The sequence below is a fragment of the Cannabis sativa genome, chromosome 2 (assembly GCF_029168945.1).
Source record: "Cannabis sativa cultivar Pink pepper isolate KNU-18-1 chromosome 2, ASM2916894v1, whole genome shotgun sequence".
NCBI lineage: Eukaryota > Viridiplantae > Streptophyta > Magnoliopsida > Rosales > Cannabaceae > Cannabis > Cannabis sativa.
In genome coordinates, this window is record NC_083602.1 from 72391133 (window position 1) to 72455301 (window position 64169).

Sequence of the window (64169 nt, forward strand, 5' to 3'; positions counted from 1 at the left end):
AATTAAGTATTCAAAAATTTATTTTAAAAGGGGTGGAAGTGTAAATTTTATAAAAATAAAATAAAATTTTATTGTAAATATAATAGTTAAATGGTTTAAATGTTAAAAATATTATAATAGGGACTTAATTATAAAAATAAAATTATTTATAAATATTAATTGCTAAAAGGTCTTAGAAAATATTTAAATTAAAATTAATTATTTTAGAAAAATTATTAATTATGATTAATTTAATTCTAAAAAAGAAATTTTTATCTATTGGTAACCTGCTATTACAGATTTAAAAAATGTAACATCATGATTACAATAAAAATATAACCATTAGTAGTCACCCATATATATATATGGATCATTTCTTACTAAACAAATTTAACGATAAATATTAATTTTAAAATATTAAATCATCACATTTTAATTTAATAACGAATAATAAAAGAGAAATTTGAATTTTTTTACTTAGTTTAACTACTTAATTAAAAACTAAATAAAAAAAATATCTCTTTTCATACTTTATTAAAAATATGTTCATATCACTACAAGAATTTTATATAGTACCGGCGGAGACATCTGCCAGTATTAATTTTCTAAACCGCTGGTAATTATTAGCCGGTATTAATTGGTAGCTATTAATGACTATTAGCGGCCAAAACGGACTTCCACCGGTAATAATATTAGTAACGGTAAATTAATACGGTGGGGTCCGCTGGTATTAGTGTCACTTTTACACACTAACACATTAATACCGGCGGACCACATTTAGTATTATGTCGATATTAATATTTTTATATGTAAAAAAATTATTATTTTTAATATTTATATAATAAAATTAATTATAATTATATATACAGTAGAACCTCTATTCAAGAATACTCTATTCAAGAATAACCTCTAATTTGTTATAAAAAAAATGAAGTCCCAATTTGGGCCAGTTATAAATAAGAATAACCTCTATATTGTAATTAGTTATACATTTTTTAAGTCCCGTCTTAATAAAATATACCTCTATATAAGAATACTTAGATCTTAAATAAATATATACGTATATTTTATAAATTTACTTATGTAAAATTAATAATTTTATTTCAAATTATAGTACATGTATAAATATTATATGTACTCGAAAATAATTTTAATATAATATAGTATTAAGAATTGTTTATTGGTATTTTTGTTACATTGATATTTTTTGATATTTTGATTTTTTTTTTCAAGCGTAACTCTATTTAGTTATAACCTCTCAATTAGAATATTAATTTCTTGGTCCCAAGTGTATTCTTGAATAGAGGTTCTACTGTATAATAATTATTTTATAAATATATTATTAATTAAAAATCAAACATTATTAATATTACAAAATCAAACATTAAGAAATGAAACATTAATTTTAATTTGTCCATTACAATATAAATTATTATCTCACTACAAGAAAATAGGTTTTCAGCGACTAAATTTTTTGTGACTAAATCAACTTAGTCACTAATAGTTAGCTTTTATAACTAATATTTAGTCGCAAACATATTTAGTCATAAAATAATATTTAAATGGAACCAAAAGAATTAACGACTAATTTTTAGTCACTGTTTGCTATTTTTAGTGACTAAATTTGTACTTAGTCACTGAAATTTTGGCGCCAAATTAATAGTTGTGGCGGGAGCACTAAATTTTGGTGACTAAAATTATTTAGTCTCTGAAAATCCTCAATTTGTGACAAAATATTTGGTCGATAAATGTTAAAGAGTTTCAATGACTAAAATATTAGTGCTAAAAAATTTATACTTACATTTATTATTAATGGTTTATATATACCAACTAATTATTTAGTCACGATAAAATATAAAACCAAATTAATATGTTTAATGTATATTATGTCACTACAAATATTTTAGCTGCTACTAGTGAGCTATAAAAGAGCAAATAATTTAAAACATAAAAATTTAAATAATTAAAAAACATAATTATCATTGTTCAAATCAGTAAATTTAGAAATTTATCTGCATTCAAGCTAAGTCTTGAACCCGTCGAGATTATTACGAGATTGAGGAGCCGGCGGGGTAGGGTAATAAGGTTGTCCAGTTTGCGGTGTAGGTAAGATCTCCACAAAATGTCGAGTTTGCGGGCGAACCAAAGTAGGTTGTTGTTGTTGCTGTTGTTGCTGACTCTGCGCACTGAAAATCTGACCATACATAGGCTGTTGTGGAGATCCTCCCATTTGACCATATTGATAACTCTAAGATTTAGAGTTATTTTTATATCTTTAAGCTTGAATTTTAAGTTGAATTGTGGAGCAATTAGTGTCTATATTATGTAATTGTGTTTAGTTTGTTGTGTCTTTGTAATAAATGGAAGTGTGTGTGTTAGTAAGTGTTAAATAGACTTATGTTGTTGTTTTTATGTGTATTAAGCAGAAAAAAATGCAAGAATATGTATTTGGAAATATTTCGGACAAGGAGGAAAAGGAGCAGAAAAATGCTTATTGCTGACTGGCATATAGCAATCATCACGTAGCAATTTGTTAGCCCAGTAAGTTTATTTTGGCAGAAAGTCCAGCTGACATTAATGAAGAGAAAAATGAGCTAAGGTGGCGAAATGTGGCTAATGACTCAACAAATAGGTGGAAAATGAAGGACAAATGGGCGATGACTTGGATTTCCAATTAGGGTAAACTTTAGTACCCTAATTGGGGAGCAAAAAAAAAGAGAGAGGAGGATAGAATAGAAAGTGGTGGCTGCTACTTTGAAGGACTGGTACGAAAATTTCAGAAAAAAAGTACAGAGAAAGAAAGAAAAAAGAAGAGAGTACAAAGAAGAGAAGAAGAAGACAAAGAAGAAGGAGAAGAAGGCAACCTACAAAGAGAGGATTTGAGCTTCAAACTCATTTCTCTTGCTCTCCTCTTCAATTTGTATCATTTTCTACTCTCTAGTTTTCTCTTTAACTCCATGAACATTTCATTTTCTGGTTTTGAGTTTTTAATTTCAGCTATGAACTAAACTCTTTGAGATTTGGGTGGTTATGAACCCTTGTATGGACTAGTATTTTGATTTTGCAATGATTAAGTAATCTTATCTTAGTTCAATTAGTTGTGATGAAATGTTGATTGAATGTTAATTTTTGGCCATCTTTAACATTTAGCAAGCTAGATCTTACTTGGAAAAGTAAGACCTAGTTGAACCCTTCTAATTGATGCATGATTTTTACCTTTTTTTTAGGTATTAATTAGTAGTGAAATAGGCATATTTGGCTACCATGCATAACTAAAGATTTGACGCTATATTGGACTATTTGTGATCTAATCTCATGTAGGAATGCATTGTTGAGATTATGAATGGTTTATTGCAAGTTTTGGAAAAAGCTTGCTGGTTTTTTTTTTTGAAATCTGTTAACTCGCGGGATTGCCGAGTCGATCTTTGAGTCATTCTTTGTATCAACTGAAGTAGGAATTAATCACCCAAGTCTATTTTCCAAATCTGAAATTATCACCACTTTAAAAACTTTTAGTCTCGTATTTTTAGTTTATTTAGTTTAAAATATTATTTCTCAAGTTTAGAATTAAGGTTAAGAATTTGTTCTTGAATTGATTTGTTACTTTGTTTTATTTTTATTTGAAATTCTTGGAATTGCTCTTAGTTTATTTTGCATTATTTAGTAAAAAGTCCCTGTGGAGACGAACTTTGATTACTTATCATTGTATTACTTGTTTGTGATTGTGTACACTTGCGCAATTATAAATCATTATAAATTTTCACAACAAGTTTTTGGCGTCGTTGCCGGGGACTTTAAGTTCTAAATTTTATTTTATCAACTAATTGACATTCTTAAAATTTTTTGTGCTTTTAATCTTGCTGGTTGTTCTTTGAAATCTCAGGTATCTATAGTGTATGAACCAATAAGAGGACTTTGAACTTGCTCCTATTGACCCCGAGATTGAACGCACATTCCGAAGAAGAAGAAGAGTTCAAAAGGCTAAGGGTCGAGATATCATGGCTGAGAATCTTGATGATGATGGGATTGCTCAACAAATTGCTAATCCCATCATATTGGCAGATGATCGAGCAAGGGCTATATGAGAGTATGCAGCCCCCATGTTTAATGAGCTCAATCCAGGCATTGTGAGGCCTGAAATACAAGCACCGCAGTTTGAGCTCAAGCCAGTGATGTTTCAAATGCTCCAAACCGTGGGGCAATTCAGCGGGATGCCAACTGAAGATCCTCACCTCCATCTCCGTTCATTCTTGGAGGTGAGTGATTCTTTCAAGATCCAATGCGTGAGTGAAGAGGTGTTAAGGTTGAAGCTATTCCCATTCTCACTACGAGACCGAGCTAGATCATGGCTCAACACTTTGCCTCCTGATTCTGTTACCAATTGGAATGACCTTGCTGAGAAGTTTTTGAGGAAATACTTTCCTCCTACTCGAAATGCAAAATTCAGAAGTGAGATCATGTCTTTTCAGCAACTTGAAGATGAGTCTACTGTTGGGTTTTATGCCCTAAATAAAACTCATTTCAATATAATCAGATTTACTTATTAATATAGATCATAAATAACATTTAATGTTGCATGGTTCACATGATTATATGTACATAATGTATGAATTCATCCGAAACCCTTTTCACATACTTGATCCTATTTATTGTGTTGTCAACACATTGGAAAGTAAACATGACTATGTGAATAAAGTTTCCTAGATTTATCAGACACAGGGTTTTACTGATATGATAATCTACAACAGAGTTTACTTGCATTTGGAGAAATGCTATGTTCTTTCCAGAGCATTGGTTAAAGTAAAGCTCAGGTTGGATGCATGGAGTATGCATCGGAAGGGACCAATATTGAACTTTGAATTAGATTTAATAAACTTACCGTAATATCTATTCAAGTCAATATCGCCTAGTTAATCCTAGATCAAATGATCTTAATCCTGTTATGATTATGCTCAATCTCAACAGGTTATTCGTGTTCTTTGATTTGTTAGTTAAGCCTACTTTTAGGTCAGGGTGATACGTACATTTTGGGAACACGGTAGTACAATTGAGTGGGAGCGCTAACATAAACATGGAATCTATAGCTTCTATCTGGCGAATAGTAAGTAAAGGATGATCTCCTTTGAGCTTGACCAAACGAAAATAAATGGTGGAGTACTCATTTCACATAAGCTGAAATATCATTTATACAGGGTTAAGTGTTGTAAGGATAAAATACATTGTAGGGTGTAACGGTAATCTAATCTCTTTACAGTGTAGATCATTCATATAGAGGATCATTGATCAAATTAGGATTATAACAATGGATAACTAATGATGTGTCTATATGGTGGAACATATAGAGCATTCTATATACTGAGAGTGCAATTCTAAGTTCTATGCGTAGATTCAACGAATAATTAATAAGTCAGTGAATTTAGGTTATAAATTCTTGATCTGCTTATTGGAAGCTCGGCTATATAGACCCATGGTCCCCCTAGTTGAGATAATATTTCTTGTAAGACTCATATAATTGGTTTTGATTAATCAATTATAATTCTCAAATTAGACTAATGTCTATTTGTGAATTTTTCACTAAGTAAGGGCGAAATTGTAAAGAAAGAGTTTTAGGGGCATATTTGTTAATTATGATACTTTTTATGGTTCAATTAATAAATTTGATAAATGACAATATTATTTAATAATTATTTATAATTATTAAATAATTAGAATTGGCATTTAAATGGTTGAATTTGAAAATTGGCGTTTTTGAGAAAATGAGATGCAGAAATGATAAAACTGTAAAATTGCAAAAGTGAGGCCCAAATCCACATTGCTTAGGGCCGGCCACTTTTATAGGGTTTTTCATCTGATATTTTCATTATTTTAATGCCAAATAATTCAAACCTAACCCTAGTGGAATGCTATAAATAGATAGTGAAGGCGTCAGGAAATTTACACTTAACTTTCTACTTTTTCCTTCAGAGAAAAACCTGAGCCTTCTCTCTCTAACCTAGCCGCCACCTATACTCTTCTTCTTCCTCTTTATTTTCGAACCACTTAGTGATTAGAGTAGTACCCACACACAGCAAGTGATACCTCAATCATAGTGAGGAAGATCGTGAAGAAAGACATTCAACAAGAAGGAGTTTCAGCACTAAAGAAGGAGAGAAAGAGATTCAGGTTTAGATATTGATAATGCTCTGCTACAGAAAGGAATCAAAGGCTAGATATCTGAACGGAAGGAGACACTTAATTCTGCTTCACCCAATGTAAGGTTTCTCATACTTTATATGTGTTTATTTCATAGTCGTTTTAGAAGTTCATATTTAGGGTGTTAATCAACATACTTGTGAGTAGATCTAAGATCCTGGTAAAATAGTTTCCAACATCTACAAGTGATGCGTGGGAGAGGTTTAAGGAACTTTTGCGAAAGTGTCCACATCATGGCATTCCACATTGTACACAGATGGAGACTTTTTATAATGGCTTGAATGCAACTTCTGGAATGGTGTTAGATGCATCGGGGAATGGTGCTATTTTGTCAAAGTCTTACAACGAAGCATTTGAGATTTTGGAGACCATTGCAAGTAAAAACTACCAATGGTCCAACACAAGAGCTCCAACAAGTAGAAAAGTGGCAGGGGTCCTTGAGGTAGATGCAATAACAACTTTGACAGCTCAAATGGCTTCCATGACGAATGTTTTGAAGAATTTGAGCATTGGGAACTCTAAAGATATTCACCCAACTGCTTCCATTCAAAGTGATGATGTCTCATGTGTGTTTTGTGGAGAAGGGCATGTGTTTGAGAAGTGTCCATCTAATCCGGAGTCTGTTTGTTACATGGGAAATTAGAATTTTAATAGAAACAATGGGGTATTCTCAAATTCTTACAATCAAGCATGGAAGAATCATCCTAATTTGTCTTGGGGGGGTCAATGGGGCAAGCTCAAGCACCGCACCAGCCCAAGGAAGACAAGCATATCCACTGGGTTTTTCACAACAACCGCGACATTCACAACATGCTCAAAATTCCCAACTGAGTTCTTTGGAAAGTCTAATGCGGGATTATATGGCCAAAAATGATGCGGTGATACAAAGTCAAGCTGCCTCCCTTCGAAACCTAGAGTTGCAACTTGGACATTTGGCCAATGAATTAAAAGCTAGGCCGCAAGGTTCTTTGCCTAGTGACACGGAAAATCCAAGGAGGGGTGGGAAGGAACAATGCAAATCCAAGCATCTGAAAAATTCTGAGGAGGAAATAAAGGGTAGTGGGGAGCCCACTTCAATCCAAATCGACGAAAAATTGAGTAAAAAAACTGCCCAGGAATTTGCTAATACCAGACCAGTTGATACAGCAAAGGGTCAGCAACCTGACAGTCAGCAATCCGCACCAGTATGTTCTAGTCCTAAACCACCCCTTCCATTTCCTCAAAGATTTCAGAAACAGCAACAAGATGGGCAATTCAAGAAGTTTTTAGATGTGTTGAAGCAGCTCCATATCAATATTCCCTTGGTGGAAGCATTGGAGCAAATGCCGAATTATGTCAAGTTCTTAAAAGACATTTTGACGAAAAAAAATGAGGTTGGGGGAGTTTGAAACCATAGCTCTCACCGAAGGATGCAGCGCCATGTTGAAAAGTAAGATTCCACCGAAGTTGAAGGATACTGGTAGTTTTACAATCCCTTGTTCTATTGGGGGACGGGATGTTGGAAGAGCTTTATGTGATTTGGGTGCAAGCATCAACCTCATGCCTATGTCGATCTTTAAGAAGTTGGGTATTGGTGAAGCACATCCTACAACTGTTACATTGCAGCTTGCTGACAGGTCCATGGCCCATCCAGAAGGAAAAATAGAAGATGTTCTAGTACAGGTTGACAAGTTCATTTTTCAAGCTGATTTCATCATCCTAGACTATGAAGCTAATAGAGATGTGCCTATTATCTTGGGTCGACCGTTCCTTGCTACCGGGAGAACTCTAATTGATGTGCAAAATGGGGAGCTCACTATGAGGGTGAATGACCAAAAAGTCACCTTTAATGTGTTCAATGCTATGAGGTTTCCGGATGAGATAGAAGAATGTTCCCGCATAAGTGTAATTGACTCTATTGTGGCTGACAGATTTCACAAGGAAGCTTGGAAGGATGAGAAGTTTATAAGTTCTTTTGATGAGCTTGAAGACTTGAGTGAAGATGAAGACAACCAAGTTGCTTGGGTGGAGCCATTGGAACCTATCCCTAAATTCAAGAAGCCCTTTGAATCGTTGGAGCTGAAGGAAAGTAATTTCAAGCCTCCAAAACCCTCCATCCAAGAACCACCGAAGTTGGAGTTGAAACCCTTGCCAAGCCATCTGAAGTATGCCTTTTTGGGGGAGAATGACACACTGCCAGTTATTATAGAAGCAAACTTGGTAGTTGAAGATGAAGGTGCCTTGTTAGAGGTGTTAAAAAAGCATAAAAAAGCAATCGGGTGGACTATGGCTGACATAAGGGGTATTAGTCCAACAATTTGCACGCACAAGATACTCTTAGAAGCTGGTTGTAGTAATTCTGTTGAGCATCAGCGAAGATTGAATCCCGTCATGAAAGAAGTGGTGCAAAAAGAAGTGATCAAGTGGCTAGATTATGGTATTGTGTACCCAATTTCGGATAGCTCATGGGTTAGTCCTGTTCAATGTGTGCCCGAGAAAGGAGGAGTCACGGTGGTGGCCAATGAGAACAATGAGTTGATTCCTACTCGAACCGTGACCTGTTGGACGGTGTGTATGGACTATCGGAAGCTATACAATGCTACTCGGAAGGATCATTTCCCGCTGGCATTTATTGACCAAATGTTGGATCGTTTGGGGGGAAAAGAGTTTTATTACTTTCTTGATAGATATTCGGGTTACAATCAGATTTCTATAGCACCGGAAGACCAAAAGAAAACCACCTTCACTTGTCCATATGGCACCTTTGCCTTTAGGAGGGTGCCATTTGGATTGTGCAATGCTCCCGCTACGTTCCAAAAGTGTATGATGGCTATTTTCTAGGATATGGCTGAGAGTACTTTGGAGATATTCATGGATGATTTCTCTATCTACGGGGACTCATTTGGGGTTTGTTTGGAGAATTTGGAGAAAGTGTTAGCAAGATGTGAAGAAACCAACTTGGTGCTTAATTGGGAGAAATGCCACTTCATGGTTCAAGAGGGTATTGTGTTGGGTCACAAAGTGTCTAGCAAGGGGATAGAAGTTGACAAGGCAAAGCTAGAAGTTATTGAGAAGTTACCAGCCCCTACCACGGTGAAAGGCATAAGAAGCTTCATTCGACACGCGGGTTTTTATAGGCGCTTCATTAAAGACTTTTCTAAGGTGTCTAAACCCTTGTGTAGCTTGCTAGAGAAAAATAGTCCATTTGAGTTTACCCCTGAATGTAATGAAGCATTTTTGAAGTTGAAGACAGCTCTTGTTACAGCCCCGTGATTGTAGCACCCGATTGGTCATTGCCCTTTGAACTCATGTGTGATGCAAGTGATTTTTCCATTTGAGCTGTTCTTGGGCAGCGGAAGAACAAGATCTTTCACTCCATTTATTACGCAAGCAAAACTCTTGTTGATGCCCAAATTAACTACACCACTACTGAGAAAGAGTTGCTGGCGGTGGTTTTTGCATTTGAGAAATTCAGATCGTATCTTGTGGGGACCAAGGTTATTGTGTATACTGACCACTCGGCAATCAAGTATTTGATAGCCAAGAAAGATTCTAAACCGAGGCTCATTCGTTGGGTTTTGTTGCTACAAGAGTTCGATTTGGAAATCCGAGACAGAAAAGGGACAGAAAACAAAGTGGCGGACCATCTCTCTAGGTTGGAAACTAACAATCACAGCAGCCACTTAGAGAGAGAATTACAAATTCGAGACTCATTCCCAGATGAGCAACTGCTGGTGGTAGAGCAAGCACGGGTACCATGGTATGCGGATATTGTCAATTACTTAGTTGGAGGTGACCATCCACCTGATTTTACCAAGTAGCAGCTCAAAAAGTTCCTTCATGATAGTAAGTTTTATTTTTGGGATGAGCCACACTTGTACAAGCAGTAACCGGATTGTATAATGCGGAGATGTGTGCCAACAAGTGAAGTTAGAAGCATCTTGGAGCATTGTCATTCAGCCCCATATGGTGGCCATTTTGGTGGACAACGCACGGCTGCCAAAGTTTTTCAATCGGGGTATTATTGGCCTTCAATATTCAAGGATGCCCATGATTTTGTTCAAAGATGTGATCACTGCCAACGAGTTTGAAATATTTCAACAAGGAATGAAATGCCACTAAATTGCATTTTGGCAGTTGAATTGTTTGATGTTTGGGGCATTGACTATATGGGGCCATTCCCTCCATCTTTTGGGAATCCTTACATATTGGTGGCAGTAGATTATGTTTCTAAATGGGTGGAAGCAATAGCTAGTCCAACCAATGATGCCAAGGTGGTGATGAAATTTTTGCATAAGAATGTTTTCACAAGATTTGGGACACCGAGAGCGTTGATTAGTGATGAAGGGACACACTTTGTGAACAAAGTCTTGGCTGCCCTTTTAGCCAAGTATAGCGTGAATCACAAAATAGCCACCGCTTATCACCCACAAACCAACGGGCAAGCTGAAATTTCCAATAGAGAAATCAAGGGAATTCTTGAAAAAGTGGTGAATCCTAGCAGAAAAGATTGGTCCCAGTGGTTAGATGACTCACTTTGAGCCTACCGTACGGCATTTAAAACTCCTCTAGGTATGTTCCCTTATCGCCTAGTTTATGGGAAGGCATGTCATCTTCCTGTGGAGTTGGAACACAAGGCATTTTGGGCACTTAAGAACCTGAATTTTGATCTTTCAGCTGTGGGAAAGGCTCGGAAATTGCAATTAAATGAGTTAGATGAGTTGCGCTTGTTTGCCTATGAAAATGCCAAGTTGTACAAGGAAAATATAAAGAAGTGGCATGATAGTAGGATCAAAGAGAGAGTTTTTGTGAAAAATCAGCAAGTGTTGTTGTTTAACTAAAGATTGAAGCTATTTCCGAGAAAGCTCAAGTCCCGTTGGTCGGGTCCATTTATGGTGATGGAAGTGTATCCTTTCGGGGCTGTTGTGGTGAAAGATGAAAAGTCCAGAAGAGAATTCAAGGTCAATGGACAACGATTGAAACATTATTGGAGAGAAGAGGTCAATCGAGAAAAGACTTCTATCTCCTTGGAGGATGCTTGAAGTTGTAATTTAGGGGTGCCAAAAGAAAAAAAAAAGAAAGGAAAGATTGAATTGAAAAAAAAAATGATGAAAAAAAAAAGAATGAAAAGAAAAAAATTCTCAATGAAGGCACCCCAAGAAAAAAAAAAAAGAAGAAAAAATATATCGAAAATATATATAGTATATAATTAGTTTAAATATATTTCATGGTGTATTTGAGAAATTATTTTTTTTCTTTGTGCAGAGAATCAAGTGAAGAAGGCTGTGGAAGTGAAGGAATTTTAAATTAGGCAACAGCATTAAGTTTGGGGTGGTAGGATGCTATCCAGTTGTTATAGCAAGGGCTCAGCAATTTTATTTGGTAGCATAAGTGTTCTGATATCAGGGTTGGAAAAGCCACTTTGAGTCTAAACAGGAAAAAAAATGGTCAGAACATGTGATTGAAGTGTTTTAATGGAGCAATCATTGGGAACAACTCTTTTTACTCAGTCCAATCATTTGGATTGAGGTACTTTAGTTGACCCATGTACTCAAAAATACCAAATAAAGCATACATAGATTACTTAGTGGGGCTTTAAGCTTTTGGTTTTAGTCAACTGGGGCCCTTATACTAATCAGAGCCCACTTGTCTCTCAGCCCAATATCCAACCCTACCACATCATCATCATCTTCATTTCTCTTCCCATTCAAATCCCAGCCGCCTGCCTTTGAATTCACCATCTCAGTTCACCCATAACAACCTTCACTCACCCGAGCACATCACCACCAACACGAGAACCAACAACTTCACGAACCCAGCAAGCTAACTTGGACCTAACGATTCATCCTCACCATTTCAGTTCAACCAAATCGCGCACCATCACTTTGCCCAAATCACCAGCCATTCTTCCACCTCCGTTCAACCAAATCACGCACCTCAACCACCAGTATTAACCCGTAATCACCATAGCCTTCACACTCAACCCAGCCACCTCCTTCACCATCAACCAAGTACCGAACTCGACTGAACCCAGAAACCACCGTAGCCACCCATCCCGTCCCCTCCCAGCAACAACTAATCGAGGCATTCAACTCGACTTCACCAGAAACCCTCCTTCACCAGATTGCACCCAGCAACCCGCAACCTCCATTCGACCACCACGAATCCAGCTGCTAACTCCGAACCAGTTTTTATTCACCCAAACTCAACTGAACCAGAAATCACCCCTACTCGAACCACTGCCCAATTCATCCTCACCATCTCAGCCCGAACTCCACGAACCAATCTTTGCCTCCAGCTCCGACTCTGTTTGCACACACAGCCACAATCAACACCCAGCTACCAAGCACAAGGAAAAGACGAAAATCAACAGCCAAAGCATCTCGACATCGAATCAATAGCTCGGGTGCACAGTAAAATTGAGCCAGAGAATCGGAACCCGCAAATTTTAGCCAGCCCGTGCTAAGTTCTGGTTTGGTGAGTTAAATTGAAAATTATTTTGGTTGAATTGCATAATTGGTGGCTTTAGTTGGACTGCTAGTATTCTGTTACATTAAAATGGTGCTAAAGATTATCATTATGATTCAAGAGTGGTAGCCGAGTGTGATAATTTTGGTCTGGATGATTTGAATTGGAATTTGGAGGAATTTTTTAATATTGGGCTGAGAAAGATTGGTGAATTTGAGAAAAGCAGTGGTTGTGAACATGTTGCTGCGTGGAAGATGGCTTATTTGGTGTAAGGGAGTTAATTTGGATACATTGATAGTTTGAAATTGAGGTTGTAATTTGGAAATTTTTGGTGTGACTTTGAATTTCTAACTGTCCTCTGCCGTGGTTGTTATGATGGTGATTATTAGTGAAATGGTGTTGAATTTTGATGTGTTGTAAATGTTGTGAAGGTGCAGTGGTGTGGGTTGGAAAGAGTGGTGAATTTTGAACAAGGCTGGATTGTGGGTTGTGTTGGGGTAGTGTGCAGGTGAAAAAGAAGAGAAAATGCCGAAAGTTAAGAGGAAATTAGCTCACAAAGTATATTAGTATGAACTTTCAATTAACCTTCTCTTGTTATCTATTATATAAGTATAATATAGTAATAAATTTCTTGGTAATATATATATAAAAAAAATCAGCAATGAAAAAAAAGTGTGCTTGCAACTAAGTTTGGGGTGTTCCCCCCATTTTAGTTCAAAAAAAAAAAAAAAGAGAATAAACATAGCAAGAGAAGTATATTCCAATACTAAGTACTTGTGAGTATAATGAATTAGGGAAGTGAGTTAAGAGAAAAAAATCATAAGGAAGAGGCTCGGTTTTTGACAAGTGAAGTGGTTAGGTGTTGAGCTAGCTTAAATACATCCCTTACCATACCCTAACCCAAGCCTAACATTACAAGCCTAGTAAAGTGTTGGAAGTTATTTTACCAGGATCTTAGATCTACTCACAAGTATGTTGATTTAACAACCTAAATATGAACTTCTAAAACGATAGGAAATTAAACACATAAGAGTATCAGAAATCTTACAGTGATTGCAGGGAATATATGTCTCCTCCCACTCAGATCTCTAACCCTTGATTCCTTTCTGTAGCAGAGTATAATCAAGATCTGAGCCCGATAGTCCTTCTTTGTTGTTTATGAATTCTACACAGCCTTCCTCACTATGATTGAGGTATTACTTGATGTGTGTGGGCACTACTCTAGCACTTATACTTTTCGAAATAGTGAAGGAAGAGAGAGAGAGGGTGGCGGTTCAGAGAGAATTTTTTGAGAGAAAATTCTTTCAGAATAATGTTGTGAAAAGGTTGTACAGTTCTGTTCAACTCTGAAGCCTTTGCCTTCTATTTATAGAAAACCACCCAGGGCTATGATTGACATTTGGAATTGAAAAAATCAAAGAGAAAAGGAAGCTAAGTGGCCGGCCTAGGCATTGTGGAAACAAGGCTTGCCACTTTTCCAACTTTCCTTTTCCTACATTGATAGTTTCCTGTTTTGTCAAAAACTGCCAATTCCTTTGTTCAACCACATAAATGTCAAACCTAATTATTTAATAATTAAAATTAAATATCAAATAATATATTGTCATTTATTTTATTAATAATGAAACTAATTAAAGTTTCCTATTTAATAAATATGCCCTTCAAAATCTCTATTTACTGTTTTGCCCTTAATAAGTGATAAATTCTCAAATAGACAAGTCTATCTTGAGAATTTTTTAATTGATTAATTAAAATAAATTAAATGAGTCTTACAAGTAATATCATCTCAACTAGTGAGGGGACCATAGGTCTATATATCCAAGCTTCCAATAAGCAGATCTAGAATTTACCACTTAAATTCACTAACTTATTAATTCTTCGTTGAATCCACACATAGAACTCAGAATTGCACTCTCAGTATATAGAATGCTCTATATGTTCCACCATATAGACACATTATTAGTTATCCATTGTTATAATCCTAATGTGATCAATGATCCTCTATATGGATGATTTACACTGTAAAGGGACTAAATTACCGTAACACCCTACAATGTATTTTATCCTTAAAACACTTAACCCTGTATAAATGATATTTCAACTAAGTGAAATGAGTACTCAATCATTTATCTCGTTTGGTTAAGCTCGAAGGAAATCACCCTTTGCTTACTATTCGCCAGATAGAAGCTATAGATTCCATATTTATGTTAGCGCTCCCACTCAATCGCACTACCGTGTTCCCAAAATGTATGTATTGCCCAGACTAAAGATTAGGCTTAACTAACAAATCAAAGAACACGAATAATACTCTTGAAATTAAGCCTAACCATATCAGGATTTCGATCATGTGATCTAGGATCAACTTATGATATTGAATTGAATAGATGTTTACGGTAAGTTTCAAAATCTAATTCAAAGTTCAATATCGGTCCATTCCAATGCATACTCCATGCATCCAACCTGAGCTTTACTTTAACCTATGTTCTGGAAAGAACATAACATTTCTCCAAATGTAAGTAAACTCTGTTGTAGATTATCATATCAGTAAAACCCAGTGTTCTGATAAATCTAGGAATACTTTATTCACATAGTCATGTTTATTTTCCAGTGTGTTGACAACACAATAAACATGATCAAGTATGTGAAAAGGGGTTTGGATGAATTTATAAATCAAATAGACAAGCAATTGATTAAGTGAACCAAAACATACACAAGTGAATTACTTCTGTTACTTTATTGATATTGAATAATCTGGATTACATTGAAACAGAGTTTTATTTAGGGCATAAAACCCAACAAACTCCCACTTGCACTAATATAAAACAAATCAGTACATTTCAATTAATCCTAAATTCTGACGGTGCTTTTCGAATGAAGTTACTGCCAAGACTTTGGTGAATGGATCAGCTAAGTTATCCTGCGTATCCATTTTCTCCACCAGTACATCCCCTCTTGCCACATATTCTCTGATAATATGATACTTTCTTTCTATATGCTTACTTCTCTTGTGGCTCCGAGGTTCCTTACTGTTGGCTATAGCTCCAGTGTTATCACAAAGCAGGACTAGAGGCCTTTCCATTCCAGGAACTACACCGAGACTGGTGAAGAACTTCCTAAGCCAGACAACCTCTTTAGCTGCTTCAGCCGCAGCTATGTATTCTGCCTCCATGGTAGAATCCGAAATCGCAGTTTGTCTAGCACTTCTCCAAACTACTGCTCCACCCCCAAGAGTAAACACCATCCCAGATATAGATTTCCTGTCTTCAAGACATCCCTGGAAATCTGAGTCTGTATAGCCTAAGGGATTTAAAGCACCACCCTTGTATACTAATACATAATCTCTTATACTCTTTAAGTATTTCAAAATATACTTAACAGCATTCCAATGTACCCGTCCTGGATTTGACTGATACCTGCTCACGATTCCAACTGCATAGCAGATGTCAAGTCTAGTGCATAGCATAGCATACATTAGACTTCCAAGCTAACGAAGCATAAGGAATTTTTGCCATGTCTTCTATCTCTTGAGGATCAGTAGGACACTGTTCCTTAGATAGACGGATACCATGTCTAGAGGGCATGTTTGCCCCATTGGTATTGGTCATGGAAAATCTCTCTAGAACTTTGTCAATGTAAGCTGTTTGAGAGAGAGCAAGGGATCTATTCTTTCGGTTTCTGACAATCTGAATACCAAGAACATAGGCTGCCTCACCCAAGTCTTTCATGTTGAATTGAGTGTCAAGCCATTCCTTGATGTGAGTCATTTTCTTGACATTGTTTCCAATGATCAAAATGTCATCAACATAAAGGACCAGGAATACTACTACTTGGTTTTCCTTGAGTTGGTAAACACAAGGTTCATCTTCATTCTGATGAAAGCCGTAGGTCTTGATGATCTCATCAAACCTTTTATTCCATGAGCGAGAAGCTTGCTTAAGTCCATATATGGACCTATTTAATTTGCAAACTTTATTCTCTTGCCCAGGAAGAACATAACCTTCTGGTTGCTCCATATAGATGGTTTCTTCAAGAAGCCCATTAAGAAAGGCTGTCTTGACATCCATTTGCCAAATTTCATAATCTAAAGCGGCAGCTATGGAGAGAAGAATTCGGATGGATTTGAGCATGGCAACCGGACTAAAAGTTTCCTCATAGTCCACACCTTCTCTTTGGGTATAACCCTTGGCGACCAGTCTAGCTTTGAAAGTTTCGACTTCGCCTCCAGCACCTCTTTTCTTCTTTTAGACCCATTTACATCCAATTGGACGAAAATCATCAGGTGGTTCTACATATTCCCAGACTTTGTTCTTTTTCATGGAATCCATTTCTGAATCCATACCGGCTGACCATCGCTTCCGTTGCGGACTTGCCATTGCCTGTTTATAGGTTAATGGGTCGTCATCAATACCGTCACCAACGACCATATTGATTTCACCATCCAAGCCATAACGAGATGGTTTTGTAGAAACCCTCCCACTACGACGAGGAGCGGTGACCTTCTGAACAGGAGCTTTAGTAGTAGTTTTCTCAGTTGCTACAACTGAGGGAGTGGGATGTTCCTCTTCTTGAGTAGAAGAAGATGGTACATTTGAAGGAACAGTATCTGTGAGCATTTCCTCTAATACAATTTCACTTTTCGGTTTGTTGTCTTTCATATAGTTATCTTCAAGGAAAGTAGCATTTGTAGAAACAAACACTTTGTTATCCTTGTGACTATAGAATAGTCCACCCCTAGTCTCTTTAGAATTTCCGACAAACATGCAAACTTCAGTTCGCGATTCCAGTTTGCCTTCTTTCTTTCTTAAGACGTGAGCAGGGCACCCCCAAATCCTATAATGGCGCAAACTAGGTGTGCGACCATTCCATAGTTCGACGGGTGTCTTAGGGACTGCTTTAGATGGAACAACATTTAAAATGTCGTTTGCCATTTGAATAACATATCCCCAGAAGGACGTAGACAGAGTTGAATAACTCAGCATAGACCTAACCATTTCTAAGAGAGTACGATTTCTTCTTTCTGCAACTCCATTCTGCTGTGGAGTGCTTGGGGCAGTATATTGGGATTCAATTCCAATTTCAATTAAATGATCTTTGAACTGCATATCCATATATTCTCCACCCCTATCAGTTCGCAAGATCTTTAATGTTTTACCTAATTGGTTTTGAGCCAAAGCATGAAATTCCTGAAACTTTTCAAACGTTTCGCATTTCTTTGCATTAGGTAAAGAAAACTATATCTAGAGAAATCGTCAATGAAAGTGACGAAATACTCATAACCTCCTCTGGCTTTTACATTCAGCGGTCCGCAAACATCTGAATGTACTAACCCTAGGGGTTCTTTGGCACGCTCTCCCTTCGCAGAGAAAGAACGTTTGGTCATTTTTCCTTCTAGGCAAGACTCGCAGACTGGCAGTTCTCCTAAGACGACATTTTTCAATGGACCGTCTTTGGTTAGCCTATTGAGTCTATCAAAACCTATATGACCTAAACGTAAATGCCATAGATAAGTTTGATCATCATTATCAATCTCTTTTCTCTTAAGGCTTCTAGGTTTAGCTACATTGAAAAGTTCAGTATTTAGTGAGATTTGAGTATCAGGTCTTAAAACATAAAGCCCTCGTTCCATGTTTGCAACACATATATGAAATCCATTACGAGAAATTGAACAATTTGAACTCGAAAAATTCAATATATAAAATTGTGTCTGTAAACATGAAACGCTAATCAAGTTTCTACTAAAATTGGGAATATATAAAACATTCTCTAAAAGTAAAAACTTCTTAGAATTAAACTTGATTCGGGCTGTTCCTCTTGCTTTAACTGATACCAACTCGCCATTTCCAACTTTAAGCTTTAACTCATCTGGGTGAAGATTCTCCCAAGTTTCAAGCAGCTGTAATGAAGAACATACATGGTTAGTAGATCCTGAATCAACAATCCAGGAGGATTTGTCGTTCTCTAAAATACATGATTCAAATACAAAAGCATCACCTTCGTTTGAATTGTCTAGAAGCCTGGGACATTGTTCTTCTTTATGTCCCTTTCCATTACAATTCGCACATAGAACATGATGTCTGATAATTGTACTTGAAGAAGCAGCTTTGTTAGAGCCCTCATGCTTAATCTTCTTCCTCTGATTAAAGCTTGCAATACCAGGAGGTCTCATTGCAATCAGATTCCGCTCATGGGCCCTTAACTCAGACTCGAGTTTGTCCATGTCGGAGGAGTTAGGATTGTTCAATAAGTAATATAGAACAAAACTGTTATACTCCTGAGGAAGACTATAAAGTATGAGTCTTACCCATTGTTCCTTTGATAAATCAATTTCTAGTAGATTTGCCTTTTGGAAATTCAGATTCATCAACAATAGGTGCGAGTTAATGCAACTACCAGGATGCATTTTCACACTATTGAGTTCTTTTGCAAAGATACTAACTAGGAGTGGATCGGGATGAGGGTTATTCATATTGGCACTACAACATATCAATAAACAGAAGTAAGGTTTTGGTTCTATAAATTCATACACAGGTTCAGAAAACAAATAATCACATATGTTATAAAAATACTAAATCTAACATAGTTTATTTTCCAAGGTTTCCAACGAACTGATACAGTGTCCCGTTTAGGCGAGAGTCAAAGCATCATCCATTGAATAGAGTTGTCAATTCATCTAAAATGTCAAACATTCTAGCAACCTTTTATTCGATCAAGATTGGAATTCAGCGTTGTCCCGTTTAGGCGAGAGTCAAGGCAATTCTATCTTATGAGCTTCTACCATTGTTTCGCATTCTTGTAAGTCTTATACAGTCGCCACCATTAGGGTGGTCATGAACCATATAAAAAAAAACTTATAAGAATACTTATCTTTCGAGATTAAACGGCGCTAACTTGCTAATGAACGTTCCTCCATTAGGGAGGATTACTCACTAAAACAATAGCTATGTAAAACCAACAATGGAGATCGAATTTCTCTTGATTAAAGCTCATTATTTAACAATGTATTTTGTTTAATCATTTATATTCCATATCTCAATAATGAAATATTACAAATTAAAGTAAGAACTTTAATTAAATTTCAAAAATGGAATAATTTTGAAAAATATCTTATTTAAGTTGTTTAGAAAAATCTAAATACCCAACTTAAAATATTCTTCAACCAATGACTTAATTAAATATTACCAATTAAGTAGTAACCACTTAATTTAGAAGATATTCCATTTTAAGTTCCCATATTTATAAAATATCAACTTAAAAAAATATCTAAAGAATCTTAATAACCAATTCCCAAAATTCCTCAACTTAATTTATAATAGGAAATTCAAAAATATTCAAATCTAAGTTGATTTGATAGATTTAACTAAATCTCAACTTAAATAGGAATATTTAATGAAATTATAAAATTAAGATTCAGAAAGAATTTATATGGTTATAATTCCATATTTAATTAAAAACAAGAAAAATACATATAGCTTTCCAGAATATAACTATTCAAACTATGTTTTTCTTAAATTAATTTCAAGGAAGAATGAAATTAATTATGTTGCTAATCAATTTTTTTATTAGGTCAAACTAATATAATTAACCTAGCACAGTTATCCAAATCAGGCAAATGGGCCTTCACAATTGGGGTTGTTCATGTGAGGGGGGGCTGGGTCCAGTATGTCGTACCCACTTCTAAGGCTCCCAACTCTCACACAAGGCCCAAAAGAGAGGAATTTAACCTTAAAATGAATAACTGTTATTAATTGAATAGGCTCACTACTAAATGAGCCTAAATAAAATCTATCAGTTATGATATTTTATTTAGCAACAACAACCTATATGTATCTAATATAGAAATTAAACATATAGGCTCACACAGGCATACACATTTGGATGGATCCTATCATGTTGCTAGGTCATACACAGATGAAAGAAGTTTGTAAAAATTACCTGTTACAAATTATTTACTTGATCTATCATCAATTGAACCTTTGGTTAAAATTAGATCATAGGATCTATCATCAAGTTAACCAAGGCAATTTAGATCAAGCAATAATAGGTTTTAGAAAACTTACAAACAATCTAAAACACATACTCCTGCAACAAGGTTAGATTTGGATAGTTGGATGTAGGATTTATTTAATTTTAAACATTTATTTCGAAAATAAAATTAAAATTAAACCTACCATTTTGAAAAATTAGGTTTTGGGTAACCTAAATGTCATTTCAAAATTAAATTGCTAACTTTCCTTTTAAATTTCATGTTATTTAATAAATTAAATAATAAAATAGAAAATGGTAAATACATACCCTTTTCTTGTTTTACAATTTAATTTAATTAAAAATAACAAAATTTAAAAGTTAACAAAAATACCTTATTTCCTCTTTTAAAATTATCATGATTATTTTGATCTTATTTTAATTAAGGTCAAGTTACCAAAAAAAATTAATATCTGACCTTAAAAAAAATAAAATAATCAAATTTTAAAGGAAATAAGAAAAGAGGTAAGCAAAACTTGATTTTTCCTATTTTCAAAATCAAATTACACTAATATCTAAAATTAATTTTAAAAATTAAAATTAATTTATTTCTGATAATTAGATTTGAAATTTGAAAAACAAAAATCAACATACAAAACTACACAAAAAATCGGAATTTAATTCCATGAAATAGCATGAAAAATCGAAAAAATTGAAAAATTGGATGAACTGTACGGATGGCATGCCATGCATGCCCATCCGCGCGCGTATCTGGGGTGAGTGGCCGAGAAATCACGGCACAGGAAGGCTGCAGGCAGCCATTCCGCGTGCGTGATGAGGTTGCTCGTCACCCCGATTTTTCTAATTTTCAAAAATTCATAACTAATTCAAATTAAATCGAAATCGAGTTCTGTAAAAAAGTAAATTGCTTAGAATTTTCCAAACTATCCAACAAAAATAATTATAGAATCAGAACAGTAACCATTTTATCCAGAATTCACAAACAACAATCAAACATCAATATGACACTCAAAGCAACATGATACCATCCAAAAAATAAGCAAATCGTTTTAAGTCCAAATTTCTTGCAAGCAAATCAATTACCATGGCTCTGGTGCCAGTTGTTGGAAGTTATTTTACCAGGATCTTAGATCTACTCACAAGTATGTTGATTTAACAACCTAAATATGAACTTCTAAAACGATAGTTTATTAAACACATAAGAGTATCAGAAATCTTACAGTGATTGCAGCGGAATATATGTCTCCTCCCACTCATATCTCTAACCCTTGTTGTTTCTGAATTCTACACAGCCTTCCTCACTATGATTGAGGTATTACTTGATGTGTGTGGGCACTACTCTAGCACTTATACTTTTCGAAACAGTGAAGGAAGAGAGAGAGAGGGTGGCGGCTCAGAGAGAATTTTTTGAGAGAAAATTCTTTCAGAATAATGTTGTGAAAAGGTTGTACAGTTCTGTTCAACTCTGAAGCCTTTGCCTTCTATTTATAGAAGACCACCCAGGGCTATGATTGACATTTGGAATTGAAAAAATCAAAGAGAAAAGGACGCTAAGTGGCCGGCCTAGGCATTGTGGAAACAAGGCTTGCCACTTTTCCAACTTTCCTTTTCCTAAATTGATAGTTTCCTGTTTTGTCAAAAACTGCCAATTCCTTTGTTCAACCACATAAATGTCAAATCTAATTATTTAATAATTAAAATTAATTATCAAATAATATATTGTCATTTATTTTATTAATAATGAAACTAATTAAAGTTTCCTAATTAATAAATATGCCCTTCAAAATCTCTATTTACTGTTTTGCCCTTAATAAGTGATAAATTCTCAAATAGACAAGTCTATCTTGAGAATTTTTTAATTGATTAATTAAAATAAATTAAATGAGTCTTACAAGTAATATCATCTCAACTAGTGAGGGGACCATGGGTCTATATATCCGAGCTTCCAATAAGCAGATCTAGAATTTACCACTTAAATTCACTGACTTATTAATTCTTCGTTGAATCCACACATAGAACTCAGAATTGCACTCTCAGTATATAGAATGCTCTATATGTTCCACCATATAGACACATTATTAGTTATCCATTGTTATAATCCTAATGTGATCAATGATCCTCTATATGGATGATTTACACTGTAAAGGGACTAAATTACCGTAACACCCTACAATGTATTTTATCCTTAAAACACTTAACCCTGTATAAATGATTTTTCAACTAAGTGAAATGAGTACTCAATCATTTATCTCGTTTGGTTAAGCTCGAAGGAAATCACCCTTTGCTTACTATTCGCCAGATAGAAGCTATAGATTCCATATTTATGTTAGCGCTCCCACTCAATCGCACTACCGTGTTCCCAAAATGTATGTATTGCCCAGACTAAAGATTAGGCTTAACTAACAAATCAAAGAACACGAATAATACTCTTGAAATTAAGCCTAACCATATCAGGATTTCGATCATGTGATCTAGGATCAACTTATGATATTGAATTGAATAGATGTTTACGGTAAGTTTCAAAATCTAATTCAAAGTTCAATATCGGTCCATTCCAATGCATACTCCATGCATCCAACCTGAGCTTTACTTTAACCTATGTTCTGGAAAGAACATAACATTTCTCCAAATGTAAATAAACTCTGTTGTAGATTATCATATCAGTAAAACCCAGTGTTCTGATAAATCTAGGAATACTTTATTCACATAGTCATGTTTATTTTCCACTGTGTTGACAACACAATAAACATGATCAAGTATGTGAAAAGGGGTTTGGATGAATTTATAAATCAAATAGACAAGCAATTGATTAAGTGAACCAAAACATACACAAGTGAATTACTTCTGTTACTTTATTGATATTGAATAATCTGGATTACATTGAAACAGAGTTTTATTTAGGGCATAAAACCCAACATAAAGTCCTATTGATCAAGGGGATAAGTTTAGACTACATTAGTGGAGAGGAGTGCACTAACCCAACTTATGGAGCTTAAATGAATGAAAAAAAAAGTTTAAGGTAGTTTGAGAGAAGTTCAAAGTTTTTGGTGGGATATACTTGTATAAATTGTTGAGTAGGTGACTTTGGGGAGATATTAATGTTATCCAATGAGAAAACTTTACAGGGGCAACATATAAAGTTATGACAAACACGTCTTTTCCATTCCATTTAATTCCATTTTTTTCTGAGAGCATCAATGTTTGCTAGGCCAACTTGAATTTCTATGGAATCTCTCATGTGTCTTGTGTGTGAGTCTTTGTGTAAAATTTGTTGTTGTGTTTTATTTTGTTTATTTTTTGTTGTCATTGCTCGGGGATGAGCAAGATTCTAAGTTTGGGGTGTTGATAACTCTAAGATTTAGAGTTATTTTTATATCTTTAAGCTTGAATTTTAAGTTGAATTGTGGAACAATTAGTATCTATATTATGTAATAGTGTTTAGTTTGTTGTGTCTTTGTAATAAATGGAAGTGTGTGTGTGTTAGTAAGTGTTAAGTAGACTTATGTTGTTGTTATTATGTGTATTAAGCAGAAAAAAATGCAAGAATAGGTATTTGGAAATATTTGGGACAAGGAGGAAAAGGAGCAGAAAAATGCTTATTGCTGACTGACATTGCTATAGGAATCATCGCGTAGCAATTTGTCAGCCCAATAAGTTTATTTTGGCAGAAAGTCCAGCTGGCATTAATGAAGAGAAAAATGAGCTGAGGTGGCGAAATGTGGCTAATGACTTAACAAATAGGTGGAACATGACGGACAAATGGGCGATGACTTGGATTTCCAATTAGGGTAAACTTTAGTACCCTAATTAGGGAGCAAAAAAAAGAGAGGAGGAGAGAATAGAAAGTGGTGGCTGCTACTTTGAAGAACTGGTACGAAATTTCAGTTTAAAAAAGTACAGAGAAAGAAAGAAAAAAGAAGAGAGTACAAAGAAGAGAAGAAGAAGACAAAGAAGAAGGAGAAGAAGGCAACCTACAAAGAGAGGATTTGAGCTTCAAACTCATTTCTCTTGCTCTCCTCTTCATTTTGTATCATTTTCTACTCTCTAGTTTTCTCTTTAACTCCATGAATATTTCATTTTCTTGTTTTGAGTTTTTAATTTCAGCTATGAACTAAACTCTTTGAGATTTGGGTTGTTATGAACCCTTGTATGGACTAGTATTTTGATTTTGCAATGATTAAGTAATCTTGTCTTAGTTCAATTAGTTGTGATTAAATGTTGATTGAATGTTAATTTTTGGCCATCTTTAACATTTAGCAAGCTAGATCTTACTTGGAAAAGTAAGACCTAGTTGAACCCCTCTAATCGATGCATGATTTTTTTTACCTTTTTTTAGGTATTAATTAGTAGTGAAATAGGCATATTTGGCTACCATGCATAACTAAAGATTTGATGCTATATTGGACTATTTGTGATCTAATCTGATGTAGGAATGCATTGTTGAGATTATGAATGGTTTATTGCAAGTTTTGGAAAAAGCTTGCTGGTTTTTTTTTGAAATCTGTTAACTCTGCCAGGATTGCTGAGTCATTGCTGGGTCATTGCTGTATCAACTGGGACATACAAGTGGAAATTAATCACCAAAGTCTATTTTTCAAATCTGAAATTATCACCACTTTAAACACTTTTAGTCTCTTATTTTTAGTTTATTTAGTTTAAAATATTATTTTTCAAGTTTAGAATTAAGGTTAAGAATTTTGCTCTTGAATTGATTTGTTACTTTGTTTTATTTTTATTTGAAATTCTTGGAATTGCTCTTAGTTGATTTTACATTATTTAGTAAAAAGTCCATGTGGAGACGGACTTTGATTACTTATCATTGTATTACTTGTTTGTGATTGTGTACAATTGTGCAATTATAAATCATTATAAATTTTCACAACACATACACAGGTTGTTGCTGCAACAATGACCCAAATTGACCGTACAGAGATTTTATAGTTTAAAGAAAAATTGAATGATAAACTTTTATGCTATTTTATGCTAGTTAAGATATCTTATTCTATTTTATGATATTTTTTTTTAAAAAAAAAATCATGCATTATTACTTATTTAGACAAATTATTATTCACCATATAAAAGCTTTAATATTATTACTTTTATTTTTAACTATATTAAAATTTTATTATTAAAAAGATTTACATTATTATTTTAATATAACTTACACAATTATTCATAAATTATTATAATATTAACATTCATTATTAAATATATTTTTAATTTTTAAAGAAATATTATTTAAAAATATTTTCCTATATTAAATCTTTATTTTTTAAAAAATTATAATTAAAATCTTAAAAATTATGTAACTCTTTACATTTAAATACTTTTTTTGCTTTTATATTTATTTTTAAGGTAAATATTACAATAAATTTTTCATTTATTAAATTTTTTATTTAAAATAAATAAATTATTATTATAAATATTCATTTTTCAATTATTTAAATGTTAAAATTTTATTATTTAATTAATTTTTTTATATTTAATTATTAAGTATTTATTTTATAAAAAAATTTCGTACCTTAAATTTTTATTATTAAAAAAATTATAATTTAGATTCTAAAATCTTATTTAATCATTTACATAAAAAAAAATTATTTTTATTTTTATATACATAAAAATTATTTATATATATTTACATTTATATAATTATAAGTATTTTTTCAATAATATAGATTTATTCTAATTTTTTTACTACATTTTTTTTAAAATAATCAAATAATCAATTATATAACAATTTTATAATCTTGTACCTATTTACAAGTTGTAAATTTTTTTAAAAAATTAATGACATAACATTTTTTAACAAAATTAAATTATAAACTCTATAAATTACATTTATTATTACATAATATATATAATAATATACTGTATATATTGTATATATAGTATATACTGTCTATACAATATATTGTATATACTGTATAAAAATTTAAAATCAAAACTTACACATATTTCTAAATATAATATACTTATTGTATACATTATATATAAACATACAACACATATATATACATATTATATATATAAACAAACTTATACACTCATAATTTACACTATCAACCATATACACATATATATAAATTTATATACCAATTACAAAATTTTTTAAAACACAAAAACCAAAATACCAACAGAAAACTAAAAACACCAACCTCTTAATTTTTGGTAGAAGTTTTGATTCCTCCTCCGACGTTCCAAATCTCCGTTAGTATCGCAGTCGGTCGTACTTAAAACAAAGACAATAAAAAAATAATTACAAAACAAATTTAAAACAGAGATAAATAATAACAAAAAAATGATATTATAAAAGAAACATTACCTATGTAATGGTGGTTCACGGCGATGCAATCCCGACAAAAAATAGAGAAATGGCCACAGATAGAGGAGGAGAAGAGAAAGGGGCAGTGGAAATGAGACTAATCGGGTGGGGAAAATTTTGGGGGAGAAATGAAAAATGTTTTTCAGAGTGAAGGGGGTCTTTTATAAAGTTTTATTACTGACGGGACCTGCTGGTATTAATAGGGGTTTCGTTGGTAATGAAAAAACGGTCAGATTGCCCTACTAATACCGGCGAAACCCGCCTCTAATAATCCACTGATAATAGTCCTTTTAAATTTTGGGGGGTCAAATTCCCGCCCAAGGAATTAGAGGCGGATTTTCCGCCGATAATACTCCTATTCCGCTGATATTAATATTTTTTATTAAATATTAATTTTTTTATTTTTAAAAAGTAATATCGGCAGATTACCTTTTCCGCCGGTAATAACCTAATTAATACTGGCAGTTTGGCTCCACCCGTATTGCTATATAAAAATATTTAAGTGAAGCTCAACTTTTGCTTATTTATTTATTTATTTTTTTTTTTGCTAAAAACTTTTTTTTTCAACTGATGGAGTAATCTCAGCCCATATGATGTAAAAGTGAGAGATTTTTCTAATTTGATAGAAAAATTAAGCATAAAAACTCAATTTTTTTCTAATTTGACTCATTCATGGGTAATACCCATTAAGAGTGCACCCATATATATATGATATAAATGAGTTATATCTCTAGATGGAAGAGTTATATGCTGGACTAAGAGCGGCAAAACTGGTTTCGACACAGCACACAAACACGAATACGACATGAATTTTATGAGTTAGGGTCAAGATAATTAGACGTGGATCGAAAACAGGCCGACACGACTTGACACGAAATAAAAACGGGTCAAACACTATACGATCCACTTAATACAAATTTAACATGTTTGATACGATTTTTTTAACGATTTTTTTTAAATATAATAGAATAAAAAAATATATTAATAATAATATAATTATATAAAAATATATATTTAGTGATTCAATATTAAATTAAAAAATTTTAAATTTAATTTTAATATGAAATAAAATTGAAAATATTTTAAAATTTTTAATTTTCATTATATATATAATAGACTATATATACATAAATATATATAAGTTTTCTAATGGAACCTAATCTATCAATTTTCTCTACAAGCTTCAATAATAGAAAAATGGGACATAGTGGGTGGACACGAACATGACACGATTTTTTACAATTTAGGTTAGGGTTGAGAAAATCAGACACTGAGTCAAAAAATAAGTCGACATGCCTGACACGAAATATAGAAGTGAGTCACATAAGATATGACACAAATATGATACGATGACACGTTTTGCCACTCTATTTTGGATGACTTAAATCTGCACATCTCGAATGAGAAGACTTAATCTCAGATATGGATCTTACATATATTAGATAGGATGACTTACACATCCAAGACATAAGATGTTATACCAAAAACTAAAATAGGAATAAATTTACCGATTGATAATTTTGGCTGAGTCGCAGATAATGTCCCTTTCTTTAAGAGGTTTCACAGCTATGCCTAAAGATTGCACGATAGTCTATCGACCACAACATCTCAAGGATAAAATAACTTCTGTATACAATTTTGTTATCGCTCAATTTTGTTAAAGAGATGTCTTCTCCTATTGTTCAGATGCGACTTATATAGAGAAGTCAATCAAAATATAAAAATTGTTAAATGTAATGGATCGTGGGAGGAACATTGGTTTATAGAAGAAAAAGGTGGATCATTGACTAATCACATTTACTGCTTCAATTAATTAAATATTATAAAATAATTAATAAATAAATAAATAAAACTATTTATTTATTAAAAATAATCTGTAAAAAAATTAAAGTGATACCACACTAATCTGCCCACCAACTCGGCACTACATGACACGATCGGTCGACGACGAAGGTGGCACACGAGTGTGTGGTGGTCCAGTGTGTGAGTCCTCACCTATTCGCACAAAACTAGATGAGATATGCATATGATATACATGAATTATACATCTAGATGGAAGAGTTATATTATGGATGACTTGAACGACTCGAATAGAGATGATCTACACATCTCGGATGAGAATACTTACACATCTCCAATAGGGATCTTATATATCTTAGATAAGATGACTTACACATCTCTGATAAGGATGACTTACACATTATACCGAAAAATAAAATAGGAACGAATTTACCAGTTGATAATCTTGCTGAGTCGTAGATTATGTCACTTTCTTTAAGATATTTTGAGGCTCTACCCAAAGAGTGCACAAAAATCTATCAACCACAGCATCCCTAAGATAAAATAGTTTTTGTATATGATTTCATTATGTACTGAACGTAATCACTCTATTATAGTCCAAAAATATTTGCTTTGAGAAAAATCGTAATTTTTTAGAAGATAAGTTTTTTTTGTGTTAAAGAGATGTCTTCTCTTGTTGTTAAGATGTGAATTATATGAGAAGTCGATCAAAATGAAAAATGGTAAGAAACCTAATGGATCATCGAATGAAAGATGGTTAATGGCAGAGAAAAGTAGATCATTGATTGATCGTATTTACTGCTTCAATTAATTAAACATAAATAAATAAAAATATTTATTTTATTAAATAAGTTTTCTGTAATAAATTAAAGTGAGACCACACCAACCTGCTAGCTATAAGTTGTTTTAAAATAACAAAAATTTTAACTTAAATTATTTTTCAAAATTTAATTAAATAACAAATTAAGTTACTAACCACTTAATTTGAAAAAATATTCCATTTTAAGTTGATCCAAAATTAACAAACTTTCAACTTAAAACAATATTCAAAGAATCTCTCAATAACTAATTCCTAGAATTTCTGAACTTAATTCTGAATTTCAAAAAAAAAATATTCAAATTCAAGTTGATCTAAAATTAGTTATTTATAACTAATTTTCAACTTAAATATATTTTAATGAAATATTAAATAATTAAGCTTCTGAAGAATCTAATTAGTTATAATTTTATATTTAATTAAATGCAAGAAAAATACATATAGTTTATCTTGAATTAGTTTCATTAAACTAAGTGTGTTTTTCTTAAATTAATTTCAAAATATTCAACTGAAAAATTAATTACATATTTTTCAAAATTAATTATGTTGCTAATCAATTTTATTAGGTTAAACTAATTTAATTAACCTAGTACAGTTATTCAAATCAGGCAAATGGGCCTTCACAGTTGGGGTTGTTCATGTGAGGGAGGGCTGGATTCAGTATGTCGTACCCACTGCTATGGCCCCTAACTCTCACACAAGGTTCAAAAGAGAGGACTTTAACCTTAAAAAGAACAAATGTTATTAATTGAATAGGCTCAAATACTAATTGGGCCTAAATAAAATCTATCATATGTGACATTTTATTTAGCAACCTAGTCCATTTTAATTACAAAAATTAAATGGGCTACCTATATGCATCTAAGCCCAAAGCAAACATATAGGCTCACACAGGCACACAGATTTGGATGGATCCTATCATGTTACTAGGTTATACACAGATGAAAGAAGAATGCAAAATTTACCTGTTACAAATTATTTGTTTGACCTATTGACAATTGAACCGTGGGTTAAAATCAGATTATTGCATCTGTCAACAAGTTAATCATGACAATTTAGATCAAACAATAATAGGTTTTATAAAACTTGTTTTAATAATCAAACAATATAAAACACATAAACCTGCAACAAGTTGGATAGTTGGATATAAGGTTTATTTATTTTAAATTAATTTAATTTAATTTAATAATTTCAAAAAATAAATAAAAAATTGGAATAAAATAAATAAATAAATTAAAAAAAAATTAAAATTAAACATATAAATTTGAAAAATTAGGTTTCAACTAACCTAAGTATCTTTTTCAAAAAAAAAAACATGCTAACAACTTTTCAAATTTCATGTTATTTAAAAAAAAAAAAATGTTCAACAAAATACAAATGATAATTTAATATCATTTTTCTGATTTTACAATTTAATTTAAATAAAAAATAACAAAATTTAAAAGTTAGCAAAATATCTTACTTCAATTTAAAATTTCATGATTATAATAATCTTATTTTAAAATTCAAATAAGGTCAATTAATTAAAAAAATGTAAATATCTGACCTTAAATTTAAAAATAAGATAAAATAATCAAACTTTTAAAATAAGATAATTTATTAAGCCAAAAATTAGATTTTTACCTATTTTCAAGCTTCAAATTTAACTAATATCTTAAGTTAATTTAAAAAATACTAATTAATTTAATTATGATAATTAGATTTGAAATATGAAAAAAAAAAATCTAAATACAAAATTACACAAAAAATTCGAAATTAATTCCATGAAAAAGCATGAAAAAATGAAGAAAATTGAAAAAATTGTAAATGGTACGGATGGCATGCATGCGCTGAGCAAAGTGCACGGCCGAGAAACCTCGACCAGAGAGGCTGCCAGCAGCTTTCATACAAAACCAAGGCTTCAGACTGAGAAATCTCGGACAACCTCGTGTCTGAGGCGCGATTGACCGAGTGATCACTCGGATCCGCGCGCATATTGGGTGACACCACCCCTATCCTTTTTTTCAAAACTTCAAAAAATCATAACTAATTCACATTAAATCGAAATCAAGTTTTGTAAAAAAGTGAATTGCTTAATTTTTTCCAAATTATCCAACAAAAATAATTTCAGAACGAAAATTCAATTATTTTTTATAAAAATTTCACAAACATCAATCAATCATTAAATAACACACAGATCAACATGAAACCATCCAAATCACGCATAAATCGTTTTAAGTCCACATTTCTTGAAAGTAAATCAATTACCATGGCTTTGATACCAGTTGTTGGAATTATTTTACCAGAATCTAGATTTACTAACACGTATGTTATTAACATCCTAAATATGAACTTCTAAAACGATATGAAATAAACACATATAAAGTATCAGGAACCTTACAGTGGTTGCAGCGGAATATAATGTCTCCTTCCACTCAGATCTCTAACCCTTGTATCCTTTCTGTAGCAGAGTATCACCAAGATCTGAGTCCGAATCTCCTTCTCTTGAAACTGGATTCTTCACAGCCTTACACACTATGATTGAGTACCACTTGATGTGTGTGGGCACTCACTCTTTCACTATAGGCTTCGGTTTTGAAGAGAGGAAGAGAGAGAGAGAGAGAGGTTTCGTCTAGGTATAGGAAGAAAGGCTAAAAAATTTTACTGAAGGAATGAGATGCATCATCTTTTCCCTTTAGCCATCACTACCTATTTATAGGAAACACCTTAGGGTTAGGTTAGATTTAATTAGCAATAAAATATTAAAAAAATAAATGGTAAATTACTATAGAGTGGCCGACCATGGATTGATATTGGGCCCCACTTTGTAATTTTGCCATTTTCTTACTTTTCCATCTTATTTTCTCAAAAATGCTAATTTTCCAATTTAACCACTTAAATGCCAATTCTAATTATTTAATAACTAAAATAGATTATTAAATAATATTATCATTTAATATATTTATTAATTAGACTTAACAAAGCCTCTTAATTAACAAATAAACCCTAGAAACTCTTTTTTCACAATTAAGCCCTTGCTTAGTGAAAATTCATAAACTAGACATAGTCTAATTTTAGAATTATAATTGATTAATCAAAATCAATTAACTGAGTCTTACAAGTAGTATTGTCTCAACTAGTATCGGGACCATGGGCCTATATATCTGAGCTTCCAATAAGCAGATCTAGAATTTACCAAGTAAATTCACTGACTTATTAATTCCTCATTGCATCCACCATAGAACTTGGAATTGCACTTTCAGTTATATAGAACGCTCTATATGTTCCACGATATAGATACGCTATTAGTTATCCATTAATCCCAATAATCAATGATCCTCTATAGACTATCTACATTGTATAGGGATTAATTTATCGTTACACCCTTGAATGTATTTTATCCTTAAAACACTTAGCCACCTATAAATGATATTTCAGTGAACTAACATAATCACTGAAATGATTACTCAACCATTTATCTCTGTTTAGCCAAGCTCGAAGGAAATCATCATTTCACTTGTATGTCCTCACAGAAGCTATAGATTTCATATCTATGTTTAGCGCTCCCACTCAATTGCACTACCATGTTCCCAAAATGTACATATCACTCTGACCAAAAGTGGGCTTAACTAACAAATCAAAGAACATGTATAATACTCTTGAGATCAAACCTAACCATGTCAGGATTAAGATCATTTGATCTAGGATCAACTAGGTGATATTGAATTGAATAAATATTACGGTAAATTTATCATATCTGATTCAAAGTTCAATATCGGTCCCTTCCAATGCATACTCCATGCATCCAACCCAAGCTTTACTTTAACCAATGCCCTGGAAATGACATAGCACTTATCCAAGGTGTTGTTGGAAATTATTTTACCAGGATCTTGGATCTACTCACAAGTATGTTGATTAACACCCTAAATATGAACTTTCTAAAACGATGAAATAAACACATATAAAGTTTAGGAAATCTTACATTGGGTGCAGCAGAATTAAATGACTCCTTCTGTTCAGATCTCTAACCCTTGTATCCTTTCTATCGCAGAGTATTATCAAGATCTGAACCTGGATCTCTTTCTCTGAATCTTTAATGCTGAAACTCCTTCTTGCTGAAAATCTTTCTTCACGATCTTCCTCACTATGATTGAGGTATCACTTGCTGTGTGTGGACAATACTCTAATCACTAAGGGTTTCGAAATATTAAGGAGAGAGAGAGAGAGAGAGAGAGAGAGAGAGAGAGAGAGAGATAGGGTTAGGTTTGAATTATTTGGCATTAAAATAATGAAAATATCAGAGGTAAAACCCTATAAAAGTGGCCGGCCATGGCATTGTGGATTTGGGCCTCACTTTTTGCAATTTTGCAGTTTTATCACTTTTGCATCTGATTTTCTCAAAAACGCCAATTTTCTAATTCAACCATTTAAATGCCAATTCTAACTATTTAATAACTATAAATAATTATTAAATAATATTGTCATTTATCATATTTATTAATTGAACCATACAAAGTATCATAATTAACAAATATGCCCCTAAAACTCTTTCTTTACAATTTCGCCCTTACTTAGTGAAAAGATTCACAAATAGACATAGTCTAATTTGAGAATTATAATTGATTAATCAAAACCAATTACATGAGTCTTACAAGCAATATTATCTCAACTAGTGGGGGGACCATGGGTCTATATAACCGAGCTTCCAATAAGTAGATCAAGAATTTATTACTAAAATTCACTAACTTATTAATTCTTCGTTGAATCCACGCATAGAACTTAGAATTGCACTCTCAGTATATAGAATGCTCTATATGTTCCACCATATAGACACATCATTAGTTATCCATTGTTATAATCCTCATTTGATCAATGATCCTCTATATGAATGATCTACACTGTAAAGGGATTAGAATACCGTTACACCCTACTAAGTATTTTATCCTTAAAACACTTGACCCCGTATAAATGATATTTCAGCTTATGTGAGATGAGTACTCCACCATTTATGTTCGTTTGGTCAAGCTCGAGGGAGATCATCCTTTGCTTACTATTCGCCAGATAGAAGCTATAGATTCCATGTTTATGTTAGCGCTCCCACTCAATTGCACTACCGTGTTCCCAAAATGTACGTATCACCCTGACCTAAAAGTAGGCTTAACTAAAAAATCAAAGAACACGAATAACCTCCTGAGATTGAGCCTAATCATAACAGGATTAAGATCATTTGATCTAGGATCAACTAGGCGATATTGACTTGAATAGATTTTACGGTAAGTTTAATAAATCTAAGTCAAAGTTCAATATCGGTCCCTTCCGATGCATACTCCATACATCCAACCTGAGCTTTGCTTTAACCAATATTCTGGAAAGAACATAGCATTTCTCCAAATGCAAGTAAACTCTTGTTGTAGATTATCATATCAGTAAAACCCTGTGTCTGATAAATCTAGGAAGCTTTATTCTCATAGTCATGTTTACTTTCCAAAGTGTTGACAACACAATAAACAGGATCAAGTATGTGAAAAGGGTTTATGATGAATTTATAAATCAAATAGACAAGAAATTGATAAAGTGAACCAAAACATACACAAATGAATGAAAAATACTTCTGTTTCTTTATTGATGTTAAATAAAATAGATTACATTGAAATGGAGTTTTATTTAGGGCATAAAACCCAACAGGTGCAAGTAAACTATGTTGTAGATTATCATATCAGTTAAACCCAGTGTACTGATAAATCTAGGAATATATATTTAATCACACAATCTTGATTACTTTCCACTGTGCTGACGACACAATAATCAAGAACATAAATGTGATAAGGATTTGGATGAATTTATAAATCAAATAAACATATAAATGATAACATGAACCAAATGACACCTATCAAGAACAGGGTGTCTAGGCCTTTATTGATATTTAAATAAGTGATGAAAATACTTTTGTCTCTTTATTGATATTTAAGAGATTGAGATTACATTGAAATAGAGTTTTATTTAGGCCACCTATCAAGAACAGGGTGTCTAGGCCTTAGAACAACTTGTTCTCCGATACCCTGGGAAAGAGGGTCACAAAGGTGGCCAGCCAGAGCTTGGGCAGCATGTAACACCCCCTCTCCAAGATTTGACCATTGTCAGACAGTAAAGGTTATGTCCTTGTGTTCGAGGAACTTGGGTGGATTGTTTGTCCATAGTCTACATGCCTGTAGACCCTACCTGTTCTGTTTATGAACCTTCTTTGTAAAGGATCTCTTATTAGATCCTAATCTCTTTTAGTAGTTCTCTCATCGAACTGCCTTATCAGGTTATTGGCTTCTCGACTGCGGCGGTTCAATTCCGCTTGGCAGTCCCGGAGGATGTACTCCTGGTCATCCATCCACTTTAGGAATTCGTGTCTCTGCTGGGGAAAAGCATCGCAACCAGCAGTGTGTGGTTCTTCTTGACCTCTCAAGATTTCGCGTCTCTGCTAGGTGAAAGCATCGCAACCAACAACACGTGGTTCTTCTTTTCCTTTTTGAGTGACCTGGCCTACAACTTCTCTGAGCCTGGCCAGCTCAACATCATCTGCTAGGACCAAGTGAGGCTCACCAATAACTAGTTTAACAATTCCTGACCTTGTTTCTCCTACGTAGCACTGTGGAACAGCCCGAGTTGTGCTCTATGGAGGTTGTTTCATGTTAATCTGCTCCTCTGTATGAGATCTTGTGGGTTGTTCAAGCCTTCGAGGAATGGTGGGATCAACAAGATTCACATGATTGGTTGGATTGATGGTGTTATCCAGATCGGTAGGACCCTCTGTGGTGGGAGGAACACTAACATTAGGACCGTCATGGGATCCTGAGGAGGATCCAAGGGGGAGTTCTTATATTTAGAACCATGGTGATTGATCAGAAAAAGGCTCTTAATGAAAGCACAACAACGTGGACTCAAAATTTGGTCAACTAGCAGCAGAGCCGTATTTATGTTAGACAATCACTACGTGTCAATGAGAACAATAAATGATAAAAGAGACAAAGATTTATAAAGGTTTAGCCTCCTTGTTTAGCGGGTAATGACATACTCTCCTTTTAGTTGTATTAATTCTAGAGATAATACCATGCAGATCATAAGTGAGAACCTTATGAAGTCTAGCGATAGCTCTCTTTGAATGTTACAATGGTGAGAACTACCCTAGGAAGATCAAGAACTGAAGAGTTCTTGTGAAGGACTTAAGAAGATATGACTAATTGTCTAGGTGGCATGGATGAGATATGAGACTTGAAAGAGGGAGAGAGAGATGCACGTGTATGAGGCTTAAGGAAGCCTTTCTAGCATATGGAATGACTTAGGATGACCTCCCCTTTAGGTTTAGCCTAGTGCTCTTTATATAGGAGAGAGCTTACAGAAGTTCTAAGCCAAAGTAGGTTGATCTGTTAGAAATATTTTACCAGGATCTAGATTTACTACCATGTATGTTATTTAACATCCTAAATTTGAATTTCTAAAACAATGTAATTTAAACACATAAAAGTTATGAGAAACCTTATAGTGGGTGCAGCGGAATTAAATGACTCCTTCCACTCGGATCTCTAACCCTTGTATCCTTTTTGGAGCAGAGTATCACCAAGATCTGAGCCCGAAACTCCTTCCTTGTGTTTGGATTCTTCACAGTCTTACACACTATGATTGAGGACCAACTTGATGTGTGTGGGCACTTACTCAATCACTAATGGCTGAATTTATTTTTTGAAGAAAGGCTTAGTGTTTCGAAAAATCAAGAGGAAGAAGAAGAAGAAGGAAGAGGTCTCATCAGAAAGCTAGGTTTTTAGCTTTGGAGGCATACATTTGGATGAAGAGACCATAGCCTTCCTTTTATACTATCATCAATAGGGTTAGGGTTCAATTATTGGGAATAGAAAAAATGATAAAATAGGGTCAAAATTACACTTGATGGCCGACCACTTAATGGGCCCCACTCAAGTTGGAGTTCTGTCATTTTTCCCAACTATTTTACCTATTTTTCATAAATACCACTTTTTGCACTTTCAACCCTATAAATGCCAAAACTATTTATTTAATAATTAAAATAACTATCAAATAAAATTGTCATATATAATATTTATTAATTAGACTCCATAAAGTCTCTTAATTAACAAATAAATCCCAAAACACTATTTTTTCACAATCAAGCCATATCTTAGTGAAAAATTCATAAACTAGACATAGTCTAATTTTAGAATTATAATTGATTAATTAAAATCAATTAACTGAGTCTTACAAGCAGTTTGTCTCAACTAGTATGGGGACCATGGGCCTATATAACCGAGCTTCCAATAAGCAGATTTAGAATTTACTAAGTAAATTCACTAACTTATTAATTCCTCATTGCATCCACCATAGAACTTGGAATTGCACTCTCAGTTACATAGAACGCTCTATATGTTCCACGATAAGATACGCTATTAATTATCCATTGTTATAATCCCAATAATCAATGATCCTCTATAGATGATCTACATTGCATAGCGATAAAATTACTGTTACACCCATTCAATGTATTTTATCCTGAAAACACTTGGCCACCTATAACTGATATTTTAGTGAACTAATATAATCACTAAAATGAGATCTCAATCATTTATCTCTATTCAGCCAAGCTCGAAGGAAATCATCATTTCACTTTTAAATACCTATAGAACCTATAGATTCCATATCTATGTTTAGTGCTCCCACTCAATTGTACTATCATGTTCCCAAAATGTATGTATCACCCTGACCAAAAAGTAGGTTTAACTAACGATTCAAAGAACATGAATAACACTCTTGAGATCGAACCTAATCATGTCAGGATTAAGATCATTTAATCTAGGATCAACTAGGTGATATTGAATTGAATAGATATTACGGTAAATTTATCATATCTAATCCAAGTTCAATATCGGTCCCTTCCAATGTATACTCCATACATCCGATACTGGTAAAGTTTGCCAATGCCCTGGAAAGGACATAACACTTATCCAAGGTGTAAGTATACCTATCGCTGATTATCATGCCAGTCTAAATCCAGTAAACTGACAAATCGGGAAATTAAACTTTTTGAACATATAATCATGATTATATTCCACTGTGCTGACAATACTATAATTATAAACAAATACATATGTTCTGGACTTAATATAATTTATACATTAAAGATAATCATGAAATAAATCATGTGAACCATGCAACATAAAATGATTTCTGATCTTTACTAATTAGTAAATCTGATTATATTGAAATGAATTTTATTTAGGGCATAAAACCCAACATGATCTCCCTTAAAATGAGGAGATATCATCTATTTGTTACATATTAAATATATAAGAAAATAACCTATTAATTATTCCTAAAGAATAGGTAAATATATGAAGTTGAACCCCTATTTTTGTGAGTTATTGAAGCCAACTCATAACTGAGAGTGTGTGTCCAGGTTGAAAGCTGCAGAGACACCAAAAGTGTTTGCCAGAAGAGAAGCTGGTCGACCAACCATTTGCTGGAGGCTGGCCAACCTATGTTGCCCCATGGTAGCCCAGGTATTGCTTCTGCAACCCTGGGATGTGCCATGGCCGCCCAAGTATTGCTCATGCAACCCCGGGATGTGCCTGCCATCTTTGGTAAGTGCTAGTCAACCTCAGTATGTGTTGGCCAGCCTTAGTAGCTTCTTTGTATAACTTTACTTGCAAAGGTCAGACTTCCTTGGTCAAACATGCCCTTTTTGGTCTGACAGTCACTCTTTGGTCGGCCAGCTTGTGCTCAAACCCTGGCCGGCCATACAAGCTTCCTCTGGCAGGCCTATGTACTTCCCTTGGCTAGCCAGACATGGTTGTACATCTTCTTAACAGCTTGCTTAATTCCTTTTGCTTGTTGCTTAACAGTTTTGTCATGTCTTGTAAGGAGACCCTATCCCGCTATGTATTCCACGTGTCCTCATTCTTGATTTATGTAGGCATACCACGTTAGGTGGAAAAAATTGGAGATAACAAGTAGCTTCTTCAAGAGATGTAGGAAGATGGAAACTAAATTTAACCATGTACAAATCAATATGATGATAGTGCCAAAATTGAATTGTTTATTGAATAACATCCAAAAAAAAATAATTATACAATAAAAAAATTTACTTAATTTAACTAAATAGAAATTAAGAATATAACTAAATGGAACACTTCTTCATGGGTATTACCCGTGAATGGTTACTAAACAAATTTAACTATAAATATTAATTTTAAAAATATCAAACCATCGAATTTTGATCTAATAACGAATAATGAAATCACAAATTTAAATTTCTATGCTTAATTTAACTACTTAATTAAAAAAAAAAATATCTCTTTTTACACTATATCAAAAATATGTTCATACAAAAATATTTAACTCAAACTCCACTTTTTCTTTTCAAATTTTTCTTGCTAAAAACTTTTTTTTTAATTTTTTTTTACCGATGGAACAATCTCAGCCCATATGATATAAAAATGAGAGATTTTTTTAATTAGATAGAAAAATTAAGCATAAAACTCAAAATTTTCTAATTTTAGCCATTCATGGGTAATACCCATTAAGAGTGCACCCATAACTATATATACATTTGTAGGAAATTTGATTTTCTATATTTAAAAAATTTTAATATTTTATTATTAAACCAATACATTTTAAACTAAAAAAAATATGACACTTTTTTCAAAATCCCAAAAATGCCCCTCTCATAACTCAAACCCTTTCTCTCTCCTTCCCTCAAACTCTCTCTGCATCTCTCTTTCTCTCTCTATCTCGGCATCTCTTCGCCGCCCCACCCAAACCATCCCACAACCGCCCCACCCAAACCATCCCACCTCCGACGACCACCGAGGACCACCCACCACCGACCACGCACGACCCGGCCCCCCTCTCTCCGTGCACCAGCCCCTCTCTCTCTTCGTCTCTCTCAAACCGAAAAAAAAACCCAGGGGTCTGATGGTCAGAGCATGGGGTCCGATGGGGTCCGACATCAGACCCAATCGGACCCCTTGGGTTTTTTTTCGGTTTGAGAGAGAGGAAGAGAGAGGGGGCTGGGTCCGATGGTCGGACCATGGGGTCTGATGGGTCCGATTGGTCGGACCCCATCGGACCCCATGGTCCGACCATCGGACCCCTGGGGTTTCTTTCGGTTTGAGAGAGACGAAGAGAGAGAGGGGCTGGTGCACGGAGAGAGGGGGTTGGGTGGGCCACTACGCCGTGCGCCGTCACCTTCGGTTGAGGCTTCGGGGTTGAGGCTTTGGGTTCTCGGGGTTGAGGCTTCGGGTCCAAGAGAGGGGGCTGGGTGGGTTGAGGCTTCGGGTCCGACAGAGGGGGCTGGGTGGTCCTCATCGTCGTCGTTGGAGGTGGTGGAGGTGACCCGTGGTCTGTGGAGGTGTTTTGGCCGAGAGAGAGAGAGAGAGAGAGAGAGAGAGAGAGAGAGAGAGAGAGAGAGAGAGAGAGAGAGAGAGAGAGAGAGAGAGAGAGAGAGAGAGAGAGAGAGAGATAGCGAGAAGTTTAGATTTGCTTTGGTTCAAATGTGAGGGGTATTATGGGGATAAAGCAAAAGTAGTCATATATTGCCTATGGTATAACATTTAGGTTTAGGGAAATAATTTTAGGGTTTATTATGTATAGAATTTCAAATTTTCCTTTACAAATTACAAGTAATATTAACTTAATCCTTTACAATATAAAAAGTAAAATTAAAACAAAGAGGGCGAATGTGAAGGTGGAGGTTCTGCCCACATACATTGTTGATAAAATACAAAGATCATCATTTGTTTATGTCTATAAAGAAGCCCCTTTCACGAGCTACAGAATACCAATCTTGAAACTTTCTAAAAACTTCAACTGCTTTAAGTTCCCAATGAATGGCTCAATGGCTCAAGGTAGCTTCCACGAACAGACCATTAATATAGGGAAATTTGAAATTCTATACATAATAAATCCTAATATTATTTCCCTAAACTTAAATAGTATACCATAGGCCATATATGACTACATTTTCATTATCCTCATAATACCCCTCACATTTGAACCAAACAATTCCAAAGCTTCTCTCTTTCTCTCTCGCCCAAACGACCACCCACAACCTCCACGGCTCAACCAAAGAGCACGGCTTCGACAACTCCACGACCTCCAACGACCTCCGACGACCTCCACGACCTCCGAGGACCACCCAGCCCCCTCTCTCTTCCTCTCTCTCTCAACCCGTGCAACCCACCGAAAACCAAAAAAAAAAGAAAAAACAATGGGTCCGATGGTCGGACTGTCATGGGGTCCGATGGTCCTATGACAGTCCGACCATCGGACCCCATGACAGTCCGACCATCGGACCATCGGACCATCGGACCCGTTGTTTTCTCTTTTTTTTTTTTGGTTTTCGGTGGGTTGCACAAGTTGAGAGAGAGAGGAAGAGAGAGGGGGGCTGGGTGGTCCTCGGAGGTCGTGGAGGTCGTCGGAGGTCGTGGAGGTGTCGGAGCCTTGCTCTTTGGTTGAGCCGTGGAGGTTGTGGGTGGTCGTTTGGGCGAGAGAGAAAGAGAGAAGCTTTGGAATTGTTTGGTTCAAATGTGAGGGGTATTATGGGAATATAGGAAATGTAGTCATATATGGCCTATGGTATAACATTTAGGTTTAGGAAAATAATATTAGGGTTTATTATGTATAGAATTTCAAATTTCCCTTAATATATATCTCAACATAATAATCATTTATCACTGCATATGGGCGATGATTGATTGAGCGGTTACATTATATTGTGTCAATTTATATTAACATACGATATATCAATATATATATCTATGTAATACAAAAATAATTGATGTTAATCATGTAGAACACCCTGAGCCTGAGAGAATGGTCATCAACTACTCTCTCTTCCTAGAGATTGGTCTTATACCTTCCTCTACTCCTTGATTTTCATTCTTTCTTTTGGGTCATCCTATTTCTATCTTTTGAATTGATATTTGGTTCCTTCCTCGTCCTGTGCTTGGTCTTTCCTTTGTTTCGTTTGTTTCGTTTTTCCTAGCCGTTTTTTCGTTTGTGTTTTGTGTGCCATTACTGCTGTGTTTTTTTGGCTCGTGGGTGGGGTGTTTATTCCTTTTGCCTTTCTGTCCTGGTTTTGGTTTGTGGGGCAGTGGGATCTAGTTTAGTGGGGTTGGTGGAGTGTCATCTGTGTTTACTCTCTTGTCCTTTGTGGTCTCATTTATGGAGGTAGTTAATACTCTTTGTCCCCTTAATAAAGGCAAAAGCTTCAGTTGTATTGAAGCATATGTTACTCTTTCCCCTAGCACTTCATCTCTTAAGGCTCTCTCTACTCTGTGTTTGTATGGAAAAGTGGTGGCTCCCATGGTGGTTGATGCTGATGCCATTTCGGAGTTTGTGACCAATCGGTGGCAGAAGAAGGTGACTGTTTTTTCTCTTGTTGAAGAGTCATCTATGTTTAATTGTTTCAAGATTGGTTTTGAGAGTGAAGTGGACAGAGATTGGGCATTGGAACAGGGGCCTTGGTCCATTAAAGGTTACACCTTTGCTCTTCGAAAATGGTTTCCTACTGTTGAAGGACCAACCTTGGTGGATTGTTTAAGATTATGGGTGTAGATTTATAATCTTCCCCACGAATACTTCTCTGTGGCTAAGGGAATGCTACTTGGCGCTACTATTGGTAAAGTTTGCAAGGTCGATTTAGAAGAAGATAAACCGGTGGCGTGGAAACTATTTCTCAGGGTCCAAGTCGACATTGATATTGGAAATCCTCTAGTTTCGGGCTGTTTTTTCGATTTGGCCTCTGGAGTTAAAAAGTGGCTTCAATTTAAATATGAGAAGATTGGTATCTTCTGCTATTTTTGTGGTCGCCTGGGCCACCAAAGGAGGGGATGCTCGCTGTCAACCCCGGTCACTGTGGCCAATCTCGATGACATCCCTTTCCCCATGTATGGCCCGTGGATGTCGACGGCGTCTCGATACCATGATGTTTTCTCTAGTGAGGTGATGAAACCGTTGGCAGTTGTTGCTTCGGAAGCTCCAACGACGACTATTGACTGTGCTGGGCCGTCGGCTAATCACCGGGCTGGTGGAGCAAGGCTCGAGATGTTAGGCTCGAGGCGCGAGATGATTAAGACCGGTCGGGGCTTCCTGGAATGGGTACGGTGCAGCAGAGAAAAAAATGGACTCCCAAGAAAGTGACTGGGAAGGGAGTACGAGGTTTTAATGATTTTGGAAAAAAGGTTGATATGAATTTGAAAATAGGAGAAAGGTCTCCTGATAACTTACCTAGGATAGAGCCTTTGACTCTGGAGAAGATGGTGAGTAATCCGTTGGGTAATTCATCTTCTAATAAGGAGGTTGTCCCCTTGAAAAGTGTGCCACCTTTTGCTGAGAAGGATTTGTCTTTTGTTCAGGGGTATGGGCCTTATAAAAGAATGGGAAAAAAGGTATCTAGGAAAGTGGATAAAAACTCTTTTAGTGGGCCTTTTTTGGTGGGACGAGATTGTGTTGCTCCTCGGTTTGGGAGTTCTCTTGGGTCGAAGGGTACTGTGGCTTCTAGTGGGTCGGCGGCCCGTGGGTTAACTGGTTTGTGTCATGAGAAAATTTTAAATAATGGTATGGAGAGTCCTTTTGATGAAGAGGGCCCTACTATGCCTTCTTCTATGCAACCCGTGGGTGATAAAACTCCAAAAGCCCATTTTTTACTTGGCCAGGGAGGAAATGAACGGACTTGCTCTCAAAATGGGCTAGACCAAAAGGAAGTTGATGGCCATGAATTGATCCTAGTGGGTAGTGGACTAGGAAATGGTTTGACTAATGAGGACTCCCATCTTAATAGTGCCAAGGAGAGTTTGGCCGTACCCTCATATGAGGAAGGAAAAGCTTTGGAAAAATTTTTTAAAGCTCAAGAGGAGTTACTTTATGATTGAAACATTTTGGGAAGCTAGACTTGTATGAGATTAAGAGCTTGGGGGGTGACATAGGGGTGTTGACTACTTCGGAAACAAATGAAAGGACTACTCCTTTCAAGAAAAGAAAATTTGAAGGCTCTGCTTCCTTATGCACTAGACCTCACAAGACTATCAGAACTCATCCTGATGTGGTTCGAGATTTTCCCTGGGATAGTGAAGAAAAGGACCGAGAATCAAAGGTGATTTATGATGATCCATCTGAAGAAGCGTCTGACTCTGTGAGCTGCAATGAAGGAATTATGAAGAACCCGCTGAATGGTTCCTTTGTCGTTGAAGACTCTGGCTCTAGCTTATCGGTGTGCCCGCAAAACCTTGTGGAGGAGAATGTCATATCTCCTCCACAGGAGCCATGAGAGGGATTGCTTGGAACTGTAGGGGGTTAGGGCAGACCTCTACAGTTCGTGAACTGAAGTCCCTGGTCAGAGCGCGCTCTCCTAATTTTGTTTTCTGACCGAGCTTAAAGTGGATGCTACTCCTCTGGTACGTATTCTTGAATCCCTCCACTTTTATTTTAATATCATTGTACCATCTATTGGTATTGCTGGAGGTATTATTTTCGCTTGGAAAGTGGGTTTTAGTTTTGAATGTATTGCTTGTTCTCGTAATCATATTTCTGGCATTGTTTACTCGGATCCCCCCTCCAATCCGTGGCTCCTCTCGTGTGTGTATGGACCCCCTTACCTTCACGCTAATAAAAAGTTTTAGGCGGATCTTATGAACCTTGGAGATAGGTTTGGGGGCCCGTGGCTAATTGTAGGAGATACCAATTTTGTTCTTAACAACTCTGAAAGAGAAGGCTCTTCAGGAAGGGACCCTTTTATCCCGTTCATATCCAATCTGGTTGACTCTAGAGGGCTGATCAATCTGTGTATACAAGGGGATAAGATGACTTGGGATAACCACAGGTCGGGGGGTAGTCACGTGAAATCTGCTCTTGATAAAGGGATTATAAATGGAGCTTGGATACAACTGTTTCCTAAAGCTGTTATTCGCTCTTCGCATACAAGCAACTCGGATCATAGACCTCTTTTCTTGGATACTAGTGGTCCTCCCCCTACCTTTAAGAGATTTTTCAAGTTTGAGGAGGGTTCGATGAGGGATGTCAGAAGCAAACTTGTAGTGGCCAATGCTTGGGGTTCGATAGATCATTCTTGGGCTCCGGCCCGAGTATTTAAAAAGCTGGGAGCTACTAGGATTGCTCTTCTTAAGTGGAATAGAACGCAGTTTGGTAGGATTGACTAGGTTATTAAAGACCTGGAGAAAAAATTGGATATCATCCAGAGGCTTCCGGTGGGGGCCCGGGACTGGAATAAGGAATGTGAAATTAGGAAATCTCTGAACGAAATGTTGACCCGGAAAGCGCTTTATTGGAAGCAACGAGCTAGGAACTCTTGGCTCAAGCAAGGTGATAGATGCTCGAAATTCTTTTTCCTCTCGGCAGCAATAAGAGGAAGGAGAAATGCCATTGAAAGTATAATGAACAAGCATAATGTCTGGCTCACTGACAGAGACGCTATTGCCCTTGAATTTACTGATTATTTTAAAGGTATCTTTGAGGGCTCCGGGCTTAACCAGAACTTGGATTGTAGGGGTTTGTTTCAAGAGAGACTTTCCCAAGAGGGGCAGGAGGGCACCCTTCTCTATCCATCCCCGGATGAAATAAAAAGTACTCTGTTTGCTATGAATAGCCATAAGGCTCCTGGGCCGAATGGCATGTCAGTACTTTTTTTCAAACATTATTGGGAGTCCGTGGGAGAGGATTTCTGTGAAGCAGTGTCTGACTTCTTCAGGAATGGTCATATGCACAAAGGAATAAATACTACAAATGTAGTTCTTATCCCGAAGGTCCAGAATCCGAAAAGACCGAGTCAATTCAGACCCATATCACTTTGTAATGTTGTTTACAAGGTTATATCTAAAATAATTGCAAATAGAATCAAACCAGTTCTGCCTTCTATTATTTGCCCTACTCAAGCTGCGTTTGTTCCGGGTAGGAATATTCAAGATAATAATGTGATTGTTCAAGAGATTAGCCACTCGTTCAAACGAAAGAAAGGTAGAGAAGGTTTTTTTGCAATTAAGATTGATCTTGTTAAAGCTTATGACAGGCTTAGCTGGAGGTTTATTGACCATGTTATGAAGTGTGTGGGATTCCCTCAGAAGTTGCGCTCTTGGATTTCGCAATGCATCTCCACTACCACTCTCAACATTTGTTTGATGGGGGCCTCGTTGGAAAAATCATACCGTCGTGTGGTCTCCGTCAGGGAGATCGCCTCTCCCCTTACTTATTTATCTGTGCTACTGAGATTTTCTCGAGGCTCTTGGAAGAGGCTCTTGGGAAGGGCAATATCCATGGAATTAAGTTGTGTAGGGGTGGGCCGATAATTACCCATCTTTTCTTTGCAGATGACCTTATCCTGGTGGGTAGGGCCAACATAAATGAAGCTAGCAATGTTTGGAATTGCTTGGACAGGTTCTGCTCTTGCTCTGGCCAGAAAGTGAATAAACTAAAAACGTCTATTTTCTTCAGTAATAATACCCCTGTCGGTATGAGGAGAGGAATTAAGGAAGCATTGGGAATAAATTCTCCAGAAGGTGCTATAAATTATCTGGGTCTACCCCTGTTCAGATCTAGACAGAAGGATGCTGACTTTAATTTCATCTTGGATAATCTCACCTCTAAATTGCAGGGTTGGATGGCTAAAACGTTGTCAAAGGCAGGTCGAGCTACTCTTATCAAGTCTGTAGGATTGTCGATGCCTATCTATGCGATGCAAACCACCAAACTCTCGAGCCGTATGGTCACTAGAATAGATGGTTTAGTCAGGGATTTTTGGTGGGGTTTTGAAAAAGGAAATCGTGGTCTTCATTTGAAAGTGTGGGACAAGTTGTGCCTCCCTAAATCCTTGGGTGGTCTAGGATTTAGGAAAACAAAGGAGATGAATCTGGCATTCCTTGCTAAGTGGGGTTGGAATTTGTTAAAGGGCTCCCAATCGTTATGTAGCAAAATTTTGGAAGCCAAATATCTAAAAGAGAAGGATTTTCTCAATTGTCGCTACAAGAATTCCGATTCCTGGTTCTGGAAAAATGTCGTGAAAGCCGTTTCTATATTATGGGGGGGGGGGGGCGTGTAAAGTTGTAACAAATGGCAGGGCGATGAGCATCTGGAGGGACCCTTGGATTCCTCATCTAAAAGGTTTTACCCCGAAACCTAAAGGAGGGGTAATAACCAATGATCAATATGTTGCTGACCTACTACTTGCAAATGGTGATTGGGAGATCCCAAAGCTAAATGGCCTGTTTGATAACGAAACGGTGACTGCAATAGTTAAAGGTGGTAAACCCTTCGGCATTGGGGAAGATAGATGGGTTTGGACTCTGGAAAAAAATGGACAATTCTCAAGCAAATCGGCTTATCTGTCTCAAGCCCTGGCTAGGGCTCATCAATGTGAGGTAGCTCCGTCACTATGGAACAAATTGTGGAATAGTAAAATTTTGGAAAGGCAAAAGATCCTATGGTGGTGCATCCTTTCTAATGCGCTCCCTATTGGATCTGTAATTGGTAGACGGTTCCACATTAAGGAAACTTGCTGCCCTCTTTGTGGATTAGGGGAGGAATCCATGGAACATCTGTTCTTGTCTTGCGAGGTGGCGATGCATTTATGGCGATCTTCACCTTGGGGCATCTATCCTGTCTGTAATAACGGGATTCGGGTTTGGGACTGGGTCAAGTTTATATGGAATCTCAAGTCTAGGGGGATCCATGTGGAAGCAGTTTTCCTGTATGCGTCGATTGTTGTTGAAACTATCTGGAGAGTGCGAAATGATTTAATTCATAACAATTCTCGTCTGAATGTTATGAAATGTATTGACCAGATTTGTAATTCTTATGCAGAGCTTCATGATACTTTCTTGCCTTCCCCTGCACCATCTTTGAGTGAGACCTGGAGGGCGCCTCCTCAGGAATGGGTTAAACTGAATTGTGATGTCAGGGTGGGCTTAGACAGTATGTGTACAGCGGTGGTAGCTAGAAACCATCTGGGTAAGGTGGTTCGAGTTTACACGGCTAGGTTGGATTTCTCGGATGCTCTATGTGGAGAAGCAGCGGCTTGTTGTGCAGCGGTTTCGATGGCTCTGGAGGCTAATTTTCAGTTTGTTTTGGTGGAGAGTGACTCGAGAGTAGTCATCAACGCTTTAAATGGGATGGAGTCTCATTGGGCGATTGAGAACTATATCTCCTTTTGTACTAAGTCATCTCCCTCTTTTATTTGTTGTAACTTTGTGTATGCTCGTAGAACTTGTAATTTTGTGGCCCATAATGTAGCTAATTGGGCTTTTGTTAACAAGTTGTATGGTATTATTCCGGTTTCTTCGATACCGGAGAACCTTTTATGTAATGACCAGGAGGTCTAACTATATTTATTTAATTAAATGATTACGCGTTTTTCAAAAAAAAAAAAAATCATGTAGAACACCCTAATACAACATAACATTCACAAGAATCATAGAGTGTCGATCTCCAGGACACTATGATTTTATTTTATTATAAATTTGTTTTATGTGGGAAAAACAAAGGTTAAAACTCCAGGACTACAAACTATGATAAACCAAAAAAAATTATAAAAACATGCCCTCCCAAAAGTATAAGTTCCACCAAATATTCATTCACTCATTCAGTAAACTTTTAAAAGATTATTATTTATATACAAACTCGCTGTTTAAAGCCTGAGCCATAGAGATTATTTTTTTTGTAAACTCATGACAAACTATGGATTGTAAAAACATGCCCTCCCAAACGTATAAGTTCCACCAAATAATCGCAAGCTTGAGTGACTAAACACCACACCACAAAATAATTTCACTCCGGAAGACCACCACACTAGACGATGGCCGGACTTTCTTAAACCCATGCATAATATACCGGGGCAAGGGGCCAAACGAATTACGAACTAAAAGCTGACGGCATTTATACGTAACAGGGGTAGCAATGTCTTTTAAATGATATCAAGTGGTAGAACTAAATGAGACCGTTGGATCTTAATCTAACGGGTATGACATCATCAACACAGGACAAAGTGAGATTACAAATCAAACTGACAAATTTCAAACGGCCACTTTTGTTATTATTGTTTCCAGAGCAAAGCAAAGTCCAGCAAGCATCAAGCGGAGGAGGACGAGGAGGAGATGATAAAGACACTCAATGTCGAAACCCCAATCCTCCTCTCACCACGCTCTCTATGCTTCACCCAAATTGATCAATCAAATGTGGCTTCAGTTCACATCTCCATATTTGGATCAACAACCCCCACTTTTGGCCTTACCCTTTCGCATTCACTTCAAAAACAGATCCAAAACTTCTTCTGTGCTAGAAAAAGGAGAAGGAAAATTGGCTCCCAAAAAACGACAAGATTCATGCTCAATTTATTGGCCGTCATCGCTTCCAACCTCAAGATCTTACCAGAACCCTTGGATTTGGTTCTTGAAGAATTCGCCGGCGGAAATGGAAGTGGTGGGGGTGGAGGGTTAGGGTTCTGGAGGGGTTTTGGATGGGGAGGTTTTGATGGGCGGCGGAAGAAACGAAAGAGAAAGCTATGGTTGTACGGGTTTCTGCTGATTTGTGGATTGGGTTTTGTGTTTGGGAGGGAAATTGAGAGCAATGCGGTTTGGTGGGGTATGGGTTTTGGTCCTTTGGGTGTTGCTATGGTTCATTTTTGTGAAAAGAATGGAGGAATTCAAGGGTGGGTTTTGGGGTGTTTTTGTCTATGGAGTTTTTTGGTGGGTCTGACTTTTAGGAGAGAAGAGTTGCAAAAATGGGTCGGCAAGATAAGCCCTCCATCTTCATTGCTAGAGAATGTAAGAACAGGAGGAAAAAGAAGAAGAAGAAAAACCGGAAGAGCATTTTAGGAAAAGCTGCTATTGTGTTTTTCAAACATGTTTTATTTTCATACCTACTAATACACAATCACCATGAATGAAATGATGATTCCAATTTTTTCTGTAATTTTCTTCATCTGTATTAATTCTTCAATTCAAGAGTATATCAACCAAATTTGAATAATTTTAAGTACTAGAATCGGTAAGTACTAATATGGATTCATTGCTTCATTTCACGGTAGCAATGAAGGATTTGGTTAGTAACCCTTTCTTTCTTTAACAAGTACTGTTTTTTCTTTTAATCAATTTGGCAATATTTTAAAGTTGTTGATTGTTTTAATAACGAGTAACGAACGACGGGACAGAATTCATATACCCAGCAACATGGGTTGGAGATCAGAGACTGTTATACAGAGCAGCAGAGAGAAAAGAGTTGGAAAGATCACTTGGTCTTGATCCTCCTTCATTGAATACCAGTCGAGGACTTAGCAATGTTAATGAGCCTGTTGTTGCATTTGGGCCTCCTGGTACCACCGGCGAGCTTAATGTTAGCGTTATTGTTTCACCAGTTTCTCTTGATTTCAAGTACACCCCTCTCTCTCTCTCTCTCTCTCTCTCTCTCTCTCTCTCTCTCTCTCTCTCTCTCTCTCTCTCTCTCTCTCTCTCTCTCTCTCTCACAATATACAAACTTGTATGCATGTTCATTTGTTATAATGTGTCGGATAAAACTTGTATGTATTTTGTGTTGTTTGTTCACAGAATTGAGGCATTTGGAAGACCGAATGAGGTTGGAGAAACTATAGTTAGAACCATCACAGGATCTGGTAAACGACCTGAAGTGAAAGGAACTTCGGTAAAGTCGAATTTGAGAGAGGATTCGTTAAGAAATATAGCTTACTATGAGCTGGAATTCAGGGTCGAGAGTCCTTCGTTTCGCAGGCATAATGTTGCGGTTTGTTGTGTTCGGAATGGTAGATTGTTTACTCTGAATGCTCAGGCACCGGAATCTGCTTGGCCGGAAGTGAAGTTAGAATTTCAGAGAATTGCTCAATCCTTTTAGTCTGACCTCTTGATACTACGAATAACTTTGCTTTGCTTTAATACTGTTCTGCCATTTTGCCTACAAACAATGGTCTCTAGGTCCCCAATAATTTTTCATTATTGCTTGTTTAAGAATGAAACGGCTATCCTATGTAAACAAGAACAAAAAAAAAACAAAAAGAAGCACATTCTAGTATATAAATTGATTTGACAGATTGTTTTTCTTGAGATGACTATGAGGTACCAACACCTAACTTTGTGAGTGCAAAAAATTAGATTTATACATGACTAAATTTACATATTGAATATAAATCCGAGCCTCATGGCCATCAGGGTGACTTGAATCTTCCTATATTTTCAAGTGTGTGACTAGGTACATATATAGACTAATTCAAGCACAAGCTATCTGCCTTCGCTTGATCATTTTCTCTAAGTTATCAGAAACAAGCCAAGCCTGCAAAGAGGCACAAAGCAAAATTTGCCCAGTTAATAGATTAAGTGTTTTAAGAAATCAGCAACAGAATGTTAAAAAAATTCTTACTTGGGATCAAGCACCAGTTTCTGGACTTCTTTAATAGCTGCACTAGCAGCATAAAGTTATATCTTCCCTACCTGAATTAAAAAGCTCAGTAATCAGACATACATCTTATCCAGACACAAAATTAAAGGCGCGTCAAAAAAGAAAACATAAAAAAGGTAGAGAGCATATAAAAATAAGGCACAGAAAATATCATTTTCTGACCACCAATACTTGAAGTTTTGCTTCGTGCTCATTCGGAAGACAGCGAATTTCTTCAGCTAATTTTACAGCCTCCCCCAGGCTTTCGGGAGATAAGAAATCAAGTCCTAACTGAACATTGGACTGAGAAAAACACACAAAAATTAGTGTAGGTAATCAAAAGATCTCAGACCAAGCAAACATGGACTGGAGAGTTAAAACATAATCAAAAGATCTCAGACAAAGTAAACATAGACTGGAGAGTTAAAATAACCTTGTAAGATGTGAATTCCTATAGCATGAACAAGTTTTGAAGAACTAAAAATTTAGTCTATTCTAATGAAGGAGGCTCAGGCAGTCAAAAGTGAAATTAAGTTTCTGGTATAAACTTTCACAATCCCAGTAAAATGCTGCATAGAATTTTATTTTTAACATTATAAAAACCACCACATCACACCCACTTACCTGAAGATTTCGTACTTGAAAAGGACACCCAGCTGGGACAAATACAGCTTGCCCCAGATGCTGTTCAAACTTCAAAGGACCATGGCTCAACTCCTGAAACACAAGCCAAACATTCTCTACCATTAAAACATTTAATTTAGAAACATCAATATTCTACATTATCAAAACCAAACAAACAGGGATAATAAACAGAGCCATATTTGTTAACAAAAGAAGAACCAATTAGATTCAGTTTCAACAGATTATTGTATAACATTTTGAATCATATGTATCTTAACACAGTTAATTACTTGCAATGCTTTCCTAACATATAAATTGTGCAATTTCAACAAGATAATTTTTAACTGTCAATCTTTCTGGCTCACAATCGCAGCCAAGGATTAGGTTAAAATTATCACTTCTATATCTCCAGTTTATTACCGAAAATTATCAGTAGTATCAGTAAAGAATTTTATTGACTAATTGCAGAAATGATAATCGCAGAAAGCAAAATAACTGTACCAAATGCGGTTCAATTAAGAGTATCAAATTAACTAAAACATAAGCTTGTATCGTACCAAATTCTTCCTTCAGTTTTCGTTTGAGATAACATTGTTAGGTATGATAAAGATTCAATTAGCTTAGACAGATGATTGTTGCCCCATTTTGAGACCATTACAGAGCAGTCTATTTATATGTACCCTTTGAGTTTTGCTCCAATTGGAAAAATGCAAAACCATGGCTGAGCTGAAACAGCTACATTGGCTGACGATAACTACATCAGTTATCAACCTTCTAATAGCTTTCAATTATTTTTCCTTTGAATATCTTCAGGAGATTTGTTTATCATTTTCAAACTTGACTTCCTATAGCATTTGAATGGATATGACTTGTCATTCCCAAATTTAAGAAAAATTTCTTCAGGAATTTTGGTATGAAGACCATAAGGTTGACAGTGGGAAACAAAGGCTCGCTAGCTTAAGCTTCTTCAAAATAACAATGAAAATATAGTTGAAATAATTTCTATATTTATCATTGAAAATTTAGAATAAATACACAAATCTTTGTACATTATTTTTCTACTTTGATCCAGAGAACAAAATTTTCAAAGAATCGCAGCCTGTTATTACCATGTCTGGTGTCTGGCAAGAACTGTAAATGCCACAACGTTTTTGTCCTCCAAGATCTGAGCATTTGAAAATGTAATTTTCCCATGAACCACCACAAATCCATATGGCAACCTCATGTTCAAACTTTTTCCTTTAGATCCCTGATTGTGCAACACTAGAGAACGAACAGGAGTTTGACCCCTTCTTTGTTGAGTTAACAGTTTCAGGAAAACCAGACCTATCTGAAGGGGCGTGGGAAGAAATATCACACAACATCACCAGACACCTGTGCCTCTTCAACATCTTCAGTCAACTAAAAAAAGAAAAGAAAGAATGTGTGAATTAATTAGTTGATGACAAGGAGACCATGAAATTAAATATTCATAAAATATGTATTTTTTTTACAAGGGCAGGGACAATACTTCTCCTACAATGATTATTAGGTACGTAAGAAAACATAAACATAGGTTCTATCAATAAGTCAAAATGATAGGATCTAATGCTGCAGATAAATAAGAACCTTGTCGAATTGGAAGCAAAACAATCAATTTAAGGACAACATTCTAACAGAATTCACTTCAGAAAAAGGAATGAAATTTGCAACACTTGGGACTCAAAAGATTAATCCATTTCAAACCTTTCACTTAAGGTGTCCTTGCACCCGGTGCCATTTTTGGGTTCATCATTTGTCCGATGTTGCCATCATCAGCCATTATCCACACCATTGTCATTATCCTCATCATCACTATCATCCTCATTTTCACCCTCTTCAGAAGCCATGAGGAAAAAGTCCACCATGCAAAAACTATTAGTGATTGACAAGTATTTTTCTCATAGCAGAAAAAATGAAGATAAGTCCCAGTACTTCAACTCGAGACAATATTTGTAGATGTATTTCACCGACCAGAGAAAAAACCATGATTCTGATAAACATCCGGCGCGTTAACATACAAACATGTGTGGGAGGTGTGAACTTGGTAACCCTAGAGTTGGGTTGGTGGCCTGTACATGGTAAACATACATAACATAGTAGGGAACTTCATTGTGCAGTGTCCCATAAATGGTAAACTTACATATGGAACTACATTTGATATATATTAAAATCTCGTGACATTTTGTGCTAAAAAAATATATACCATACCAAATACATTTAACGAGAATTATGAGCATGAATGGTAAATCCAGACCACTAAAGTGGACAGTTATCCAATGGCACTCAAAAAAAGTGTAGTGCTTTGCCGTGTATACAAAGTTCATCATTTCTACTTGAGAAATGTGTGTTTATAGGATGCTGATGCAACAAATTCCACATTTTTGGCTTGTTTATAGCACTGACTTCTGATGTGATGTGACACCTTATAAACAATGTGTTTCTCGAACAAAACTAATGAGCTTGGTAACGTGAATTTTCATAATTGGTATTGTTAGCATGTGTATGTAAAAGGTATCACCAGATTATTATACATGCCTCAACTATGGTAGAAAAGCCAAACCTTACTATTTAGGCAACTATGTTCTTGTTAATATGATATAGACATCCTTCAACAGCTCTTTATCCCCGTTAAAAGGGTCTCCTATAAAACTGCTGGCCTTCACTGGAAAAACCACACTATATACAGCCATATACTCTTTGATATAATATTTTTAAGAGACATCTTCTTTATATATATAAATACATATATTTAAATATATAGATAGATAAAATCATAGCATAATACAATTTCCTCCAAGAAAAATTAGCATATAACTAGTAAATAAACTAGTTATCTCTTAGTTTAAGCTCACCTACCACACCCTAAGAATGGCATAAAAAATCACCTGAGTTATTAGACATTGAATCAAATAAAAACCTCAAGTGCAATTTCTTGTTGAACTAAATGAATAACTGAATCTTTAATCCAGTGTGACTCAATGAAAGAAGTCAAATCAAATATCAGTAATTCTGACGAAAGCAGAGTGACAAAAATAGGTTTCAAGACCTAAAAATATGAATGCTTAATATGCAGTCAAAATATTCAGTAAGCCAAAATGTACTCACTGACGATGTCCTATTGCACATCATTATCATACCGAGCAGTTGCAATTAGACATCCAGAACTGAAGATGCCTTGAAGTTCAAATTACTTTTACAATCATATGAAAAGTTTATAATATAAGTTATTGACAATGAAAATCCCAAAGAGCACAATGATATGGAAGAACAACTGAAATGGAAAGAGAACAAATATAATATATAAGAACAACTGAACTGCTATAAGCCTTAATTTCTCCTATTGACAACAGAGTAAAATTCGTTTCATTTAGTTTGTAAAAAAAGCTAAGTAACCATAAGAAGCATCATATTGTTCAGCTTACAACAGAAATGGAAAGAAAACAAATCTTTACAATTACTATAAATATAAGCAAGTCTAATATTACTCGTCACCTAAGAAGATCATGCCTGAAAGGATGAGCTTGAAAAGGCTGTCCAATAAGTCAAGCATTATATAATTCCCAATTCGCAGTTATATAATTGTACTTTGTTTCACAAATCTGCTTATAACTATGTTTCTATTATAATTCTTCATTTGCAACCTCCATCTACTCTTTGGTTGTTTGAAATTTAGACCGAATTGTGACCTTGCTAACTTGCCCAAGCATATAAACTACCAAAGACTAATTAGCCAGAGCCAGAACAGATGAAGGTTAGCAATCTACATATGAAGGCTAACTTACTACTTCCTTTTACTCCAAAAATCCAAGTAAAGTTAGAATCTCTTCCAAACCTCTATCTCTTCAATTGGTTTATTAGAAAGCTATAACACAGTCATAATACTACTCATTTTCCTTAATCATCAGTATTACATACATTAAATTACTATATAGTTGACTCTAGATAAAAGTCAAAGAGGGGGTAGAAAATTGAACCAAGAAAATGTTCTTCTGACTGAAATTGCATGGAGAGCTTGTATTTTTTCTTTCTTTTTTTCACAATTCGTAATATAGCTGATTTATCTTGGCAGCATATAAATGTGAAAAAACCAATCCACACATTTACTTTAAATATGAAAACACTGTACAATGTAGTATTGTCATATTATAGCCTAATATTCATGGGAAAAACTTTTGTCAACACTAAGGGTCTGTTTGGTTGGGATTAATGAAAACAGGGAACTAAGGATGAAAATAAGTATGGTAATTAAATTGAATGGAAGAAGATTTATATACTTATTTATTTTATCATAAATTAGAATGACTTTTCCTTTTATTTTTGGATGAAATAGCCACTCAAAATGGTTGGAAAGTCCATACCACTGGAATGGCATTCCAACACTAGTTTCTAAGAAAACAAAAAAAAAAAAGGAATAAAAATGGATTCCTTTCCGTTCCCTCCAACCGAATAGGTTCTAAGGCTTTTTGTCGAAGAGAACAAGAAAAATTATAACAATAATAAGGTGTCAGTACAAACAAAATTATACTGCCAAAAGGACATTTTCATTGAGAACAAAATAGCACAACTTATTGTAAATGGCTGAATAGTGCTAAAATTCACTGCTAACAAAAATCTCGAACAGAACAGGTTTACACCAAAGGAAACATAATAAGTTATAGATTCATTCCTAATAAGATCCCAAAGACGAAGTATTGACTCATGACATGAGTTTAAAGCTTTGACTTTTTCCAATATTCTAAGAGATAGGAATGTTTGTTAACGATTTCTTTTAAATAATCTTATGTCATCCTCTATAATTGAAGATGATAACTTATCAGCTTTTATAATTTTTCCCCATCTAATATACTTTTCCTTTTTTATCAAATAACAAGTTAAGAAGAAGATTACAAATGTAAAGAAAGAAATGGTAAAGTAAAACGTCATAATTCCAAAATTTGCCAACTTTGCACATACAAGAAAATATAACAAGCCCTCAACATCACAATAAACTTGGCTAAACCTACCATATCTCCAAAATTAGCACAGCTGTCAAGCTACTTCCCTCAAAATCAGAAGCAATCAGAACTTCCAGTCAGCTACCTGACCACAACACTTTAAACCGTGTTCTATCTATTCATGTGAAGTCCTCACTACATAAAATGCAAAGCTTGTTGGCTGAACTTATTGTTAACCACAAAGAAAATCATTTACATTTTGATTTACCTTTTCTTTACAATGCCTTCCAACATCCCATCAGTCCCAAAAGAACCAGAAAATTGTTCCTCATCAACTGGACCAGGAAGCTGGAAGGAGATAGAGAAATGTCCTGGTGGGCACAAGTTCCGTGTCAGCATGTGAAAGATTTGAGAGTTCTTGCACACTATCTGCTCTCCAGTAGTGGTCACTCCCTTTATTTGTACTTTACCATCAGGTTCAATGTCGCAACTAAATTCTCCTGCAATTGCAAAATCAACAATCAGACTTCATTACTCAGAACCCTACTCATATAGCATTGGATCAAGGTAATCATTTGGTTTTGTCTTAGCAAGTAATTTAAAGATAATATTTTTGTTAGTGACATGAAACCGAATGGTATTGACAAGCGGATACTTAAATTGTTAAATGGACTAAACTGAAACTTTCATAAAACCAAGCAAATAAATTTCTATTGGGTTAAAAAGTACAAGAAAAAACTGACTTCTATCAGATGTAAAGGCACATACATGTATGTCAAGAGAACACATGAGAACACATATTCAACCACAACAGTTTGCTAAACAATGGAAGACACTTGCAAAAGTACAGAGAAACTCTTTTTTTTTTTTGCTAAAGAAGTACAGAGGAACTCACTCTCATCCCTTGATACTCCAGGAAGGGAAACACGAAACAAGTAAGAATCCTCACATTCACCAATGTCCATTAACCCTATAATTGGCCCAATTTTTCCGACAGCAGCACTTCCTGTCAGTGCAACCCCAATTTTGTTAGTGGCCATAATATTCTCCCAGTCCTCCTTTGTTGTGAAAGAAGACAAAAATATAATGGCAGGTCCAATCCTTTCCACATTTTTATTCTCACTTGCAGGTGATGGTGCTGTTGATGGAGGACTGTAACTAAGTGGCAACGGTGGACCAATATATGGCATACTATTAAGAGGTGCCACGGCAAGAACTGTTCTTTGTGGGTTTTTTCGTTCTGTATTGTTACTTTCACTCCTTGACTTTCCAAAACTGTAAGATGAAACGAACTCAAACCACATAAGAACATCATAAATAACATGATGTAGACATTCAAAATAAAAATATCCTAGAGCAATTTTCACTAAACACAATGAAGCTAATCAAATCTACATTCTCCCTCAATCTTTTAGAGTTGCAAACAGATTTACCAACCATAAAGTTACAGGCAAACTTTAGAAAATCCCCGAATAATCATTTTCATTATTAGACAGAAAAACTCAAAACACAACAACAAACCTCACCCAAAAATGTACTAATACCTAAAAGCGAATAACACTACAAGCATTTGCGAATCGGATCAGAAAAGCACCGAGCATACCAATACCTATGAATATGATCTATCAATATAAAGCATCGAATGCATACATGTGGATATACAAAGTTGCGTGTAGAACAACACCAAACAACAAAGAAATAAGTTTAGAGTTAGTTACCTGGGCGGAGAAGCCATTAGAGACCGACGAACTGAGTTGGAGCGGCGAGTTTTTGTCGTTTAGCTTTGTCCGAGTGTTCTTTTGAGCTTTGAATGTGTCAAGTATCAGTTGAAATGGGCTTTTTCCATTCTTGATTTTCTTCTATATTCATCTAGCCGAGTCAATTTTGATTCAACGGCTCCGAAAATACATCTTATTTATTAAGAGGATCGATCCATGTTAACACTGTCATCAGACGCTGATGCGTCCGTAACATTCAACACGTGTGCATATCACCACTCTAGATCCGACATTACCAAAGGAGTTTTTGTTCTTACATATACGAGTAATTACTGCTACAAGTTGAATATTATTCTTATATTACATATCTATCTTATGTAGTCATTCATAACACTCCCCTTTGATGTACTCCGAAAAAACCTTACTAAGTAAAACCCAATAGGAAAAAAACTATCATAGTAAGGGAAAAAGAGTACAGGTGAATAAACTCCCCCTCACAATAACATTACCGGTTACTTCTAATAGATTTTGTATATGATGCATTCCAATACCATGTCTCAATTTTTTTGAGATTGTAGTAGGAAGTGACTTTGTGATAAGATCTGATAGATTCGCATTGGATGTGATGTATTGTATAATTAGATCATTTCTTTTCTCAAGTTCTTGTGTAAATGAGAAAAATTTAGGAGGAATGTGCTTAGTTCTATCGCTTTTGATGTAACCTTCTTTTATTTGAGCAACACATGCAACATTATCTTCATATAAAATGGTCGAATCTTTAAGGGTCAAAAGACCACAACTTTCTTAAATATGTTGTGTTACTAATCTCAACCATACACATTCTCGACTGGCTTCATGTAGTGCGATAACCTCAGCATGATTTGAAGATGTAGCAACAAGAGTTTACTTTTGAGAACGCCATGATATTGCAATGCCTCCATATGTGAACACGTATCTAGTTTGAGATCTAGCTTTATGTGGATCTGATAAATAACCTGCATTTGTAAACCCAACTAATTCTTTGTTTGAGCTTTTTGGGAAAAATAGACCTAAATCTAGTTCCCCGTAAATAACGAAATATATGTTTTATTCCATTCCAATGCCTCTTAGTAGGTGATGAACTAAACCCTAATAACAAATTCACTGTGAAAGCAATATCAGGTCGAGTACAATTAGCAAGATACATAAGAGCTCCAATTGCATTAAGATATGGTACTTCAGTACCAAGTATCTCTTCATTATTTTGACAAGGACGAAATGGGTCTTTTTGGACATTAAGTGATCTAACAACCATTGGGTTACTTAAAGGGTTCGCTTTATCCATATTAAAGCGTTTCAAGACCTTTTCAATGTAGTTTGATTGATGCAACATTATCCCATTGTGGGTATGTTCAATTTGCAAGCCAAGACAATATTTGGTTTTCCCGAAATCTTTCATTTCAAATTATTTCTTCAAGTACAACATTGCCTCATGTAACTCTTTATCAATCCCAATGATATTTAAATCATCAATATAGACAACAATAATTACATATCCTGATTTTGTTTTCTTAATGAAAACACATGGACAAATTGGATTATTATTGTATCCCTTCTTTAATAAATATTCACTTAAACGGTTGTACCACATGCGTCCAGATTGTTTTAAGCCATAAAGGGATATATGTAACTTTATCGAACATATCTCTTTAGGCTTAAAGGTTAGTGCTTCGGGCATCTTAAAACCTTCAGGAATTTTCATATAAATATCATTATCAAGCAATCCGTATAAGTAAGTTGTCACTACATCCATAAGATGCATTTTTAAGTTTTCAGAAACTGTTAGACTGATCAAATATCGAAATGTGATTGCATCCATTACAGGAGAGTATATTTCTTCATAATCAATTCCAGGTCTTTGAGAAAAACCTTGAGCAACAAGCCTAGCTTTGTATCTTACAATTTTATTTTTCTCATTTTGTTTTCGAATGAAGATCCATTTGAATCCTACTGGTTTCACATCTTCAGGTGTGAGAACAATAGGTCCAAAAACATTTCTTTTGTTTAATGACTCTAACTCAACTTGCATAGCATCTTTCCATTTATCCTAATCATGTCTATTTTGACATTCAAAGACAGATTTTGGTTCTTGATCATCTATTTCATTGACTATATTACATGCCACATTATAAGAAAATGTCTCATCAATAACTTTCGAATCATTTTTATTTGATGAGTTTTTACTCCTGACATAATCAACTGAGATCTCTTGACTCACTTCACTTGCTTTCTCTTCTTGAGTGTTTCCCTCATCTTGAATTTTTATATGGTTATTTTCATCCATAGTGGAGTCATCATGCTTATCTGCACCTTTTCTTTTTCGATAATTTTTATCTTTGGAACCAATTGGTCTCCCACGCTTCAGGCATGACTTATACTCATTTGCGACTAAATCTTTAAGTTTTCCTTTTGGTATTTCAATTCTAGAAGGAGCATTTGCAGCCGGTATATATGATTTAGTTACTCCTTTAGTGTCAACAAATGCATCGGGTAATTGATAGTTATATTTTGTAAATGTACAATGTTTCGAACTTCTGATTCACATTGCCTTGTGTAAGGATCAAGATACAATAAAGATGGTTCACACCATGTAATATCTTTATGTAGATTATTCTTTTCTCCCCCTAATGTTGGGAAAATTTCCTCATTAAAGTGACAATCAGCAAAATGTGCATTGAAAATATCACCTGTTAAAGGTTCTAGATATTTGATAATGGAAGGAGATTCAAATCCAACGTATATTCCCAACCTCCTTTGAGGGCCCATCTTTGTGCGTTGTGATGGAGCAATAGGAACATATATAGCACAACCAAAGATTCTTAGGTGAGAAATGTTAGGTTCTTGACCAAGTGCAAGCTGTAATGGGGAATAGTTATGATATGCACTTGGTCTTATGCGAATTAACATTGCAGCATGTAAGATTGCATGACCCCATACTTCTACAGGAAGTTTTGTCCTCATTATTAGCGGTCTAGCAATAAGTTGTAGGTGTTTTATCAATGATTCAGCCAAACCATTTTGAGTATGTACATGAGCAACAAAATGCTCAACAGAAACACCAATTGACATGCAATAATCATTGAATGCTTGAGATGTAAATTCACCAGCATTGTCAAGCCTAACTCTCTTGATTGTATAATCAGGAAATTGCGCTCGCAAATTGATTATTTGAGCCAAAAATCTTGCAAATGCCATATTGCGACTTGACAATAAACATACATGCGACCATCTGTTAGATGCGTCTATTAGTACCATGAAGTATCTAAATGGTCCACACGGTGGACGAATTGGTCCACATATATCCCCTTGAATTCGTTCAAGAAATGAAGGTGATTCAATTGCAAGTTTTCCTGGCGAAGGCCTTGTGAATAATTTTCCAAGGGAACATGCCTCACATGCAAATTTATTTGTTTGAGGTATTTTTTGACCCCTTAATGAATGACCATGTGAGCTTTCAATAAATCTTCGCATCATTATTGAACCAGGATGACCAAGACGATCATGCCAAGTATTTAATATTGAGAGATCTTTACTTTTCTCTTTAACTACCACATGTGACTCAATTACACTTATATATGTATAATGTAGTCCAGTGGGGAGCATTGGTTGTTTTTCTAGTATGTATCTTTTTCTTGCATTACATTTAGTAATGTTCATATATTTCATGTCACTCTCAATAGCAGACTCAGTATCATATCCATGAAGATATATATCATTAAAACTCAACAAATTTCTTTTAGATTTTGGTGAAAACAAAGCATTGTTTATAGAGAACTTTATTCCATTTGGTAATAAAAAATTTGCTTTACCAATACCTTCAATCAAATCTGCAGGACCTGATACGGTGTTGACAATTGCTTTTGTTGGTTTTAAGTCAGAAAAATATTTTTTATTTCTAAGGATAGTATGTGTTGTGCCACTATCTGGTATGCAAAAATCTCTGATATTATCTTTACGTTCATCTTCATTGAGAGTACAATCCATTTAACACTTCAAGAGATAACAATAAGGATGATGTGAGAAATATATATTTATTTATTTCATCAAATAGAAATAGTACAAGACAAAACGTTAATAAAAATACATAATACACGAAACATCACAAGTAATGAAATAAACTGAAAATAAAGGCATAATATATCAAAAATAGTAGTTAATGCTAGATTATACTTAATTTTCTCTGGCATCACAGCCATTAAACTCATTATTATCATTTAAATAGTCTACGAAGTCGGAAACATCTAGATGAGTTGAATCATTCACAGGATCATATTGTTCAATTAAGTTCACTTCCTTCTCCTTTTCTTTTACAGAAATTTGATACAAATCACAAAGGTGTTTCGGCTTACGACATGTACGAGACCAATGCCTTTTTGTACCACATCTATAACATGAATCTTTAGGATTTTGAGGATAGTTACCATGAACATTCTCATCCGCATGTTGTCTCTTCCTTTGGTGGTCAGAATTTCTTTCTGAGGAATTATGACCATTTCGTCCACATCCTTGGTTACGACCACAACCTCTTCCTTGGCTTTAGCCACGACCACGACCTCATCCATAATTAGTTTGTGGCATTTACTTTTAGAAGTGCCATTGAACCAGTAGGTCTTGATTGATGATTCTTCATTAATAGTTCATTATTTTTCTCTGCTACAAGGAGACATGTAATAAGTTCAGAATATTTCTTAAAATTACGCATCCTATATTGTTGTTGCAATGTTAAATTTGATGCATGGAATGTAGAATACTTTTTTTCTAACATTTCCTCTTTTGTGATTTTCTACCCACAGAATTTTAGTTAAGAAACGATTCTGAACATTACTGAATTATAATCATTGACCTTTCTAAAGTCTTGGAAATGTAGACCG

General features: G+C 35.1%; 5 protein-coding genes across 10 annotated transcripts; 4 read left to right on the forward strand and 1 right to left on the reverse strand.

Moving 5' to 3' along the window:
• Positions 1-45202: 45202 nt before the first annotated feature.
• On the forward strand, positions 45203-45730 carry LOC133034496 (uncharacterized). Its single transcript, XM_061109590.1, has one exon. It carries the CDS (start codon positions 45203-45205, stop codon positions 45728-45730), a length of 528 nt encoding a protein of 175 aa, XP_060965573.1.
• A 1914-nt stretch (positions 45731-47644) lies between these two features.
• Positions 47645-48901, forward strand: LOC133034497 (uncharacterized). The gene has a single exon (XM_061109591.1). It carries the CDS (start codon positions 47645-47647, stop codon positions 48899-48901), a length of 1257 nt encoding a protein of 418 aa, XP_060965574.1.
• Positions 48902-49490: 589 nt separating this feature from the next.
• On the forward strand, positions 49491-50628 carry LOC115719229 (uncharacterized). Its single transcript, XM_030648183.2, has one exon. The coding sequence runs from the start codon at positions 49673-49675 to the stop codon at positions 50390-50392; it is 720 nt and encodes a 239-aa protein (XP_030504043.2). The 5' UTR covers positions 49491-49672; the 3' UTR covers positions 50393-50628.
• Positions 50577-51605, forward strand: LOC115720056 (psbP domain-containing protein 7, chloroplastic). Its single transcript, XM_061109592.1, has 3 exons — positions 50577-50618; positions 50706-50947; positions 51122-51605. Exons 1-3 carry the CDS (start codon positions 50577-50579, stop codon positions 51420-51422), a joined length of 585 nt encoding a protein of 194 aa, XP_060965575.1. The 3' UTR covers positions 51423-51605.
• Positions 51579-59755, reverse strand: LOC115719230 (alpha-crystallin domain-containing protein 22.3). 6 transcript variants are annotated; one of them, XR_009686389.1, is made up of 9 exons: positions 59260-59662; positions 58437-58816; positions 57810-58041; positions 57611-57736; positions 54312-54441; positions 53144-53987; positions 52587-52679; positions 51945-52265; positions 51579-51857 (listed from the first exon to the last, which is right to left on the reverse strand). XR_009686389.1 is itself a non-coding variant. In XM_061110864.1 (4 exons), the coding sequence occupies exons 1-4, from the start codon at positions 59274-59276 to the stop codon at positions 57721-57723; spliced, it is 645 nt and encodes a 214-aa protein (XP_060966847.1). In that variant the 5' UTR covers positions 59277-59661; the 3' UTR covers positions 57434-57720. The 6 variants fall into 6 exon arrangements, 2 of the variants coding, with proteins under 2 accessions (XP_060966847.1, XP_060966848.1); XR_009686390.1 differs by lacking the exon at positions 57611-57736 and having other exon boundaries at positions 59260-59663; XR_009686392.1 differs by having other exon boundaries at positions 57611-58041; positions 59260-59656.
• Between the last annotated feature and the right edge of the window lie 4414 nt (positions 59756-64169).

What these genes read in the sequence shown, in the direction of transcription:
- LOC115720056 (XM_061109592.1), top strand. Translation starts at nt 50,577, where the DNA reads ATGGATTCATTGCTTCATTTCACGGTAGCAATGAAGGATTTG. An exon ending in CGGTAGCAATGAAGGATTTG is followed by an intron (nt 50,619 to 50,705) that starts GTTAGTAACCCT and finishes TTGTTTTAATAA; the next exon opens with CGAGTAACGAACGACGGGAC. An exon ending in CCAGTTTCTCTTGATTTCAA is followed by an intron (nt 50,948 to 51,121) that starts GTACACCCCTCT and finishes GTTTGTTCACAG; the next exon opens with AATTGAGGCATTTGGAAGAC.
- LOC133034497 (XM_061109591.1), top strand. Translation starts at nt 47,645, where the DNA reads ATGAGCATCTGGAGGGACCCTTGGATTCCTCATCTAAAAGGTTTTACC.
- LOC115719229 (XM_030648183.2), top strand. Translation starts at nt 49,673, where the DNA reads ATGATAAAGACACTCAATGTCGAAACCCCAATCCTCCTCTCACCACGC.
- LOC115719230 (XM_061110864.1), bottom strand. An exon ending in TGGAGTATCAAGGGATGAGA is followed by an intron (nt 58,042 to 58,436) that starts GTGAGTTCCTCT and finishes TTGCAATTGCAG; the next exon opens with GAGAATTTAGTTGCGACATT.
- LOC133034496 (XM_061109590.1), top strand. Translation starts at nt 45,203, where the DNA reads ATGAACCTTGGAGATAGGTTTGGGGGCCCGTGGCTAATTGTAGGAGAT.